Genomic DNA, 72,089 nt, shown 5'->3' on the forward strand with positions numbered 1-72,089 from the left:
GTGGCGTTTAATTAGTTTCGCAACTGAAATAATATTCCGAAGAGATCTCAATTCTCGTTTTTTTTGCAAAGGATAATTTTCCATACCGGGTTTACCCAGGAAAGGTGCGGGTTAGGTTAAATTATAGAATATTCAGGACAATATTATGGTGTGCCACCTTGCAGAATTTATTTCGATCACTTGAGTAAAGCCGACGAGTGAAGTTGTACGGTTCAGTAAACAATACATATGTAAGCCTGACTTCTGGTCAACGGCCGAGTTTTCCAACTCAGAGCCTTGGAAGCCTACGAAGTCCTTACACTATGCGAACAACAAGCGCGTGAAACTGTTTTGGTCAAGTGACATTCTGGCAGGCATCATAACTGGTTTTCCTTGCAGATGTAATCAAATCGAAAAAGCTGATATATAATATAATAGAATGCAATGTAAAAAAATTAAGACAATGTTCTAAAAATAAATAAATACAACTATACCTCAATAATAATAATGTTGGTTTAAGTAATAAATTTGGCTTCAGTGACCAAGCTTTGGGGATGATTTAGACCCGCATTTTACGGGTCCGCTCTTATGTCGAAAATCTAAAAAATACCCAATCGAATGCATTTGACATTTGAGCAACGATTCATCTTATTTCATAATTACGTCTGTACATAATATTAAAAAAACTGCTTGCTCTTCAAATTCAGAGATCCAGATCTTTTTATGTCCTTGGACCTTCCATGATTCCAGAAGTTGTTTTGTACTACCCTTAATTTACCCCAATGATGCTATATTATACAATGGCCTACCTTACACAGTATAGTAAGAAAACCCTGCTTGTTCTACAAGAAAATTTAAAAGTTCGAGTAGCAACTAATAATCTACACGTTTATGAGTTTACTCCATACATATCAGCACTTTAAAGCATTACTCATTAGTTTAGGAAATTTTATATTAAACGTATATTAGTAAGAACCAATAATTCAAAACTTTCATTAATAATTAAGGAATTATTGGTCTTTAGCAAACAATTTAAACATTTGTATCGTGGAGTACGTATGTCTAAATGTAATTTACTTGCGTTTAAAACGTACGGTGGATATAAGGTTAAATTTAATGGTTTTAGCATACTTAATTTATAGCTAATTTTAGTTTAGTTTTATTGTAAAGATATTAAACACTTACATATGTCTCCTATATATTAAAACGCAAATCCAAAGCGTTTTTTAGTTACAATTATTTTTTAAGAAATATTAGGAACACGATTAAGTTAGCGAGGGCGTAAACAACACCATTATTTAATAATATTACAAAATGCTATTGGGTAAACGGTAATTGAGGCAATTCTCTAGAGGCCATCAAATCTTTCATGAAGTCAGCAGAGCGCTTCTTCTTCCTTGTCCTGGCGGTGTCGTTGAAATCAACGTGCCAAAGTCCATATTTAATTCTGGAAACAGGTAAATATAAGAAAAGTGTTACGATCCAATATTTGTTACAGTAGTTAAAGATATCGTCAATATCATGCCAACAACAGTTCCGAGTGACAGTTGTTTATAAAAGTAGCATTCACTAACAGGCTTGGCTTTCGTTGGTTTTCATTTAAATCTAAAAAACAACAACATGTAGCGTAGGGGTATGGCTGCGCTCTCTAGCCAAGAGGGACGTGAAAACAATTTGCAAGTGCGTTTGAAGAGTTAAAAAAAAACATGTTTTGTGTTAATCAAAATACACTCTGTCTAAAATGAGCCCCACTAAAATACACTAATATTTACACAATAAGTGAGTAAGAAATAAATACTTATAATATGATTAAAAATATTCCTGTCATGTTTTGGGTACAGCTAGTAATTATATGTATATAACACATACCGTGCAAATTGTTTTTGGATCCTTAAAGTTGTTGAGTACCATCTTTGTTTTACGTTCCACACAGCGTCATCCATTTATAAATTACCACAGTTTAATTCTTTAGTGTTTATTATAAATTTTAAGACGTTAAATTTTAAATGTTATAAACCCCATTTTAGTTGTATTTTGACATAAGTAGGCTTCTCAGATCTGTGTGTGTATTTATTTGTTATGATCGGGAAACAAGGCAAAATCAGCTATGGTCAAAAAATACTCGTAGTAACATAGCAAACTCAACATTGGCGTCGGAAATATAGTTCGCTTGAACAAGCAGTGCTTGTACGTACGTACAAAGCCTACGAAATTGCGCGCGAAGCCGCGGGTAATTGTTAGTATAATACAAACAATATAACCAACAGAAGTCCCAACACAACATTATTAAAAAACAATTAAAATGTCAAACTAATGTTATAAATAAAATTTCGATAATTGTATGCATATATAATTTTGAACATACAATAATAAATTTAAATTTCGAGTGTTTACAAACATTATATCAGTATGTGCTATCAATGTTTGTGCATATTTGTAATATTTTAGACGTTAGACTATTAGTGTGCCTTGATATTACGTAGACAAGGTGAAAATGAAGGCATAAAGACAGAAAATTAAAAACTTTAAAAGAGTAAGAGTAAGTATTGTCTACTAGATGCTTTCTTCCAGTTTTTTGATGAAATCATGTTTGACTAAGGAAAGCTGGCTTAAAATTGCATCAGAAGTAACTAGAAGTTAAGTTTAAGGTGGGCTTTCTGTAGTTAGCCTTTAACTCACCGGCCGTGAAATTATTTTTTAAATTACCTAAAAAATACCGCAGTTCCTTTCGTTAGCTGAGACATAAGTCTGAAAATTCTCAAAAAGTATTATAACATGAGCATTTTTTTTGACAATCGTTTTAGTTTGCTATTGGAACTGTCCTAATAATTCCCAAAAGTCATATGAACATCAATAAAATCCAAGAACGTCAAGTCTGTGGGTTGTATAATGTTATCTAACCTTTACCCAAACAGAAACTAATAACTCAGCCAGTGTAATTGTTGCAAAAAATGGAAAAGCTTCTACGGATGAGAATATTCGATGAGACGAACTGTGATATCACAAGTACCTGCTGACGTGAACCAGAATATACCGATACAGCGGAGAATAGATGGAACCGACAGGATGAAACGACAGACTTTACTGAATTGATTGTAACTATTTCTCGACTAATACGGGCGCCTTCAATCCCATGCCTACAATAACAACTGTGCAGTGTACTGCGTGCATTGTATTCCAAATAGCCGTTAGACCTTTTTATTGAAAACTATAATACCCTTTTAACTTGTTACCCCAAATCAATACAGTTCTTTCTTGAACTAAGAGGAGACTATGCACCAAGTTTTAATAAATCAACCACCTTTTTATTGAGAGTTATCGCTCAGGCGAACAAAGAGTCAAAATGAAAGGAGAGATAATAAATTGGATTAAATTACATCAAAAGTAGCATTTAGAAGGTTATTGTGGCAAGGAAGCGTTTCAAATGAGTTAATAAAACTTAAAATTTAGCCTCATACCTAATAGATTTTAAAGTGGTTTCATTCAGTTAACTACTACAACATTTTGAAATAAACTCCTACACTCTTAGTGTTAGGCTATTAATCCATATGAGAAAGATTTTGGTTTGAACATTTTCATATTGATATTACAAAACTTTTTTGTTATGTGTTATATGTAATATCCTGTTTCGTAACATCACTACTAACTATTTGTAGAAAATATGTCACATTGTTTGTAATAATATTTTGACGGAAATACTCGTACATTAAGTTTACAGCATTCTGAAAAAACTTAAAATAGAAACCATTTAAAAGATTCTACTTTTAAAACACGCCTTCCAATAAGAAAAAATATAAGAAACGTTTTCACTTTGTAACTAATTTAGTTCGTTATTGTGTTTTTATACCCTCAATAAATTTGGATACGCTGAATGATTTTACAGTAAATGCATTTCTTTCATTCTTTGATGTAACGGAATAATTAATTTTACTCGTTCAGGCTCGAGTTAAAAGGGAACTGGCAGCATTAACGTTTAAATAGGTTACAGCAGTTTATAAAAACCGTTTAAACCTTTAATAGCTTTTGATTAAGGTCCTCAGTGAAGTATCCAACGTAAAATTGTTATTCTCTGTTCAGATATTTACTCTTTAAAGTCACTCTTGCCGAGCAATACAATATAGTAAACAAAAATCGTTTGAGAATGTTCACAGTCAATATCTTTACTATCGTGCATCGTGATTCGCCATATAAAGTTTTCAGTTCCTTAATGGCAGGTCACGTACTTACTTAACGTTACCCCTTTTCATAAGCAAATATTAGGATGAATAATACAATCCCCATTACTCACATGTACCCTCTGGACCAAATAAAACTTTCCATTAGATACTGCTATGTTTATTTGGTAACTATGTTCAAAAACTGCCTCTCAATATTACAACCGTTGTTACTGATTGTATAACAATCGTTCAAGAGCGACTAAGTCACGTATCCGACAACGTTGCAACCATATTAATTTTGCAATGGCATTTAAATGTTATAGCCACTGAAATGTTAACTAATAAGGCTTCATAAATAAAATTAGAAAACAACTGCTAAGTTAATTTTTTGTCGAAGTAAGACCAATATAAGACCAATGTTTTGATACCAATATTAAAAAAGAATTAATTAGGAAACCTAAAAATAACAATAAAACAATAAAACCTTAACCAATAAAATTCGTACACGCACCGTGATATTTAGGTCCTGGAACAAAGCATGACACTAAAGGACCTGCACCTGACTTGATACTGCAAGCCTTTACCCACCCCCCTTCCACGACATCCTTCATGTTCTCTTAGTTTCAGACTTAGTTTGAAAACCGCTATACCACAGGAAATGCTAATATTGATTTTCTACCCAGTCTTCGAACTATCCTGGTGCGTGTGACGTGTGTTTTTCATTGGTATTGGTATTGTGCAGTGGCATTTCATGGGTTCATTCTCACAATTCTGGACTTCATGCTGATGGTATACTAGTCAGATATTCCTCCAGCTTTTGACATTTAACATACTATGCTGTTAAATTCAAATTTAGTTAATTGCCACACTATTTGGGTTTTTGTTTTTCTTGCATGCTTAACCCTTATGTATTAGAGGTCCTGAGGACGAGGGTGGATTTCGGTTTACGAAACGTACTGTTCTAATTTGTAACATATACTGATTGTAAATGTCCGAAATCTTGTTATCCTTTCAAGTCATCCATAATCAATAGTAACACTTAAACAAAGAACCACTGTTACTCACGTGTATCCACTGAACCACTCAAAGTTGTCCATCAGAGACCATGCTGTGTAACCGATAACATTGCAACCGTCCTCATAAATGGCCTCGAGCAAAGCCTGCATATAGTCCTGTTGAACAAACCAATACGATATATGTAGATAGCTGACATACATACTGATGGTAGTGTTTCACTCAACATTCACAGCGTTATTTTAGTTATGCTTATAGATGATGTTTTATAGCTCTGTCGAAATCTTCTGAACGTACGTACATGGTAGTACTGGATCCTTCTAGTGTCCTCAAACTCGCTGTCATCAATCAAGCCGTTTTCAGTGACGAAAATTTGGGGATTGTTGTATTCCTCTTTCACCCAGTTTAACAAACTCCTGAAGCCTGGTGCGTATACCTGAAAAACATGTCGAAACCCATTGTTAACAACCTTGCTACAATGTTTGAACCACTGAACTGAACCATTTTATTGCCTTTAAGTACCCAAATTGCAGTAATATAATACTATTATTCATTTAGATTCATGAGAAATGTAATAAAAGTGCAATAAATTACATAACTATTGGTAGTGACAGTAAATATTTCATAGTCTCTAGATAACATGAAACAAGTTACACATTTAAAATGACTACAATGTAAAAAATAACTATATTCTGCAAGATAATATGAAGATTCACTTTTTGTATAAATTTAAAATCGTGGAATAAATTAAGTAATATTAACTTTTGTACAACATTAATGTAATAAAGAGTGATTTATTACATGCTTTATAAGCGATAATTTTAAAAATAACTCGTTGACTAACTCCGCCATCTTGTAAGCATATAATGTTTTAAAACAAATTATAGTAGATTTTAACTGTAGTTTAGGTCCACATCTTACCATGGGATTTAATGTTTCTATTGCGTTACCTTTCAATTAGCCTAAAATAAAAGGGGTTGAGCATTTGAATTTTATTTTGTACTTAAGTGTTTTGTTACATTTCAGTAGCTTGAAAATTATTTGATGTTACCATATCTTAACTAATAATTTATGAATTAAGATACTCAGCATATATAACATTTTTTCACGTGCTCTATCACATGCCAACAATTTGGAAATATGAAGAAATAAACAGAAGACGTTATAAAATTATTTACCGAGAGATGGCCAACAACAGATCCCGAGTCCAGCTGTCGCGAAGGATCCTTGCCCTGAGAACCGTTTGTTGCAGACCGAGTGAAGTAATGATTCAACCCAAAGAAGTCGGAACTTCCTGAAAAAATTTGACACGTTAAATGAACGCTCAATGATTCTGTAAAGGTGGAACATTTTCACAAGCCATTGCTTATTATTCTGAATAGGTAAACATGTCTCATGGTAGGACTTAGAACTAGTAGAAAAAAACTAAATAATGATATACGGATACAAATACTTACTGAAAATACTCAATGCACAATAGATTTGAAAATTAAACGTGAAAATTAAAACTGTATGATGCACATTGATTAAAACATGACTTGACAGGCAAATATACATAAAAATATTATAGGAGGCAAAAATGTTTCAAACTTTTAAACTTTTTGGCTGAACATTACCAAAGGCTTTCCACTCAAGGGGCGAAAAATATCTCTTCTGTCTATCCGAAGAATATATTGAGAACAAATAGAGCTGGAGACCTAAAAATTATGCGTAAAACTTTATTAAAGATATGTTTACATTCCTATTAAATAACTTTTAAAGATTTGTTAGCGGAGAAAATTAAGTCTCCAATTTGATTTGTTTGACAGCTTTGACTGTTATTTTGGAACAATTGGAAAAAACAGATAATTGATTTCATAGAGATATAAGAAAATTCATTGCAAACACAAATGTACCTCCAACATAAATTATGTTGAGTTGCTAACTATCACTATAGATGGCGCTAGTGGCAAATATTTTGCAATGCTGTGGGAATTTTAAAATCAATATTACGAGGTGTAATAGAAGCGATGGAACTACTGGAATTATAAAAAGACTTCTGAACCCAGATTACAGAAAATCGTTCTATATCTTGTTGAAAACCAATAACTATATTGAGTGAGAACTTTTCATTGAATTTTCAAAATCATAGCAAAACTTATGAAAACTTTGGCCTGTATGAGATACCAATATTCTGAAATGTTTTGAAATTTTTCTTCTATATTAATTGAATTTCTTGTTAATCTTCAATAGCATTTCAAGACAATGCAAATAATAATAAAATTGAACATAAAAAAACGTGCATTTGAAGTCGATTTAAATATAAAGTGGTTTTGAAAAATTAAACTTTTAAGCCTTAAAACACTAAGCAAGGAGAGTGTCATTTGTTCATGATTAACAATAAAGTCATAAAAATAAAATTGTTGAAAAGATTTAAAAAACTTGCATAATACAAACATAGGGGATCCGTGTATATATATATATATATATATATATATATATATATATATATATATATATATTACGGTTGCTAATTTTTAGAATTATGGAATTTTCAAAAAGGTTATATAGAAATAACATTATATTATGTTTAGAATTTGATGGTATTTTAAGTATTAAACATAAAGAGAAATTAAATATCAGCCAATCGGGTGATAGGAGACAACACATACATTACTTAATTAAACGTACCTTTTAGCTCTTCTATTTCTTGGGCGGTAAAAGACGGGAGTCTTGAGGAATTTCGATTTTCCAAGTTACTGTTCTTGTCAACTAACTCTCTCACGACCGCTGGGTAATCTCCATCACTTGAAAATATAGGGTGCGCAAAAATTCCTAGCTGAAAAGATGTTTAACTGTTTTCAAATCTCCAAATATTTACATCTTATTTCAAACTATTAAAATTGAAATGATTTTATTAATTAAACCCATTGTTATGTATTAATTTGTAGTTTATCGTTCGTTATTTGGTATTTATTGTGTGTGTACTTAATGGTTTGCCATAACAATGAAATTAAAATATTAAGAAAGAAGTTTTGAGGGAGACTATCTTTTGTCATCGCACAGACAAAAAGTATTAAAACAAGATAATGTCTAGGTGTGTTTTGTGAATTTACTCACTCACAAGCTTCATACCTAGCCTGAGGTGTCTCCAATATGTTCAAGACATTACGTTTATTTTTAATAAATCTTGAAAATAAAAGAAATATTTGGTAGAACCCAGAAACGAATATCTTATGAATGCTAAAAAATCTCAAATTTTATAGAATTTATAATATGTATATCCGAATATATGTTTGAAAGAGCGGTTTATACCCCATAAAAATAAATATTTTCAAAAATACGCAGATTATTTTATTTTTGTATGCACTGAAATTGAACTTTGGCAAGCTAGAAATAAATAAATAAATAAAAATTGTATCATTGCGGCATTTACTGCTAATTATATATTTTGCCATGACGGGATCTCAGGGCTCTAATAAATTAAAGGTGCAGAAAATAAAAGAGAAAACACACTAAATGGAGTGTTGCTTCGCTTCTCATATTCTATAATAAGTTCATTTATAGGATTATAACAGAAATGAAAGTGTTCTGCAGAAACCTGAAACTGGGTTGCTCTGTTAGCTGCGGCTGAGTCCTCGGTGGAAGACAAGTCCAAAGGCATCATGTGTTCTGCGTAGTTGGATACGCCGACCTTTCCTATGCAAAATTATAATTCATAAAGTTAAAGAGAATTGTAAATTAATTGAAACTTTAATCAATTTATAAGAAGTTCAAATTTTTTGTACTACATACAACGCTGGGAAACGTAAACAGGTTTCGAATGCGTAAGTGAAAACATAGGCTATGTTTTAATAAGGTTTTGTAAACTGTGAAAACTCAATATACCTCCGACTTTTTTGTGTGCATTTTACCGGTTGAGCATAATTTTCCATGCTGGATGGTCATAAGTATCAGTGTGACGTTTGCAAAAAAGATTAGGAAATTATATTGTTTTTAAGGAAGCAAGTGACAAACATTACTTAAAAACATGAAAAAAATTTATGCTAAAACCCCAAAGGTAACAAAAAGAAACATTTCGCAGTACTTTGATTGTAGCGCACGCTTCCGGTCGTCCAAGAAAGTTAACTAATGCTCTTCATCCTTATTCTAACCCTTAACACAAATATTCAATTCAGAAATACCAGAAATTTTTGGATTTTCTTAGTCCTTTGTTAAAGGTTTGTTATTGATGGTGGATGATTTAAAAGAATAACACATTTTCGGAAATTGACTATGTCAAATGTCGTAAAAAAATAGAACTCATCATTCCAAGAATATAAATCCCCCCTTTCAGGCGTTAGAAGCAGTGTTACTGAGTTCTTATTTTACTGGTGATGGCAATATTTAAAAAATTATGTCACCTTTACCAATTTTCATTGACAAACCAAACTTTATACATACAATTAGACCTATTTTATATTTTTACTAAGTGCACGGGCAAACGAGACAAAGAGACGGTTTAATGTAAATAACACTATACAAGAGCCATTAGATTTAATGCTCCAGACTTGTTCAAGTACTATTATTAATATATCATAACCTACAAAATATCACATTTTTAAAGGCTCTGATCAAGCGTACCAGCTGCTAACCTTTTTGGATCGACTTGTAGGTGGTCTCATACAGGCGGTAGGCCTTGGCGTGTGCCCGCAGGAGGTTATGTGCAACTAAGTAGGGGGTGACTCCCGCAATACCCACCCCAGGAGCAAGCAGGACTGATCCGTCATAGCCGGAGAGTATGTTTACCATCTCGTTTATGGTAATCCACCACTTCACCTGCGTATTGCATAATATTGTTTACTTTCACGATTAATAACCATACTGATAACCAATATTAGTCTTGTCTTGTTATCTCTTGCAAATCGTATGGGACATGACTACAGGCAGGATTTAGCAGGAAAAGTGAACGGGCAGATAGAATTTAAGAGATTTTTTTATTTAATCTTATAAATCAGAAAAAAACAGAGTTAATAAAGAGTCATTAAGATAAACATCAATGTACAGAGATCTATTTTATCCCGCAATAGATATGGTGAGGAACTATTTATTAATAACAGAGTTGTTCTAACTCCTGAAGTTCATTCTCAAAAATCATAGTACTTTTCCTTTCCTTTTAAACTTGACAGGTGAATCTCGTAAAACAATATCTATTTACCTCAAAAAACTAAACAAAGAAAATACAGATTTTAAAACTCTGTTTTTAAATACGAATACTGTAAAATTATTCGATAGTAAATTTATTTACAATTTTTTATATATGCATTTAATTACAAAAGAGCGTATTTTACACAACATGCGATAAATGTATTACATATTTTATTTTTAAGCAGTAAACGAAGATTTCTTATGTTCTCAAACTGTCATTGAAAAATCTTTTTCTTGTTAATATTTTGTAAAAAATTCTTATTTTTAAAATTTAACGTAACAAATTGTTTATATAAAATTTAGAAAACATTCTAAAATATGCCTACCACCGCGCAATTTTTACAACTGCCAAGGTAAATCTCCGTTTACTCCAGCGGAAGCCTTACGGAGTTGCTGAGATAGTCTTACTCAATAGAGGTAATCGGTGAAGTTGGATTGAACAACTCGATAGAGGTCAGAGCTGAGTTAAATTTTATATTAAGGTCAATCATGCAAATTACTTTGAAATTTACAGTGAATCACAAATGTGGAGGGTGAGAAGAGTCAGATGGTCTACCCGTGTATTCCAAGTATGAGAAAGATATTAATACAAATGATGAGTATTGCAGGTACCAGCGTACTTCTGGTATTTATTTACTTCTTTTGTTCCAAATGTATTATCAACGATATAGCTACCTAACACATTATCGGAAACAGACTAAAGCAAATGTTCACACTTATCATAAGTATGGCATACGTCACTGTTTATCAGCTATCCTCCCAATATGGAATAATGCTCTGGTAACTAGTCAGGTCCTCTGCATTATGGTGGATTTTGAACTATGTACAAACCGTCAGAACATGTGGTATGAGGCTTACTCTAGCCCAGATTTCTATTTCATAGAATGAACTTGGTATGAATGTCTGTCTCAAGTCTCTAATAGCAAATTCACAACACGACTACTATTATTACTAAGGTACTAGATATGCCACGATTATGATTAGCAAGAAACCTTATCTCCATATTCCCGGAACACGATATCGGCGTAGTCTCTGAAGTAGTCCGGCATAGTGTCGTTAGTCCATCCCCCGATGTCCTGTAGAGCTTGGGGCAGGTCCCAGTGAAATATAGTCACCTGTATTTGTGTACAAACTATAAATAAACATCGAGAATGTATGAAGGAAATTTCTTTTAATTCATCACACTAACTTTGTAATAATACCATTGTCATTAAATATTTTCTAAACACATGATGTGTAGGTAAATACGTTTTAGCATAAGATCTCCAATAATAGATAATCAATATTTTTAACGTAAAATATAAAATGATGCCTATTTATTTTAACCATTGCATTGCATAACTAATTCTAAATCAACAACGGTTGAGATTTAAGACATACAATTTTTTCATAAACAAATTCATGTACAATTCGTAGAAAGTATAACAATACTCGTATATATAGATACAGAGTGATTTATATTAGCTGTCTCAATCAACTGTGAGAAAATAGGTTACTGTGGAATAGTGAACTAAATTGTTTTCAACACAAATCACCCTTCAGATCTGTTAAAAATGTTTTCATGCAATTTTAAGTAGAGGGCGTTCAAAATTAGTAGGTTTGGAGGTTCTATTCTTCAGGTTTTTTAAAAAGTGTACCTCTCACATCTTCACTCACATTCGATTTGCAAATCCAAATATAATTATAATTATTTTTTTATTTTTACCAAACCCTAACTCTATTGTAAAAGTAAAAATGAAAACAAAGCGTTACCTGGACACCTGAATTCATTATAGTGTATGTAACATTACACTTTTCAAAGTTTTTCAACTGCGATTTGAAAACGACATAAGATCAATAAATTTCAATTTTACGAAAGCGTTTGGAATACAAAGCCATTTTAAATTATTTACAACATTGTGTATTGTAAGACATACGTAATTATTAGTATAATTAGTATAAAATTCATAGAATCAATGTACAGATAGTTGCTGGAAAGGAAGTCTTGTATTAGGTCTACAATTCGATACAAACATCCTCCGGATGTGCGTAAGTGGATACGCACATCCACCCAGATACCGATGATGAACAAACAGGAAATGCTTATTTAAGCAGCGGAAATGCTTATTTCTAAAAATCATGCGCCAATGTAAGGGACAGCCATGCTGATATGAAAAATTGGTACTCACCAATTATGATGGAGAGATTTGGCATAGGCGTGGCCTGGGGAGCTGGGGGGAGAACAACATTAAAAATGAGGAACAACGAGGGGGAAAAGGAAGTCGAGCACTGGCACTCCCGAACGTCGCTTTTCGAATCCAGTCTGGAGGATGTTTGTATCGAATTGTAATACAAGACTTCCTTTCCAGCAACTATCTGTACATTGATTCTATGAATTTTGTTATACTAATAATTACGTATGTCTTACAGTATGTTTACATTTTAAAAAGGCCAGGTATTAAACACATCTACAGATTTTGGCCCACTGTATAATTATTAAAAATCGTGAAAATATTTTCAAACTGTTTTTAAGAATTGATTTTGTTGGAATTCGTATATTGTATAATAAAATTCACTATAATAATCTCTTCTATCAACAATTATTTATTAAAAAAAACCGTTTGATATAAAACGCTTTGTATGTGTTATACATGTTTTAATATTTACGTTGGTTTACACAATAAGTTATCACTCATATATACAATAATTGGCTCGTTACCCAAATTAAACCTCACAATCGTTTCATGTATTTTAGTTTCCTATCCGTGTTACCAAATTAGCGTTCTTTCATTAAGATTAAAATTAGTAAGCAATGTTTATTTAGTACACATAATATATAATTGTTAGTGACAATTGCAATAAAAGATAAACAAAACAATTACGTAAAATATACTGATATACTCGTATAGTATATTTATATAAAATGCAATTCATGTTCTTCAATTACGTTTGGCAGTTTTACCTTCATTGCTGCTTAGCTCAATACTTTTATTTAAACAAATTTTTGCCTATTAAACTTAACCCAAAGTATATTTGTTATTATGTAAAAATTGAAACAATAATACCATTCCATACCATGGGGTTTATACCGTTTGCTATAAGCTCATCTATCAAGTTGTGGTAGTACTCTATACCCTTGGCATTGATGCTGCTATTGTATCCAGTAGGAAGTATACGGCTCCATGACAAGGAGAAGCGGTAGAAATCAAACTGAAAATAAAAATGTATGTAGTCGGTCAATTTTTAAATTACTTACAGTGCTTTATGTGACAACGTACTTAATTAATAATGGCGTTTACAGTCTGTGAACAAACAACAGACAAGGCTGTAGAACTTACCATTTTGAACTAACGAAATGAAAACTCGTAAGAAATGATAAAACAAGTTTCTAGATATAGTTGTTATTTCTATTGCATTAGGTTTGATATTATGTAACTGGAAAGACACCTAGAAAATATTTTGTAACATAGTGCCTGTCCCAGTGTGCCTCACAATCTCGTTATAGGGGACACATAGGTCACTAACTCTGTTGAGAATTACTGTATTATGCAATAATCTTGTCATATACATTGTTTTATCAAATATAAATGTCAACTTTTCATAAATTTACAACCCAATTAAATCTCAAAGGAAAATCCACTTGTTTGATAATTTCATAAAGTATTATCAGTTACGAGAGTATACGACTATCAGGAGCCTTATAAACACAAGTCATAAACTAATAAGATACAATAGCAACATTTAGATCATCAGAAAGTCAGCGATATTGTTAACAGACGCAAAAAGTTCCTGAAATCAGTTTGGGCAGTGAGTTAAATGAAGAAACTGTACACGAATATTATAGACTTTTCCTCTAGGCGGTCGTGGTAGGGCCATGTGACCCTAACTTTGACCGAATAAACAAAGAACTATAAATTCTTATTACCGTTTTAAAATATAAAGTTGAAAATATTTCTTTTGAAACTAATTTACAAAATTGTATCACCATACTTGACGATTACTTTAATTTTCCCATTTAAGAAAAACCCCCACTTTGACATGGACTGGGGATTTGTTCTAGATTCGTAACTAAAGATTAAATTTTAATTATACTAATATAGTGTACTATTTCTATGCAATACAATTTCGTAAAAAATGGTCACGTTATTTTGTGATTACGTTTGAATCATAGGATTAGTTTGATTAGGAAATATTTAGGCAATGGAAATTGGAGGATATTTTTAAAACGTTTACATTAACATTTTTGAGTTACGTTCTCACAATTTCATTGGTACTTTTGTTAAGCTCTAATTTCATAAACATCGCCTAAATATTGCTCTTGAACCCAGTACTTAACGTGTTAATTATAACCATTAAGTAATGAGTAATTACTTAAAGAAATATGTAATTTCTGCACCAAGAGGCGGAGTTTAAAATTTAGTATACAAATTATGAATATAATATATGTGATTAGAAAAATGTAAATTGATGAAAAAGTTCTAAGGAACCGAAGAACACAATCACGAACATTGTATTACTATCGTAATCACTCACAACAAATTTTCAAGTAAGGTTATTTTTACTAATTAGTCTGGAACCAAGATAAGCTAGATTACACGGCAGTGCCACTATCTCATAGTATACTCGTTAAGCATTACAACACTCGGTAAAGCTCGTGTCACTTACCTCTGTGTAGAGCAATCATATTCCCATCGTTGCGTAATATACTGCTGAGCCGGTACAACTTGTTAAACCGTCCTGTTCCAATAGTAATGTGATCTTCATGTAAATGCTTTTATGAATGAAGTTATTTTTAATTAGCTAAGCTGACTTAGCCAATACAACTTGAGAAAACACGTTATTATCAAGCTAACAGTTAATACAAATTAACTACGTTATTAAAATTTATAATATGAATACTGGAGAGGACGGCAACTTCCAGAGGCCGGGAGCTCCTAGGCCCTCCAACTGATAGAGCTATGAACTATGAGGGGCCATGAACTTATTGTTTAAATGCTCCCAGTTGATAATTGCCAGAGACCCGGAGCTCTTAAGGCCATGTCACACTGCCGTGGCGTCGCGTCCGTCCATCCATAGTATGAACGTCCGCGTATGCCGCGACGGTCTCGAATCCCGTCAAACTACCAGACACGCGTCCGCGTCCGCGGCCAACGCCACGTCTTTCTAGGAGTTGCTTATGCATTTCAACTACTTTGAATTTGTTTAGTTATACACTGATAGTGGAATTAATAGTTTTGTTATAGCTCTACAAAATTAATTTATTGTTCTGGAGCGTATTCATTAATAATTATTATTATCAAAATTATATTTTCATTATTACATGCAATACTATTTCTATTATGAACTTAGTAATTAGGGCATTCAATATTTTGATATACCTCTTTAAAACTATTGGTTTTTATATATAAGATGCACTTCAAAGGATTATTTTGTAATTTTTGTGTTGGTGTTTTCAGTTTTGTCATAAGTCTTCATGTTTTTAAAATAAGACCTATTTAATTTTGTTATAGATCAAACATAATATGAAAAATAACAAATAAAATGATTGCATATAAACATGACACCAGAGTATTCATTAACCCTAGAACTGGCGGTCATTTCATCCTGGAGTGTCGGGCTGTTTTAGAGCTTCGCGCAAGGTTTTTTTAAACAAATTATTAAAAATATAAAATAAAAGGAGTAGGCAGTGGCAAGAGCGCGCGGTGCCCCGGTGAGGGGGTTTGGGAGGTGCTTTATGCGCATGCGCGAGCCTTCGTAGGATCGCCGACGTCGGCCAAGGATCGCTCCAGCCGCATAGCGCAGCAGACGGTGGCCGACGCGACGAACGTTGCGGCACGTCGGTAATGTCAGTGTGACTTGTCCTATTTGACAACATGGTTAGCGATTATTTTAAAAATCCATCCGCAGATGAACGGACGCGACGCCACGGCAGTGTGACATGGCCTTTAGAAGCATAGAGCTTTGGAGTTTGGCATCTCTCAAAGACAGGGAGCTGCCAGAGGCTGGGAGCTCTAAGAGGCCGAGCGGTCATAGAGGCTGATGGTTGCCAGAAATCAGGAGTTCCTAGAAGCTGCGTGCCTCGGAGTCTGACAACTCCTAAAACAGGCCTGGAGCTCACAAAGACTGGGGGTTTAAAGCGTTAAAGAATTAGTTTAATATACATCCTTATGACTATTAAGGAATGAGCAGGTGATTCAGTGACGTAATTTTTAATATACAAGACTTGGACTAGAACGGAAACTTGTATGGATGTTATGGCTGGTGAGCTAAAAGTTCCTGTTATGTTCATCCGAAGCAGCCCTGTGACTATATTCAATGTGAGTCTTGAACAAAACCTTTGAATGGCTTTGAAAGGAAAGAATATAGTTTTCATGGTCAAATTTTGAACGCTGCATGTATGAAATCTTTGTAACATGGGGTGTACTACTATTTGACTTCGTCTTGTGAAGTTGTATTTCCCCTCGTTTTTTGAAATAACTCATTGAAAATTATCAATCAACATTTTGTTATATTCCTTCTCAAAAAACAAACAAATTTAACATTAGTAATTTTATAGTAATTATCTTTGGTAGTCATGTATCTCTTAATGCTTAATGTTAATGCTTATACAATTTCTGAATTCCTATGCATTAGAAAAATTGTATTTACAAATTCTAAAATAGTTTATTTTCCATTTGTAAAGTTCAAACAAGATCATACTATTTAACAATTGTACTGGTACTGAGTACACCTTTTCTACAAAAACAATAACTCACCCCCATTTCTTTGACCATTCTCACGTCTTCCTTGTATTGGTGGTAGGAGTCACAAGCAATGTCTCCACTTAGCTTATCCCTGATCCTGTCAGGTTTAGTATGAGTAAACCTGTCCCATATATTTTCTCCTTTGCCTGAAACAAAAAATTATAAATATTTAGTCCTTTACTAAATTTTCGTGGGTTCTTTGCAGTATAGCAATGTAGGTAAAGCTAATCAAAATCGTACAATATATATTTATAAAGTTTTCCTCTTTTAAAGCCTATCCTATCGGAGTCAATAAGTTATCTAAAATGTAATTAGTGCAATTTTAATTCTATTGTATGGTATTTAAATATACTTTACTTATTTATACTTATTACTTATTTAAATATATTTATCTAATAACAATCAATTACCATCATCCTTTACACGATTTTTTTGTGGCAGAAGTTTTACATGTTAGTCTCCAACTTCATAAATAACTAACAATAATCTAACAATAAAAAGATATCAATGTATTATTAATAAGTTAATAAGCTGTAAATCCTATTATGCAACTAAAAAATTACTACTCTAATATGAAAATGTAAACTCATTATTTTCAAGACATGGAGCTAATGATAACAGATAGGCCGTTAAATCTATTAGATATCAAGTAGAAAAGTCAATCCACAACATTTGCCGTGTAGCCCATGGTGTCTTATAGGGCGATTTTATTTTTGGTTTCGATTTTATTTTGCCTTGTACATTTGTATTGTGAAGGGTAGACTTCGATATGTTGATTTTGAAATTTATAGCAATCAATCACGCGAGTCAATAATTTGACTATTCCTGACAATATTTCCTTGTTTTTACCAACATAAATAATAATTCAGGAACTTAGAGTCAATGTGAACTTTATAAACACGCAATATAGGTTTTCGTAAAATCGATAGAGGAATTCTCTATAACAAAGCAATCGATTGCGCGTTAATGTTGATGGGAGGGTAACAAAACGTTATTATGGTAGCAGATGTTTGATGGCAATGAGGGTTAACACACATAATGACCTATAAAAGAGACAATAACCAGTTGTTTATAAGACTGTTGTAAGAGGAATGCTTATATTGAATGGTAAGCATGCAGCGAAGTACATAAAGTATCGAGATGACTAAGGAATAGTGATGAATCTGTTTTAGAAGTACAAATTTGAGAAAGAACACAACTACCCGTGTACCATAGTTTTCCTGTAGTGGAAGATTACTAGACTGACCTTTGAAATATCAAGAGGAAATATTATTTGAAATTAAGCGCAGGATAAAATTTACAAGATATTACACGATAACCACAAGAGCTGCAGGTGTTTTTAAAGACCACATACTTCATCAAGTTATCCTAGATGTGGTAGCCAGGAGATTCAAGAGTTTTGTTTTAGTACAGTAGACGGCCATATTAATTGTTGTCCCATAAGAACAATATTAAACTGCACGTACTTTTACGACCTTGATTTTAATCATAGAACTATGGGAGACGTCTCATGTAAAAGATATAGTTAATAAGCATACAAAATGTTTTGATTTTTTTAAATATTTGTATAATTTATTGTAACTATATACGACAAAACTAACACTTATTGTATTCTATTGTCTGAATATTCAAAAACAATCCACTAAAAAGAAAATGAAACTCGTTTTGATGCACGTTAACTATACAATTTATATGAGAGGTGTTCTTATAGGGGAAAGGTCGTGTCACTACAGCTGGATCTTCTGTTGGTCGTATTGGTTTCTGTTTGGAATAGTATTTTTGAGCCTTTACACAAAAAAGAAAAATATGTTTTGATGATTCTACGAGAAGTTGAAAGAATTGAAGCAAGGTACAGTGAAAGAGCAGTAGATCCATAGAGTAAGCACAAAAAAACTTCATAGACAACTTATACCATATGAAATAAATGGAGCGCCGCTGAACTGTGGTAGGCGATGAAAAGTAATAATGTTTGACAACATGGTTTTAAAATTGCCATAAAACTACTTCTGTGTATCGTAATTATATAAATGGGGTATTTTTTGGAAGTATAGAAAATGGAGAATAATAATTTATATAAAAAATTGTTTTGATAAAAGTAAGGTTTTTGGCCATCCGATTCCTTTATTGAGATGTAAAACAATGCTCTCTAAATTGAACCTTGATGTAATAAATATCCAACTCAGTCGGAGAAGGTAAGTAGATTTAGTGAAGATTAAAATATTAATACAGTGTATTTTAGAAATGTAGGATATCACCTCTTGTATACGGAAACAAATAATAGCGTATAAAGCTGGCCAATGAACTTAGTATATAAAATAAATATTTAAAAGAAAAATTTTATTTTTAAGAAGTTTGATCTTATTTTGCTACTTATTAGGACATTCTTATGTGATTTACAGATTAACATCTCAAAAACAGTTTGAGATACAAAGCAAACGATTGTAATAAAAGTTGGGATAGTTGTTTCCACAAGCCACACCACATAGCATACACAAAAACTTTAGAACTGAGAGTGGTTTAAAGATCTCGGGTCCATATTCTGTAACGTTAAGTGAAAATTTTCGTTAGTGCCTAAATGGGGACAAATGCAAAGAGCCGATTTTGTATACATAGTGTTACATTGATATAAAAGTTAGTACTAATTGACAGAACGTTTGAGATGTTTCTACAAGTTGGAACAACAGTTAAAGAACAACAGGTAGTTCCAACTTTAACCATTGTTATTTAACTTCCAGCAAACATAAACTGATTCTGAATTTGCAGCTTATCTTATTATTGCCTGTCTTGTTCTACTCATAACTACTCGTACACTTACCATCCTCATTCCATGCGCCTTCAATTTGATAAGCAGATGTGGCACAGCCGAACTGGAATCCCGGGGGAAAAGTCCTTAAGATCATATCAGCTGAAGAGGTGGTACTTTCTGACAAGAACTCTACTTTCTGTTGGCAAGTCATAGTTTTATATTTTCAAACATTTAAAATCATATTGTTTAGCTAAACCGTATGTATAATTAGACACAAATGTTATAGTTCAAGAGAAATAGTATAGTTTATGACAGTTTTGTAATTCTTTTCTTTTAGAACATGCTCAATGTTTTTAGAACGAGCGCTCAAGGGAAGAATTACAACAGGAAACAATTAGGAGGGAGAAATTTACGAAAAAAATGTAATTAATTTATTACCAATTAAAACGTGATCTTTGTTTTGGGTAATTGTAAAATATTGCAATGAACTCAAAATTAGTTGGAATATCTTTATTAAATCGTGCATTTTAATTCAAAGAAATTCATATAGAATTTTAAAATGAGTTATTTTTATGACTTTGTTGGATATTTAGATACATTTAAAATTACTATTAATATCAAGAGTTTTCCAAGATTAATCATAATATATTCTCCTTACTAAGTACTATTTTATATATTAATTCAATGCGAAATCAGCAACAATTTATTACCGTCTGTACTCAAATTTCCTTATTCGTGATTTAAACCACATCAAAATGTACTTCAAGTGTGGATTATACAAACGTCGTAGCTTTTGCAAGAAAAGGATATTCTTTATCTGAATCTGCGGTCCATTTATAATAACATAATATGATGCAAGTTCGTTAAGCTAGAATTCGAATTGTTAAAAATAAATATTACTTAATTAACCTTAATCTACTTTATTTCACTCCTCTTGTACTAACTAGTTTTATACTACTATATTAAAACCATTAAATTCCAATCAATCACGCATAAAATAAACAAACACAAGAGGCACAATGGTTAAACTACTATGGTTTAGTTGCGTTGTTCTTTTGATTGACCTTGCATTACAACAGGCAGTTTTATGGATCCTATAATCTTAAAATAATTAAAAATAACAAAACGATTGTTAAAGTATCCCTAATGTTTTACTATAATGTATTCTCACTTAAGACTTTTTTTTAAATATAGCGAAATCATAATATACGAATAATATTTTAAATTTTAATGAATACAACTTTGATCTCTCTTTAAGAACATCATACTGCAAACATTATACAGGTTACTAACCGTGATGTAAAATACTGCAACCGCTACAACGACCAACAGGACTACCACGATGCCGCTCCAGAGAACTGGATTACTACAACATGGTCTGCTGGGATTGCTTTTCTTTCTGAAATAAGTCTTTAATGTTCTAAAATCTTCAATTTTCAAAGAGCACCGTAAGAATTGTAACTAAATATTGTAAATATCTATTGTCGTAAATTTGTCTAATACCCCGTCAACAATTTTTTCCAAATATTAAAGTTACCTCCATAAAATAAGAATTTAAGCCATTATTAATATTTTTGTTCTTTTGTTAAACACTGCTTAAGATTAAATGTTTGAGATAGGTTAAAACTGCATAGAACCAACTTTTGTTATATTCTGTCCATAAAACAAAAAGCTGAGGAACCTCTATTGTTCTTAGTTCTAAAAGGACTTCTGCGCTTGCTTCCAGGGAATATGCAGGACGGGTAAGTTTGGGGGTAGGTGCCTCCTCCTGTTGAGATCCTTGAGGAGAGATAGTGCTCACTATATCTGAGTCATGTCACCTTCGAAGAAGAGGAAACCAGCTCTGTACCAGCCTCTCCAGCCAAACCGGGCAGGGGAACAACACATTTACCTCCAGACTAGCAACTACCTTTAACATTTAGGGAGCCTTACCAACAAAATATTAATCTTTATCAATAGACTAGACCTATCGATCAACCCTTGTACCCCAAAAATCATGACATTTTCGGTTAGTGATGTGTCACTCCTAGACATCAATAAATGTGCCCAGATTTGGTTTTCTGTACCCAGTATAAGTATAAACCAGCCATGAGTGAGCCATCCTGATGAACCATTATTAACACACGAACATAGACAGAAGAAATATTCAAACGTCAGTGACATTTATTTCTAGACGGCGTTATCTTTATCATCGTAAAAACACTATTAACCTGTAATCCATTGCAGCAATAAAAGAGCTTTCGGTTTTTAAAAGCTTTGTTTGCCCAACAACGTGACTTATCTCCAGAGATAATTGCTATTAGTAAGTACTGCATATCAATCAATCGTAAACAAAACTTGATTTATGGCTGTTTGTTAAGATAAATAAATTTTATTACTAGAAGACCAACCAGTAAATAAAACAAGTAAATTGTCTGGCGGTGCCTATGAAGAATGGAAGTATTTTAATTAAATCACTAGTTAACGCCATGATCATGCATAGACTATCTGGTAATGAAGTGTTCGTTAAAAAAAAATTCTTTTTATCATAGTGAAAAAATAACAGCTGTTTCAGATACACGATTTGTCCGTAAAGTGATTTTATTTTTCACTATCTAATCACACAGATCTGAAAAGTCAGTTGGTTGTGCGCCTCACCTTAAAGTTTCTTTCAGTGCGCTAACCTTAACTTTTGTTATTGTATCTTCTAATCAAATCAAATCACTTTATTCCACATACTTAGTATATACAAGAAAAACAAAGCTTATTCTTATGGAAAATTCCCAGCAATACTACAGGTCAGAGTGCTGGGAAGAGTTCTTTCTTATATTTACATACCATTACATAAAAGCTATATTAATGACAGAATAAAAATAAAACTTCTTTAAAAGTATAACCTAAAATACTAACAACTTTGAAAAGAAAGGATTATAACTAAACTAATACAAACAACTTGTCTAACAAACAAAAGCACGTATGAAAATTAATTGCTACATTAATGAAATTGAAATTAACAGGTGCCAAGTTTTATGCAAAGATTAAATTAATAACAAAAAGTCATACAACAATTCGTTAACAGAGCTTTGGTCTGGTAATTTAGGTATAAGGTGATAACAACAGCGCCTCTGCAGCCCGCCATCCAACACGGAGTAACCATGCTGTCACCTTCCGCTTATACACAATGACGCTGTCACTGTCTGCTTCTTTAATTTCGTTAGGTAAATTTCGATACAGTATTTGGGCCAGATAAAATGAATTACTAATTTCAGAACTATGAATTAATCTAGGAATGCAATAACCGTAATTATCTTTGAGCCTTGTTGCATAAAATGACGAGTTTCAGTAAAAACCGTTTCTTTATTACTTCTTATGAATAATAACAATATTTTGATAAAAAGCTGTCTTATATTAAGCACAGGAAATTCCACAAAAAGTAGTAAAATAGGAAATCTATAGCTCTTTTTTAAAATAGTTTTAACTATTGCTCTCTGTGTGATCGCCAGTGGTTCCAAGATGGCAGCGGAAGCACCGCCCCATGCTAGTATACCGTATTGTAATACCGACTGCACGTAGGCAAAGTACACAGTCCCGCACTGAACCACCGTGAAAACCTGAACAAGCTCTGAAAATGCATATATAAGTTTCCTTAAGGCTTTATTCAAACTCTGTGCGTGTGAGCCCCAGGAGAGTTTATGATCAATGATAACACCCAAATATTTGTACTGGTCCACACGCGCAATTGCTTCACACCAACACACCTTCGACATCGGATCACCGCAGGAATGCATCATCGAAGTTCGAAAGCCAGATTTCTTTTTACGATGGGCAAATCAAGCCGATCGTAAATATTACGTCGATGGGCAAATATTACGTTTTACTAACATTAACTGTAAGAGAGTTATGGTCAAACTACATGTTAATTTTTGATAAATCTTCCGAAGCATGTTCCAAAACTTCGTCCCACGTGCAGCCGGCAGAGACAACAGCTGTGTCATCAGCAAACAAAAATATGTTTCCTTTGACATTTAATTTCAAGACATTATTGATATAAATTAAGAAAATTAGAGGCCCCAAAGTGCTTCCTTGAACAACTGCAAAATCAACACCAGCATTGTCACTTTTGATTCCATTTTATAGAAACTACCTCAACCGCTCTAATTCTTTATAACTAAATGGAAAAAATCAACTTTTTTATATAACTTTTAAAGTATTACCATTTAAATTATTATGTAATAATAATTAAGTAAAACGTATAGTTTTTAATTTTGTTTCCCGTGTGATAAAACCGAGCAAAAATATCTTTATAAGCTTAATCGTACGTCAGCTTCGCCTCGTTCATAATAATTGATTGCAAACCGAAAACAATAACTTTAGTTTCTCGTGTTGTAAACGGCAATATCTCAATATTTTATCTTCTAAATAGTATTTTGAGTTTTGATGACTTGTGGACCACTCCCCCATATCCTTAAAGGTAGACCACTGCAACCATAATTAAACTCCTTATAGGAAATATATGACTAACACTATGAATACATAAAAATTAAATTATAAATTATCACACTAAAGTGTATTATTATTCTATTAATTTCGAAATACATTTAATCATATCATAAGTGCTAACACCCAACGTGATGGCTGTTAAATCATGATAAGTTAGGTGTGCATTATGTAAATTATGACATTCATCATTTACATTTTGTGAATTATAATGTAATAAATACTCGAAAACAAAAATAATTTAAAAATACGAGTACTTTAAAATAATGTTACAAAAAAGTAATATTGGTTAATGACGTTGTTATTATTATTAGTGTTAGTGTAAGCAGCATGAACAAAAAAGACATTTCTACGATTACTTTTTCTCGATATTAAAGCAGTTAGTCAATGAGAACTTCCGAATATTTATAGAAACGAGCAAGTATCAGATTGACCACTAATAATACAGCATAGTAAATGCTCTTTTAAAGTTATGAATATATTGCCCTCTCTTTTAAAGTTATAAATATATTGCCCTCCTGTGATAAATAACATTTCCTACCAAAAAGAATATAAATAATAACATAACATTGTGGTAGATAATAATTTCTTTATATGTTTTTGATTAGAAATATATTGTTCCTATAATGAAGTTTCATTACGATTTTATAATATACCTAAAAGTATTCATTAGTAAACTTACTCGTGTGTTAGAGACTCCATTTCAGTGAGTCCACTCTCTGACGATTATCTAACACAATTAACAAGTAAGTAGATTAACAGAATATTAGTCTACCTACTTGTTAATTGTTAATACTATCCACGGGTCTCCCTTAGACCGTGGATTACAGCTAATCTTTACTGCCCACTCGTTCTGCAGAACAGTTGCAATACTCGTAGGTTTAAGATCTTAGGCTCCGTATTGTCGTTTAGATTGCTTGGCCTCGATATACAGCAGCAGTAGATTAGATTCTGTCAGAACGTGACACCTCAATATTCAGAAATATGAACATTATTTTGCAACACTTGTGTGATAGCTTTAACAATTTTTATTTGTCCTAATTAAATTGCTTTACTAGATTTTTGAACACAATAAAAATGTTGTTTGAATAAAGTTAAATCCCTATCGTTTTGATTGACTCTGGGCTCATCAATAACTGTTGCATTTTAACGTGTTAATAATTTCATGGGTATCAATATCTGAACTAATTATTAATTAGATATTTAGAAATTCATATTCATTATTTTATTTCTTCACGTAGTACCGACCCCTTGTAAACACATTCACCAAGTTCAATATGTGCGTTAGATTCGTAAAAGTGATTTTTTAGAAAAACTAAAATCTTTTACCCATTCAGCCAAGTCGTCACTGTGTGTACATGACAATAAACACATGAAATGTTTCGTCTACTTTAATAGATAGTGGCAGGTAAATCGTATGTCATAAGCAAACAGTCTGTATAACAAATGGTCATGTACCAGTCCACACTCGGACAGCTCTCACGGATCGTAGGATGAACCGGACCAAGATGGATGGGTGAAAACGTTGATATAGTTTTCTTTCATCGGGGCATTTGAAGGAGAACTCCAATTACTCTCGCCACTGACTCCAGTACCGCGTAAACGTTCTCTCCTCTTGTCTGCGGGACGCCACGAACCTCTAAGTTGTCCATCTTTGAGTATTAGTCGAGGTCGGTTACACGCCACTCAGCATCCTGCAGTCTGATGTGCATGGCATCATTCTCCTTTCTTAACCCTTCACACTCTTTTTTTCAATTTGACGTTCTCATCCTCCACCATAGCCAGTCTAGTCATTACTAATGCAAGAGAGTTCTGAACTTTTGTCATGATTTGTTCAAGACTATTGGAGCTTGTCTTGAACATCTTGTTGTCTTCTGCTATCTGTTTCTGGATGGTCTTTATGTATGTTCATCACGGACGCATCCTCAGAGTGAGACTTACACCCTACAGAAGACTAGTCCTTTTTACATTACTAACAGTACCACTACACACCACTAGAAATTAAAGCTCTAAGCTTGATTATAGTTCGGATTCGACAGCATCCAGGATGGAACTCAGCACTACAATCAGCACACCTAGCCAACTCAGACGGATTGGATAGTACTTCCTTGCACTTAAAGCGCACCATTAAGAGAAAATTTTATAAAAAAAGCAATCAATATTAATAGAATATTCTATATCAGCAGCAATATTATAGAACGAGTAGGGTCTCAACAATACATGTCGGAACGCGCAGGCAAGCTAAACACGCACACTGCGCTATCACAAGGAGCGCTTATCACTACGATCTTCCAATTCGGCTGACCGATAACCATGATTCGTTATCTTAGCAGTATAATTCTGTCACTACTACTGTGCAGATGATGAGTGAAAAGAGGTGCCAAATTATAAAATATTTGTTTTAAATTTGTAAAAAAGGGTTGGATTACCAACCTACGCATTGTACCAATCTCATAATATATTAATTTTAACAATATATATATTAAACACATGTTAATATGTTATCGAGTATTAGGATAATTTATACTAGTAAATAATTTATTCTTAAAAGTACAAGATACTCGTGGTAGTAATGGTTAAGCCAAGTTAATTATCAATTATATCCAATAAAAACATTCAATTTAGTTTCCTTACGTATTTAAAAAAATATGTCATTCCAGATACTACACGATTCAAATCAAAAACGGATTATTTTAGTAACTATCAAACGCGATAATTTAAATATTTTGATCTCTGATAAATATTTTACATTTTAAGCCGTAGCGACCGTTTGGATTGTTGAAATAGATGATCTACTTTAACAAAATTTCGTTTTTCAAGATAGTTTTAGTAAGTGATATTAGTATTTATTTGGTAAAACCGTCATGAACTGAAAAGCGTTCATGAATTAAATATAACGCTCAGTTATTATGTATGATAGTTTAAAACAGAAAAAAATTGAAAAAGAGAAAGTGGAAAACTTGTATGTTTAATACTTTTAAAAGTTTCCGGTATAAAGTTAGAATTCATGATCACACAAATTTAAGTCATACAAATTTAAAGTTTATAAGTTTGTTATACGAGTAATGACGATAACTGCTATGATTTTAAACCTAGATATACATTCAAACTGGTATATAAACATTTTAATGTAGATATATACATGCGTACATGCTTATTTAAAATACATAATAAAGCATAGATTTACTTAAAAACGATACGGTTGATAGATTAATCATTACCTTATGCTACTGGGTCTGAGGTAAAATTACGCCACAAAAATCTGAGGTTACTCTACGATGGAATTCAAGGATTTAAAGTAGGAGAAGAAGGCAATTTTGTAATAGGCTATAATAAAAATGACTGAAAGTAAAAGTTTAAACAGTTATATTTAAATTTTTTTACTCGAGTTACATCTTCAACGAATTAAAATTATTCTTCAGATAATTAATTTTGTTACAAACAAATAAATGTCATTTACTTCTAGTAATAACGTACAGTAATAACAGTGTACGTAATATAAAGTTTCACATGTTTACAAGATCCTGCTCCGAAAGTCCTATCATTACTCAAAATGGAGTGGGGTAGTACACTTTTTAAACATTGTTCTGTCTTCAGAAACGAAATCATCATGGTCAAGGTCTTAGAAAAGAAAATATTCCAACCGTAAACCGATTACCAACCGTAAATCTTAATTATTTATATATATACATTTATCAAAGCTATTTTATTGTGCTATACAATACAAACTAAAAGGAACAAATAATGATATAAAAAAAAAACAGAAAGATTTTATTGAAATATAAAAAAAACTAATTTATAATATTATATAGTGAATGGTATACTCGGTAGTTGTCTGGTTTTGGCAAATTGCTGGAAGTAGTGTACCGACAGCTTCTTTGTTCTGGGTCTCTTCGTATTGTTAAAATCCACTCGCCAAATTCCAAACTTTGTTCTAAGAAATAAAATACATGAGTTAGTATTCAGGTAAATCTATACAGGCATACACGATTTTCTTGTCCATAAAATAATAATAGTTTTAAATTAATCAATGAATCAGAAGTTTAAAACATAGGATGCTGTTGAGCAATTCTATGTACGCTGCAAAATTGGATTAATCGCAGTTTGATTGGTTAGAAAGCTGTATTTGATATCAATCGAAAGCTCTCACATTCCAGATGTGCCTTCTGTGGATTAATATATATATATATATATATATATATATATATATAATATATATATAAATAATATATTATTAATATATTATATAATATATATATATATATATAAATCCCGGCGGAGCAAGTACTTTTTGTGATTCAATGTTTATTGAAAAAATTATATATATAAAAATATATATTATTTATAGTTATGTATATTTATTGTAAATGGCAATCTAAAAAATCCTGAGATAGGTGATTGTCACTGAAAAAATATTCAATTCAATTTTAGATTTAAGTTCAGTTAAAGGAGTGTTTCGGAGCCCTGAAGTCGCAGAGTGAGTTTTTATAAGTAACTATGAGTTAACTTGAATTTTCTTCATTTTTCCATGATATTACTATAATATTATGATGTAATAACAATTTTATGCTAGGTTTTGACGTCTAAGAGCGCTTCTTGTTCGAATGGATTATTGTATTTCAGACGCATTGTTGAGCTTGCTTTGCTGTCCCGATCAAGACAATATATACATAAGTAGGTCTGAGAAAAGAACAACTAAAACAGGTTTTATAACAGTCTTTAAATTTGTAGTAAAGTTACTTTGTTTTCGATACCTGCATTATACAACTCTTCAAACACTAAATATTTTCACAATTTTATGGTTAACAGCTTATTTTTACTAAAAAAGTATATTATTTTCTATTCTCAACACCAGATTAAAGAAATAATAAGTGTTCTTACCTTTAAGCTTACTCTTTAAATACTATAAATGTAAAGAAATACGTTTACAATGCTACAATTAAATTAATTAATTAAACATATGACTGTGTTTTCATATAATAGCTTTTATGTAAAAACTTGATTACATTTAGTTAGGTACTTTCTTTAAATTAATAATCTTTGTTTGATGCATAGCATTAAGTATTGGAATTTAGGCAATTTTATGCAGAAATGAGGCAGAGCACTGAGGTCGTTTACAAAAATCCTTTCTTAGTGCGTCTTTAGGGCACAAGATAAAATATCTACCAAATTTCATGTCTTTACCTTTCATAGATTTTGTTGGGCGTTGATGATTCAGTGAGTCAGTCATGACATCTCCTTATTTATGTAACAGCTGATTAAGCTTTGTCTCTTACTTTTTACTTACGAGTACCCGTGAGGAAGAGAGTGGATTTCAATCTACGAAACGTTCTATTTTGTACCATATAATAACGATGTAAAATGTTCCAAATGTTACTATCCTTAAAGGTGATCCACAGTCAATAAGCAAACTCAAACAAAGAACCAATGTTACTCACGTGTATCCATCGAACCACTCAAAATTGTCCATAAGCGACCACACCGTGTATCCAATAACATTGCAGCCATCAGTGTGGACAGCTTTCAGCATTTCTTCTACGTAATTCTGTAACCATCCCGTTTTACTGTAATTAAGATAAATGTTATTTACTATTTATTTAATAACATAACCCAATCGTGCAGTTGGGTGGGAAAATATTACGCCACCAGTGAAAAGTAAATATTCCGCCAGGGTCTAAAAATAAACATTCCGTCTTCAGCGAAGTCTAAAATCCCAAATATTCCTAAAATACCGAATACTTATGCGTACTGTCCGTAAGGTCCGAATTCATGATTTTCCGTTATCACCAAATCCTACAGGATTGAAAGTGGAGTTCTTTGATCTAAAATTGGCCTTTAAATTCTATTGGTGAATTTACTATGAAATGATAATTCATGGACAATTGGAAATGAAAACGTTTCGGTTTATGGAAGAAAAATAATTTTAAATCATACAATTTTAGGCATTTATATTTTCATACTCTAGTGTAGTTAGCTATGATATTTAGACATCCAATTTAAGCAACTGTTGTTACATCTAACTGCAAAATCAATATGTATCAAATAAAGTTCTAATAATGAATTTCTTGTTGGTTATTACTCATTATTAGTTTATCCACGGCTTGTTCTTGGCCAATATGAGTGTGGTGAAACAGATAGAAGCAGTATGACTTTTGAGGCCCAAACTAGAAACGGAAATACGGCCCTTATTTTGAGAGTAAACAAGAATATATTTTACATCATCAGTAATTCTTCAACTCCTTTTAAGGGGATGCCACATAATAACAGACGCAAAGTAAATGTAAATGTGGGTTGCATTTAACATGGCTGTAATACTTATGAGATACCATCAGTAGTGTGGAAAACATCTATTTAGTAGTGAAGGAAACAGGATTTTTTCCGGACATTTGCCATCGTTCAGTGAAACAAGAAATCAGTAACACTGCGTTTCGAGATCTGCAATCTGATCTCTTCTTCAGGTAAAGAACTAACCTAATACATAATTACAAACTAGGTTAAAATAAACAAATCTTACCCATGTAAAATTTGTAAAATTGAATGTAAAAATTGAAAATGTAAAATTTAAGTGTAAGGACAAAACTTAAAGTGGGTCTGAGAAAAATGGTTCAATTGCTCTTGAAGAAACTGTTGACTTACCTTGTAATAATTGTTATCAAACTGGCAGTTCTGACAGTGACACTATAAATAGTGAAAGTGGTTGTTCTAATGTAAACAATCTGTTATTGATAGGTGACTCTATGATCCGATATGCTAGTATTTCAAGTTGTACGAGAGGTGCTATGGTGGAATGTTGCCCTGGTGGTAAAATAAAAGATATAAAGGAGAAACTATTGAAGTATACCAACTATAATCTTTCAGTAATATATTTCCATGTTGGAACGAATAATCTCAAAATGTGGTATAGAGGACGGGCGGGTTACAACGGCGGCCATGGTAAGAGGGAGGTTCTCCACGACCTGGCTGACCTGTTGTTCACCACAAAAACTCATTTCCACAATACCATGGTTTTTTGTTAACAGCTTATTAATAAGATCTGATTTAACATACAGAGCTCTCTTTGACTTTAATGAACAAGTGAAACTGATGTGCAATAATTTTGATGTTGTTATTGTTGAGGCTAATGGTTGGGTAAAGAGGCATCATCTAGCAAAGGATGGAAGACATCTTAAAAAAACAGGGAACTACCAGCTGGGGAAGTTGTTTTTGAAGTGTTTTTACTGAAATTGGTGACCGGATTCAGGGGTTTCTCTCACTGTTGATGCAAACTTGGACATTAATGAAAGTATTTTGGTCAGTGATAAAACTGTTTTATCTAAAACGGCCCAATCTAAACCCCTGTTGTGCCTCCCACTGCCAATAGTTCTTTTTAGAGGCGATGTTTCGGGTAACTGTGTAGATAATAATCGATCAACCCTCGCAATCTTAAGATAATTCCATCACAACGTGCAGGGTCTCTCTGGAAAAATAGACAGTTTTCAAATATTTATTGATTCCGAAGATCCAGATATTGTTTGTTTAATCTGAATACCATTTAAGAGATTATCAGTTTGAAGTAACATCTTTGCAAGGTTTTAATGGCAATCACAGCTTTCTGTCGTAAATCTCTTCAAAAAGGAGGGTTTGTATATTTAGTAAACCTTCTATAAAATCTGATGTCATATATGTATCAACGTTACTGTCTAGAGGGTAAGTGTGAACTTGCTGCAGCAAGGTTTCAGTTTGGTAACAATCAAACCCTCCTTATTGTCGCTGCTTATAAACCACAGCCATTTTCTTCCTCAATGCAGGAGCACGACATTTTTTTATGCACGTCTATCGGATTGTCTTGCAAAAGTGATGAGTTCAGAGGGTAAAACAATTGTTGTAGGTGATTTTAATGTCGATTTATCTGTTTCTGATATTAAAGCTGACAACTTGTTGAACATGATGACCTCTCATGGGTTGGGAAATAAAATCATATCATACACTAGAGAATTTTAAAAGCTCAGGTCTTTGATAGACCATGTCTACACTGATCTTCCTGATGCCACTTGTAATGCCTCTGTTTTAATCACGGCATTGTCTGATCACCATGCTCAGGTGGTAATTGTTAAGTTATCACTTCCTGGGAACACTAACCACCCCAGGTTTTTACTTAGGCGATCATTCTCGGAGGATAATATCCCGTATTTTCAGGTATTTACTTATGAGAGAAACTTGGTCTACGGTCTATGAGGCAGATAAAATGGACGATAAAATGCGTATTTTTGGATCATCCATATCGTATTATTTTGATCAAGTATTTCCTGAGAAGAAAATTAGAATTCCTAAGAATGTCTCTAAAGGTAAAGTGTCTCTAAGTGTTGATCAAACTGAAACTTCCGTGATGAGGTCATCCAGTGGTATCACTTGACTAGAGGATTTGGATTCTTCTGATGTGAGAAGACAGCATTATTTATCATTAAAACGGCAATACAAGTCTAAAATTAGAATTGCAAAATCAGCCAAAGTGCTAGAGGAGATCCAGAACTCTTCAAATAAAGCAAAAAACTGTATAGGATATAGTGAACGAAAATAGGGGAAAGAAAAAGCACCAATGCTTCGTTCCTCAAACCATTAAGGATGAAGAGGGCCTTGATTTGAGTGATCCAAAGCAGGTCTCAAATATTATTAATAATTTCTTTATAAATGTTTCCCATAATGGTTTCACTTCTACTGGGGGAGTTTTTTCAGATTATCTTCCTTGCTATAACACCTATTCTTTATTTTTTACTCCTGTTTGTAGGAAGGAAATGTCAGACATTATAAAATCTTTAAAAGCAAAGCCATCCTCAGGCTATGACAACATGTCATCTAAACTGCTTAAGTCATGTTGGGAATCCCTTGCGCTGAACCACTTGTGCATCTCGTTAACTGTTCTTCTGAAAGTGGAATCTTTTCCAGATGTGTTAAAACTAGCTATCGTAAAGCCATTGCACAAAAGAGGAAAAGTTGATGATCTCGATAACTTTAGACCGATCTCCATTGTTTCAACGTTCTCTAAGGTTTTTGAAAAGGCAGCTTTAAAAGTAGATTATGGTCTTTTCTGATTCAAAATAACATTTTGTTCAGCAACCAGTTTGGATTTGTCAAAGGGGGGTCAACTGTCAATGCTATGTTTACTTTCATTGATAAAGTCATCAAGGCTCTGGATAGAGGCAAGTCTGCTTCTGGTGTATTTTTCGATTTGCGAAAGGCATTCGACATGGTTCCTCATGAACATCTACTAAAGAAGCTTGAGAGCATTGGTATACGTGGTGTCGCAAATCAGTGGTTTTCTTCTTACTTGAAAGAACGTCCGACAAGTTGTAGAATTGCCTTTTGTGGATGGAAAACACTTTAAAGCATTGGCATTCTGATGTGCAAACTGTTAAGGCGGGTGTACCCCAGGGTTCCATTCTGGGTCCTCTTTTGTTTATTTTATATATTAATGATCTTAGAAGATGTATATCTCAGATGCCCACTTGTGCTTGTTTGCGGACGACACATCAATTGTGATAGAGAGCCAATGTCGTGAAATCATGGAGGTCAAAACCTTTGTAGAATCTAACCGGATAGTGCAATGGTTCCAAGAAAATGGATTAGTTATCAACACTAATAAAACCACATTACTTGAATTTTGCTATCACAAGAAAACATAATGATGACCTTAGTGTTTGGGTTGATGATGTAGAAGTCTTTTCTGAACAAAGCGTTAAGTTTTTGGGCTTATATATTGACAGAAATTTAAGTTTTTTTCCTGTCATATAAGCGACGTGGCGCAGAGGATAAGTTCTGGAATATTTGTACTGCGTAGGCTTTCTCATTTTGTAAACACTGATGTTCTACTTACAACATATTATGCACTTATTTTTCCTTTCCTTTCTTATTGCGGTAAACCATCTGGGGTTCCGAGAGATGCAATACGCATTGTATCTTTGTCTTGCAGAAGAGGGCAATGCGAATTGTTTCTGGCATTCGTCAAAGAGAGTCTTTTAAATCTGTTTTTAAAAAGCTTGAAGTTCTGACATTTCCTTGTGTTTACATTTTTTACACTTTGATGTTTTTTAAGCAGAACCATGGTATTTTTCAATCTCTTGTCCCTCAATCTGGATATAACCTGCGAAACAAACAAAAACTGAATATTCCTTATCATACCACTTCCTTCTTTAAGCATCACACCTATTACAGTGCCATATCATTGTTTAACGCTCTCCCTGAAAAAATGGTTGTGGCATCTCCTAGAATAGAATTCCTGGGTCACATATTTCATAATGGTAAAATCAGTCTAAATCCTGACAGAAGTAAAACCTATCGACTCCTACCCAACACCTAAGAATTTAAAACAACTTTCTAGGTTTCTGGGAATGTGCTCATATTACTCGAGATTCATTAAAGGCTTTTCTCAGACCTTTACCTTCAATCTAACTTGGATCTAAACTATTTTTAAAAGAAAGCTCAAGTCATTTCTAATTGAAAATTGTTTTTTATTCTATAGAAGAGTAATATTAAAGGTCATATCAAATAGAGTACGTTCTGTATTAGAGTGCTATACATAGATTGCTAGTAGTTTTTAGTTATATTACTTTGACGCAAGCCAATGCATGTACTTATGTTATTATGGCAATAAAGAAATTTTGACTTTGACTTACCAAAGCGTTGTGGCACGCCTAAGTCAGGAATCACAACCTACATGTTGTTCGTCAACTTCACTAACTCTATAAACATGCACTTAATACAAAACTACACAAAACACCAATCATTAAAACTAAAATACGGAATACAGGTCACAATACGTCTTCACTCGTTTACTAACCACCTACGACTGACCAGAGGGGACTAACCAATGGTAATCGTCACGGCTGGCTAAAACAAGATGGCGGAAATACAAGGGAAGGAGGGAATGGGCCCTTTCGTTATTATTGGTTCATGCGAGATGAACTTCTTAAAACCATATTGTGACTCCGCATTGGTTTATTACAAATATCTGATCCGTTTTGATACTGAGTGAGTATACTATAATTTTGGATATTCACACCCATTGTCGTCACATATTAAAATAGTATTACAATATCAATATTATAGGTACAATTTGGACTCCGTCCACTAGAGCCGCATAAATTCAATAAGGCCCTATCAAGTCCTTGATAATTGTGCGGTTTATACACTTGTAATATATAACAATCGAAAACTTAAAACCCTCTTTTTACTATTATTCTTGTCTTAATGCCTTCGTAATTAATCACACTTTTAAGTATTATCGTGAAAATATATTTTGCCGACCTACCTTGGGTGTCTTTTCATCAGATGGAGAAGAATCTCAGTTGCCATATGAAAATCTTTTATCAAGGACAGTGAAACGTTGAATCCAGATAAAAAAAATCCAGGTAAATTGGTTGCAGTCAGTTTGTGTGGTGACTGCTAATTATTAATTATTAATTAGCAGTCATCACACTTACCGTAATTATTATACAAAATATTGTCATTTACATTTTAAATAACAATCAGGAAGTGAATGAAATAATCTTATTTTACAACTAATTTTGAATTGATCTTATTCCAAAAATGTATATTCAAACTCACGTGGTAATACTCTACCCTTGTAGTGTCGTTGAAAACGTTGGGATCATTGCTACCATTCTCGGTGACGAAGACGGGTGGGTTTCCGTACTCTGTCCTGATCCGGTTTAGCACTCCTCTCAACCCCGAGGGTAGGGACTGAAATGAAATGAAAATGTCTTTATTAAAGAGGCGGAGTTTGGGGTATCAAGCCCTCTCTACCACTTAACCTCATATTGTATACAATAAATCTACCATAATTTGATACAATTGTGGTAAATTATTAACTTATTAAAAAAAAAAAAAAAAAAAACTGATTAACCCATACAAAATTAAACTTATCTTAAAGTAAAAATGTATATACTGGAATAATTCTAAACTTAGAATACGAAAAGAAAAACTTAATAAATATTATTATAAATACAAGAAAAATCCAAAACGAAAAGCAAGAAGCAAAGACATATTCAATCACTCTAACACACCGATTGACCACATGGCCGCAACAAGCAGCACCACCTGTCATCCCCAGAAGCCCCCCAGCTGCAAGCTCCTAACCCCCGCCCCGAAGCGAGCACGGTACTCAATACATCTGATATCATCGGGGAGAGCGTTCTAAAGGTGAAAATCCCGAAGAGTAAAGGACTTATTACAAATTGTTGAACGATGAATTAGATTTGATAGTAATGTGGATCCTTTTCGTGTAGGTCGTTCACTAATATCGGAGATAAAGTTGAAATGGTCGGACAGATAAACAGGATATTTGGTAATTAATTTTTGAATAGAAAAAATGTGGAATGTACGTAGTTGATGACGTTTTATAAGTGAATTGCTGAAAATATTGTGTAACATCCTCATTATATCTGAGATTAAAAATAAATCCAATACAGTAGTTCTGAGCACGCTGGAGTCTGTCGATTGCTCAAAGGTCATTTCACTCATCACGTCAGTACTCAAAGTGTGGTAGTATAACTTAATGAGTATCACCTTAAAATTGGATTTAAGGTACAAGGTAAACCGTTGCAAATCAAATCAAATCAATGTCTTTATTGCATTTTGACAATGGACATTGTATTGCAAAAGTCAGAAGTAAGTAAGATAAACCACAGGCTTAGACGTTCAAAACACATTCATACTTACAATTCATGCATTCACTCAAACACATTCAAACTGACTTCAGATCCAAGTTAAATTTAGATTTAGACATCCCAGCGGCTGACCCATGAATTCATCGACAGAATAAAACGCTTTGGACACCAAAAGGCGTTTAAGACGAGTTTTGAATTGATGTTGATTGGCGGAAAGTTTGACACTTTCAGGGAGCTTGTTTATTAGTCTGACACCAACTTGTTGAGGGAGATGTTGTGATAATGTCAGTCTGTATTGCCGAGTTCGGAAGTTGTCCCTGCCTCTCGTCTCATAGTGGTGAACGCTACCGCCACGAACCAAATCACACTTTGATTTGCAGTACATGATCACCTCCAGAACATAAAGGCAGGGCAAAGTCAGCAATTCCAACTCCCTGAAAGATTCCCTACCCGACTCTCTGTAATTTAAATTTGCAATGATTCTGATTGCCTTTTTTTTGGAGCTTGAAAACTCTTTCCATTTTGTTTTTGGCACAACCTCCCCAGAGTCTCACTCCCATACGCAAAGTGTGGATGAATCAGGCCGAAATATGCCATTTTTCAGAACTCTGGGGGAACAGAACTTTGCCAGGTGCCGCAAGGCATATAATGCCTGAGGCCACTCTAGCACATTACATTGTCAACATGATCAGCCCAGGTCAGTCCTCTGTCTAGGAACATTCCCAGAAACTTTGTGGAGTTAGTTTTCCTTTAAAAGCACATCACCCACAAACACGGCAGGCTGAACTTCGTGATCATTTTGTCGGAGGTTAAAACACATGACATTTGTTTTTGAATGATTTGTTTTTCAGGTTCAATTCAGCAAAATACTGAATGCATGCATTCAGTTCCATGAAGGATGTGATTTCCAGGTCTTGAGTTGATTTGTTTTTGATACAGAGAGTTGTGTCGTCAGCATACTGAACCAGTTTTCCATGCTGGATCACTGAATTCAGTCTGCAGACGTAAACTAGGAACAAAAAGAGGCCCAAGGATGGAGCCCTGAGGGACACCATGGGTCATTTTAATTTTGTTTGAGACGACGTTCGATACCTCAACGCACTGGTCTCGATCCTTGAGGTAAAAAGTGAGCCATAAGTGCGAGAGACCCCGAACGCCGCATTTATCCAACTGGAGCAAAAGTGTTTCATGATGCACACAGTCAAACGCTTTGGATAGGTCGAGGAATATACTGAGCACATGTTCTCGTCCTTCCAATCCATCGACAACATTGTCCAAAAGATTGTTCACCGCGTCCTATTGTGGATCTGTTTTTTCCTAAATCCAAATTGTTCCGGATTTAGGATATTGTTATTTTCTAGAAAGCTTGCAAGCTTTTCATAGAAAATTTTTTTCAAAAATTTTGCTGAAGACTGGAAGAATTGAGATTGGACGATAGTTGCTTGCAAGGCAAGGATCGTCCTGTTTGAAGATCGGAATGACTTTGGATGTCTTCAAAAGTGATGGGAAGGTTCCTTTTTCAAAAGAAAAGTTGATCAATTTTGTGAGTGGTCCTCAATATATGCCTGAAGCAGTGTGTGTGAGTAGCCACACTGACATCCCGTTTGCGTCACAAGATTTTTTTGAGTTGAGTCCCTGTATGACTCGTGCAACCTCCCCTTCACACACAGGAGCCATGGCCATGGATGCAACCGATACAACAGCATCTCCTCCGTGAAACCGAGGTTCAGTTAATGCCGAACCCACTGTAGCCACGGAAGAGAAGTATTTATTAAATTCGTCTGCCACTTGAGCTCGGTTTTCAACAATTTTGTCTTCAATTTTAATTGCGATTTCTTTTGTGTTTTTTATCTGGTGTGTATCACGAGAAAAGTCGTTTTATGATTTTCCAAACTGTTTTCGAGAAGTTTTCGCAGTTTACCCAAGGCCTTATTAACATCATAGGCTTTAGCAGCTCGTATGACTTTTTTTATAAATCCTTCGGTAATTTCTGAAAAAAAAAAATTTGAAATGTTCGTTTTGGGTTCCAATGAAAATTTTGTGAAAGAATTTAAGCTTTTCCTCGAGATACAAGAATTCCCCTTTGTCAACCACGTGCCTTTTTTAGGTGCGTGATTGACTTTGGTCCTTCTGAACGGACAAGCAACATCCAGATAATAGTTGAAACTATCACTGAATGCCGCATACATGTCATCGACACTTCCAGAGTTATCCAAAAATTGCCAGGGCTCAGCTTCCAAAACATCGTTTAAGTGGCGAATGTTCTGGGGCCGAATCACTCTTGCAATTTTAAATTTTGAATTTTAACTTTCAAGTTTGCACCCACGGATCACGGCCCCCTGCGCAAAGTGGTCAGAGATTGCAGAGTTCAAAACAGAGACTGTGATGTCAGGAATGTTTGTGACAACATTGTCGATGGCAGTACTCGTCGTAGCGGTCACTCGTGTCGGTGAATTCACGGACCAATTTAGATTGAAAGAATTTAAAACAAACTATGCAAACTATGAATGCTAGCAAAGACTCTCCTGCACGTTATCGTAACTTGGTGTGTCCATTTGAGATTTGTGTTCATAGTGAGTCCGAGATTTTTCAGTTTGTTTAGGCAATCTAGTTCATAACTGTTGTTTGTTTCAGTGCGGTGCCAAGATTAATTCGGTTTATCATTCTCGAGTTATCAACCATCATTGCTTGCGTTTTGTTTTCATTTCGTTTCAATTCTTGTTGTATTGTCCAACAGTTAATGGGCTTCAATATCCAAGTTAAGTAATGATACAAAAGTGGCCAGTTCACTTGGTAAACAGTGAATATATACTTGCAAATCCTTGACGTAAAGATAAAAAATTGAATATGTTATAACTGAAGTGACATTGATTGTATAAAGTGAGAATAAAAGAGGCCCAAGTACAGATCCTTGTGGGATACTCCGTGTAATAGGTTTCCAGTCAGAAATTTTATTTCCCTCCTTCACACATTGCTGACATTCAAGAAGGTAAGACTCAACCCAATTAACACAACCATATGATAAACCATTATTATTTAAATTGATTAGAAGGAGGGGGTGGTTTACGTGTGATAGTGTTCAATGTGATACATAATTTGCTGTTGTACTAAGTCAACCTTACCTTCGTTTGTTGAATAGTTGTATCGGAATCTTGGCTTCTGGGGGCTCCAATATTTTGTGGATTATTAGTGATGAAGTATGTGAAGTAATGATTCAGCCCAAAAAAGTCATATGTACCTATATTAAACAATTAATGCAACCTGATTAATGAAAATTATTTTATTATTTTCACTTTAGAAAAGAAAATTAATAAAGGCAGTGAAAACTATAAAAAATATGTACTATGTCTGTGAGTGATAAGACTGGCAGTAGTACCTAGGGGACGGGTAATAAGTATATCACCATACCGGAATTTGACACTATACAAGTTATATTATAATTAGGGTAGTCCAATCACTTAATTTTACTGATATATTTTATATTTACAACCGTGAACAACTTTATGTAAAGATATTTTGTTTAAGATTTGTCGTCATCTCTACTTAAGCTGGAAAGATTGCTCCGATGTATTTTTTAATTCAATATTTCGTTGGCTCAGATAAAGGTGGTACTGTGTCTCTAGATCATTTAACATTAGAGTTCCTACATTTAATAAGAGTAATTTTATAAAAAAAATTTCCACAAATAATTAATTTTTTGGAGGTGGAGCGCAGAATACGAGTATTTACTATCTTACGGAACTCAGCTCTGATATTGCAGCCATAGTGATGAAGTCCTAATGAGTCTCTAATTTACCTCTTATATACTGTATCTCCTCCGGGGTGAAAGGGGGTAGCCTCGAAGTGGCTCTCCCCTCGAGCTTGCTGTTGCGGTTGACTCGCTCCTGCACGACCTTGGGGTAGTTCCCTTCCTTCGAGAACACTGGATTAGCGAACAGCCCAACCTGAGGAAAGAACGAAAAATTAATACTTATTACCGTATTTCCACTGTTCAATACCCTTAAAGTAATACCTATGCCTTTTAACGTTAAATCTATAACACTGCTATCTTCTACAACATATCCTTAGTTTGTTTTTAAAACTATTACAAAATAAATGAGTGTGTATACCTAATGTATAATTTACAGTTAAAAATTACTGTATTAGCGTATCCTCATAGGATCACACTGAGGAAAACCTGAATGACCTGAGGAAACGACTAAAAATTAATACTCATTAATACTTAACTCTTATTACCGCATTTCCACTATGCAAAACTCTAATAGTAATAATATTTACGCCTTTTGAAAGGAAATCTATAATAACCTTAGCTCCTAAAAGTATACTTAGTTCTTTTTCAAGTGTTAGAAATATTTTTTTGTATAAATTTATAAAAAATTCTATATTATCAAGTAATTCTGGTCGAAAAATTTAATTACGCACATTAAAAAAAGTAAAAGTAGCCATAGATTTGTTTATTACTAAGTCATCAGCATTTCTCAAACTATTTATTGGGATAAGAACTAGTATTGAAGTTTTAATTTGCAAAAAGAATCGTGCCTTGCAATAGAGTAGAGTTTCTGAGCTGTTATCTATAAAACTAAAAGGGTTTTTGTATCTTTAAAATATCCCTGCATGCATCTTATAAACTGTAACTACACCAACCATACATGTGCCTAGATTGGGGTCAAGTTGTGTACTCTGCACTATTTTTGGCCCGTCCTTCAAACTAATGGTTCTTTTTCTCTCCTTACACCCACTTGTACACTGAAGATGTTTTGATGCCGAAACCCGTGTCTACAATGTAAAATGTTTAAAAAGGATGTTATTTTCTTATTTTTGATATTAGATAGATATAAATGAAATAAAAACATTCAACTGTCGTATTAAAAAATACGTATTACGTTTTAAGGTTATTTTGAGAACTTTTTTGGTATTTTAGAAGGTTTTATTTTTCAATCCTTCCTTTTAATTACACAAATGTAAAGAATACTATTCACATGAAAGTACGCTATGAAAACGAATAAATGTATTGCTGAAGACTCACTCAATCTTGAGTGCAGAATGATACGTCTTAAGACTCACCTCAAACTCAGTTTGTCTGTTTGCCGCGGCTTTATCCTCAGCGGAATAGGGGTCTAAAGGTGTAGAGTACTGAGCAGACGTTGACATACCCACTTTCCCTGTAACAGATCAATCGAGTGCAGTATGAAACGTCTGGATACTGACTTCAAACTGAGTCTGTCTATTTATTGGGACTAGATCCTCAGCAGAACAGAAGTGTACAGCTGCAGCTTTCTGAGTAACCGTGGACATACCCACTTTCCCTGTAACAGATCAATTGAGTGCAGTATGAAATGTCTGGATACTGACTTCAAACTGAGTCTGTCTGTTTACTGCGCCCAGATCCTCAGCAGAACAGCAGCAAAGAAACAGAAAGTGTACAGCTGCAGCTTTCTGAGTAGACGTGGACAAACCTACTTTTCCTGTAATATATTAATTGATTTAAGAATGAAACATCTGGAAACTGACTTGAAACTGAGTCTGTCTGTTTGATACGACTAGATCCTAGCAGAATGTGTGTCTAAGTGCAAATTACTGAGGAGGCGTTAACATACCCACCTTCCCTGTAACATATCAATTGAGTGCATTATGAAACGTCTGATACTCATCTCAAACTCGACTCTGTCTGTTTCGTGTGCTAGATCGTAGCAGAATATGTGTCTAAGGTGCAGCGTACTTTTAGCAGACGTAGTCATACCCTATTACATGTACATTCTGGAGCTATTTAGGTCTTCATTGCAATCTCGGGAACCAGGTTGTACTCCTTGGGATAAACTGTCAGGGAACAAATTGTGTGTTAATTTCTTACAATCTTTTAAATTGATATATACTTTGAACTATGATCATGGCCTAAATATTTTATGTGAATTATTTTTAAGATATTTTTTTATTCTTAAAAGCAACTCTTTTTTCGTTAAGCTGTTAATGGACTCACAATTATTATTGGCTCAGAATGTTATATATCCTAAGACCCTCTGTGGGGCCTTTCTTGAAACCGCACCGTTGTCTCTCAGTTGGTCCGTCTGTGCGTCAACGTTTGGTAGAATGGTTCTAGAGATTTGTAAATTGGTATTTATGGTCCTTGTGGTCCAGTACAGAATTATATGTACGATAATTCTACTAAATACACAAGTCCTATAAAGTTTTAACTAGGTATGCAGGCTCATCTTGGTTCCGAGAGTTAATAAAATTGATATTTGGTTTTGGTTCAGTACGTCCGTCTTCTTGTCCATCTGTAATGTATTTCTTTGGTTATGTTAAGACGGTTAGTGTACTACTCCGTTGTTTGTTTTTGTTATTTTAATTAGATAGTATAATCAAATATAATAACATAATTGTATACCCCATTAGGCCACTGGCCCTATAAACCTTACGTTTTGTAAAAGTAAGTTGTTCTAGAAACAGTAGGCTAATTTATACTAGTTCCGTAACAAAACTTTTAAATTAAAAAGTATATTTTTTTTTACTAAATAATGATTTGAAATTGATGATTTACACCGAAGTAGAAAAAAACTAGTATGAACGATTTAATTTGAGAAATAATCAATTAATTTAATTGATGATTAGCGGAACGCCTACTTTAATTCGATTACGGAAGCTTTGGAAATTAGAGTATATAATTGAACGCTTATAAATATTATTTGAACAATATAATCAGTATGATTAATAACTATTCCCACAATGTTTTAAAATGTAATGATTTTTTATTTGAATTTCTACGAATGCAAAGCGGACATAAAATATAAATTACCTACAGATTTGCCAAAAAAGAAGTTTCGATAAAGTTTTAACTAAATTTCGCTAATTTTAAAATAAATTTTGTAATTGAAACAATTATCCACCAGTTATAACGTGAGGGTTTGTACCTTTCTGTGAGGGTTTGTAGGTAGCTTCGTAGAGGCGATACGCCTTGGCGTGGGCCCGCACCAAGTTATACGCCGCCTGGTACACCGTAACTTCATTCATTGGTAGACCTGGTGCAAGCGAGTCTGACTCTCCATAACCGCGTACGATCAGATCCATTTCGTTTATTGTAATCCACCACTTCACCTGTTAAACATGTTAGTTTATTTTGAATTAGTTAGTAGATGTTAAGTAGTGGAATATCAGAATACCCATTAAAGTCTGGTATCGTACGTCTCCATTGTGTAATAACCAACTCTATGAGCTAACATGTATACAGATTTGTTTGCCTAATATAAAAGAAAGAGTGTAATTTTTGATGATACGTAGGCTGAGTTTAGCCACGAATTGTTGTTTCTCAACAGTTTTACCACTTTCGTTTCCTTCTCTTTGTTGACGATATCAAGCTGTTTAACAGCGTCACTTCTTCATTTGATCAAGATGAACTCCAGCGTTCCATTGATAGTATATGCAAGTGGTGTGAGGTGAATACAATGGAGCTGAATCCAAAAAGTGCGTCGTGATGCACTTCAGTCGCAGTGAAGTGGTTTTCTTTTATGGCTACGCAATCAATGAGAACAAGCTGAAGACGGTTGATGAGGTGAGGGATCTGGGTGTCATCACTGCTCCTTCCTTATCTCCTTTTCCTCATCTCCAACACATTTCCTCAAAAGCTTCTTCCCTTTCTTGGTTTTGTCCTCCGCTCTACTAAAGAACTCAGATCTCCCCATACTCTTGTTATTCTTTATAAAACCATAGTTCCTCCTTTGCTGGAGTACTGTTGTCTTGTTTGGTCACCTCATCAAGCCTTTCACATTGAAATGCTCAACAGAGTGCAAGTCCGCTTCATCAGAGCTCTGGGAACAAGGCTTGGGTATCAGTACATGGAGACCCCAATCCACACCGTGGAGGAACTGTTCAACATCCAACCACTCTTTTTGCGGCGGGCTTATCAAGACCTCAACTTTCTGCGAGGGCTGGTCAAAGGCGATATAGACTGTCCTGACCTGCTGGGAGCTGTGACTTTCACTGTGCCGAGAGGGACTCGCTCGAAGTCAGTTCTCAGTAGGCGTTTCCAGCCAACTAACTATACTCAAAACCACGGCATATCCAGACTCCTGAGGACTGGCGAAGCGGCTTCTACTTCCGTCAATTTTTCTTGGGGAATTCTTCTTTCCGGACGGATAGCTATTGGTTTCCTGAGAGACTGGAAGTGATGCGTGGTACATGAGCTATGTAGTCTCTGTTTTACAATTAATTCCTATCTGTTAAAATACTTTGATATTGTTTTGTTTGTTTATTGTTTTGTTTTTATTGTATACTTATTATCTATTGTTGGTGTCATTTGGATCTACTAGTAATATTTGTAAAATTGGTGTTGTACCGTTGAAATAAATAAATAAAAATTTTAATAACCAATGACAGTAAGGGAATAAAATAAAATATAGAACCACAAGTAATTCGAGTTTATTATAGTCTTAGCTGCCAAAATCCCGTTGCTAAACTCATATTTATCTGTCAGAGATCATTTCAAGTGGTGGTTTGAGCATTGTGGAGGTATTTTCAGAAAAAACGATGGGTCAAGTAGTTATCTATAGTTCGAAGAATGGTTTTTAACGCTGAGAGAACCCAATTACCACCACCCTAAAAAACCTGAGTGGACTTCGCTCCCCGCTTTTCTTGGTATTGTGCTGCGATTATATCAGTTCGTCCACGTTACTACTACGCTTCAATAATTAAAAGCGTTCATTTTATCACTTACTGCCTCAGAACATGCTATACAATCACGTATGAAAAAATATTCCTTAAAGGAATAGTTTTAAATAATCCTATATTATAGATTGAACAGTTTCAAAATACACACTTTTTATTCCGACTCACCTTTTCACCATATTCTCTAAATATAATGTTAGCGTAATCAGCGAAGTAGTCTGCCATGGCACTGTTTGTCCAACCTCCTATTTCCTGTAGGGGTTGAGGTAGATCCCAATGGTACAGTGTCACCTGATAACAGTTATTAATAACTCTATAATATTTTTTTATTAATCGATTTGAAATATGAATTTAAAATATGACATGTTGTCTTACCATCGGCTGAATCCCGTTGGCCAGCAACTCGTCTATCAGACGATGGTAATAGTCAACCCCAGGCTTGTTGATTGTATCCACGTACCCTGTGGGGAGCACTCGACTCCACGAGATTGAGAATCTGTACATTTCGAACTGAAAGAATGGTTTGGGAAATAAAAATTATTAGTGCATAAATAAATTAATTCCCTGAATGTTGGTTATATTCTAGTGGACTAAGTGGAGCATTCAACTCATATACAAATTTGAGAATCGTTATGTTGAAAAGAATAAACGACGAATAGCATGAGAATAATATTGCTTTTTTTGTTCTCTTATAACAAGAAGCTTATAAATTGCACTTAGTCCTGTAAGAAGCTTTGTATCATTTATAAACCAGCCAGAAGTGATCCCTGCTGGGTGGAATAATATTGTTTGTCCATAACAAACAAAAATACTTATCATTAGCTAACAGAAGCTAACCTACAAATCAAAAGTAACAGGTGACACATAGATTTTAAGTAAATTCAAAAACTAAGAGGACATTTTCAAACCAATGCGCATTTTGCTTCATTCAAATCTAACAGTTATATATAATAAATGGAAAATAAATAAATATTGACAATATGTACTCTGCCACTAGAAAGTCATAATCTTCAAGTATTTAAGTTCAGATGAAATCACTTGAACACGTTAAAATACTATTTATGTACCATTACGGCTTACTAGGTAAGGAATATTACTGTGTTATTAACGTTCGTATAATTCCTTAAAATCTAAAGGATGCACCTTACTCACACCAGTCTCCTTGATGATCCTCACATCTTCCTTGTACTTGTGGTAAGAGTCGCACGCCACGTCACCGTTAGATCCATCCTCTATCTGTTGTGGCCGAGTGTGGGTGAAGCGGTCCCAAATATTCTCACCCTTACCTATAAGCATGAATGAATATATTGAAAACAAAATTTATATAACAAAAAAATCTATGAGAATTCTAGCACTGTTTGGTACGCAAAGATTTCTAGTTGTATTTAACTGTTGAGCAATATATTTATATAGTTTGATAGGGTTAAATGAATATAATTCACATAAAATGCAGAAATTAATTTTAAATAAGGAAACATTTAAGGCATGGTTCTAGTGTGATCATGAGATGTACAAGTTATGATAAGAGTTCAAAGTATTCGAAACCCAAACTCAATTTCAAACAAAGAGAGTTCAAAAATCAAGTTTGTTGAATTCTCTGATTGGTTTGATACATTCGGAGCTATGTTTATTAAATAAAAACTATATTTAGTTGTTTCATCCAAAACATAAACACAACTAAATTTTGGATCACAGTGCGTTTTCTCTCGTTTTAATTTCTATTTACTGACAGTAACAGGAGCTGGTGGTTTCCAGTTGAAGCTTACCACCTATTACAAATTATGAAAGAATACGAAGAAAAATATTAAGGGTACAAACAAACAAGATTTTTTGTTTAGACATTGCACTCAAAAAGTTTTAATTTTCACGGTCCTGTGTACTCCCGTTTATCCCTAGACCATTGCTACTATTCCAAAATTTACCGAAAGAACTGGTAAGAAAAGCATTCGGCTTCAAATTATGTGTGTTTTGCTAAACGATTATTAAGATTTAAAAATACTTTATAGATTATTTTGAAAAAGGCAATATCTCAGTCAATTATTGACAGATTTTGATAAATTTTATTTTATCGGCTTGATTATTGAATTAGTCATATTTTATTAACATGCTGTCCAATAGTAAACATCTTCAAATTATATGAAACCTGGTGTTAAAAGTTGAAAATTTCTCATATTTTGAGTTTGAAAATGACAAAATATTACAAATTACATTTAATTATGTTAAATAAGTTAATAAAACAGTGAATCATACACAGACAGAATACAAATACAAACAACTTTTAGACAAATATTCAAAATTGAATTGTTGTCTTACTTTGTTGTACACACGGAACACTCTCTATACAGATTGAGTTTTCGGACTTCGTTCTAAACAGAAACACATTATATAAAACCAATCTGTTTAAAGGATCAATTATACCTATACTTTATGTACTATACCTCATGTAATTTGTATTATAATTTAATGGAGACCAATAAGTTCAATTGATTAATACTCATGTATCTCAGTATTACAATTAAACATATTGAGATGTGGCATCTAATATCTGAATTCTTATATAATTGCGTATTAATTTAATTTACGTGCGTTAATATATAACACTTGCCTTTTAAATCTGTCACGTGGCAACCTTCTTATTTTTTGTGATTGTTTAGTTTATTGTCTTATTTATATCTATCCAATAAAGTAACCTTCTTAATGATTGTCTCTCTTATGGCAGAGTAACAAACTAAATTTGTGGATTCCAAGCACTTTAAAAAACGTTTGTGTGTGAAACTACGCAAACATAAAATTGCAAGAAGTAAACCTTTTAACTAAAATAAGCATTTTGCTGACACACTGGATAATGTTTGTCATCGAAGCTTCTCTGTTAAATGTTTTCTTCTTTAAATTAAGTATCAATTAATAAATTTCGCTGTCTTTTTCTATTAGCCAGTTAGATTTCAAATGAGAGCAGTACAGAGATTTCCTTTTTGAATACACTGGTAGTTTTGAATTAAATTACGGAAATGTTTTCTTCTCAAAAAAATAAACTACTGTTTTTCATAAACACTACGTATAGAGACATAACGCATAAAGGGGAATTATGCCAAACTGATGGCTTATTTTGGAAGAATTTGAAAACCATAAATTTAAGACACTATAGGAACTGACCCGAAAACTTTAACATTGGGTTATATAGCAGAACATTAATTACTCCATTAATTCTCCATAAAAATGAAAATTACAACATTGTCGTTAAAACTAGTGGTTTTTATCACAATGTTCACGGATCTTTAAAAAAGAATTACGATTTCGTAGTATTATTGCAATTTTGCCAATGTTGAACGATTACATTTATAAAGCTTTTGGACATATATTATCTAAATTATCAATTCGCATAAAATTTATTTGTATGTTTAAACATTAGAAAATTAATATTTATTTTCAAATCCGATGTTTTTATTGCTTCAGAGCTAAAAGTAATAAATTATCAACATTTCATAAGTTTATTCACAAAGACGCCAGAAATAGTCAACCACGGTTGTAGTAAAGTTGATATTTTTCTGTACCCCATCCCTAACCATGTGCCAATATCCCTTCCGGTACAGTCTGAAGAAAGGTACAATTTCACATATGGCCGTCATCTCTAAATGTCAAACTGAAGACGCTTTGTCAGTTTAGATGTTTAATTTTCACAACACTGATGGCAACAACTACTCTCAATTTTGGCATGTTAATATAATCGTGCCACTTTCAAACATTTACAAACTCCATAATCTTTAAACATTAACAGAAGAAAGTTGTTATAAGCATATACATTTCTTTGTAAAACGTGGACTTGATTAAGTTACAGTTAATTTGAAATTTATAAACATATTCCCTTATATAGGTATACTTGGATAGTTCTATAACTTCAGCTCTACAACACCAAGGAATGTAGATAATTGTAAACGACCTAAAATTAAGTGCAAATTAACTGATATATAACACCATTCTTCATCCAAACTGTGAATGAGTATTATCGTGAAACCATACTAGGCATTTAAAGCAGTAGCCTACATAAAAGTTGTGTAAAATTACTTAATATATATTTAAATAATGTAAAGTTTTGGGTCTATGTTAGGAATTAATTGGATTAAAATTTGTGCTCGAATGCGGATGCCATAATTTTGAAAGTCTTTATTGTTTAACAGTGACTAACGAACTAACGAATATACATTTTCGGATTATACAGTTAATGGAAAAACTGCAAAAAATTCTCCGGAAAATTTTGCCATAAGGAATGCAAACACAATAGGCAGATCTATATGAAATCTACCTGATAGTTCACAATAACCCCATATTTTTCAGGATGAATACATATTGATGCTGTTATGTAAATGATAGCGAAGGATCCAAATTGTACCATTTATTTACTATGGAGTATAGAGTAATTAATTATTATATTTAGATACAACGTGAACGGAATATAATTCCAATACTAAAATAGAACGAAGATAACACTATTAAAGCATCCATGCATGTCAGATCAATAGAGAAAATTTTAAAATAAAATATGTATTGGTGTTTTGAAAATATTTTATTCCCATACCATCTTCGTTCCAGGCTCCCTCAATCTGGTATGCAGACGTGGCAGTACTAAGAATGAAACCCGGAGGAAGAGACCGGCTTGAGATGGGAGCCGATGACTCTGCCATGACTTTGATAGCCCATAACTGCAACTGGAAGTAGAACATTTTTCTTGACATTTAGACTATACAGTTATCTAAGCTACACTGACAAAAAATTAAAGAGTATACTTGTAAACATAATGGATACTATTATTAATAATGCATTATTATTTAAAAAAATAACGATTCATCTGTAAATTCGTGATGATATTTTTATGAAACAAATTATTGTCATCGAAGTGAATTTTAATTATATTCTCGAATAGTTGGAAATCAATTCTACTCATGAAAAATGTATTCCTTTCAATGGAGGAGTTTCAACTGATCACATTTAAATAAATTTAAATTTCATATTAATTTCTGTATAACAAGTGTATGCTTCTCGTTTTGTTTATTTTTACAACAACGATAAATAAGTAGAAATATTGGGATATTTGTAAGAAAACTGTTTGATTTATTTTTAAACTAATACAACATTATAGTAATACACCGTAGGGCATTAGTAATTATAGTAATACCGTAGGACATTATTATTTTCATATATTATTATTATTTCATTATGTTATTTACTCCGTGTTTAGTGGAATCTTATATTTAACAATATTAGCAATGTTTCGATGTGATGTAAACCGGAAGACTTTGATGCTTATTAGAACACAAAAGCTAAACACTTGTTTTTTATGGCTGAACTGTATATTGATATAAGAAAAAGTAAATTTCACATTATATTGTTACTGAGTTTGGTCAATAATTGACCAAAGAGTGCGATTTAAGAAGTTTTGAATAACCGATTTAATTTATCTTTCCAAATGATAAAATTGAGCTCCTCATACTTACGGTGATCGCCAAGAGTGTAAGAGCTGCGCATTCAGTCATAATGAAGCACTGTTTTTATACACGTAGTTTTTTCTCTCCTAAAACAGAATTTTACAATTTGTCATCATTTCTAAAAAAATATTTATTTAGAAAAAATTCTTTATACAAATGTTTTTACTATATCACAAATTTTATCATCATATCTACCAGTGACGACATCAGTATTCACTAGAAATTCCTATCACTCGGAGGGTTGAAAAATTTATTTGTGCCTGTCTGTCTGTCAGCCTGAGAAAGAATAAACCCATAGCCTGGAACTTTTGTGTGAAGCGCATTTCTTCTACATAAGCAAAGTCAAGTTAGATGAGGGTGCATGTCAATTTATGGGATTTTTCTGAGCGTTAGCGAACATTTTTACATTGGCCCTATGGGTAACAACGATGGTAGCGAGAAAAACGCAGACTTGAAATTCGGCATGCAACCTCAGCGAATCCTGTTACGTGACACGTGGTGAGGCGTACTCCTACTTCGTCATAGCAAGTCAAGAAAGGAATATCCACTTTGTATTATCCAGTCTCGTATCAGGATATTCAAAAAATAAGAAAAAACCAGAATTGATTTCGTGGTTTTGTTGTCATCTTGATGTGCAGCAATGGGAACATAAAAGTCTTTTATTCATGACCTACGAATACGATATACTAATTAAAAATGTGCTTAAGTTGTATAACTTTATTGTATTCCTGAAAATGAGGCAGTTAACCATGATGTAACACATCATTTCCTATTTAAAACATTGTACTTAAATCCAAGATGGCATATTTCAGCCTGAGTCACTGACTCCATGGTCCCTAAAAGTTGCGCCCTATATAACCCTCATACCAGACACCATTATGGTTTATTGAACCGGTCAAATATTATATGGGTGCCTCATCCTGTATTAATGAAAATAATAACGTTGTCTGTTCTTTAAGTTTCTATTAATGTTGCCAAATATACCAACGCATTTTAAAATTTGGTTTTATGAGTTACAAATAATCGTACACGAAATACAAAGTCAAAAATTGTTTCAATGGAAATCAATTGCGTTCACTAATTTGTGAATATTAAAAGCTTTATATTCGCGTTACATATCTCATTATGTTGATTTTGATTTGAACATATAAGCATAATGAAACCGTAACTCTAACGAGTAAAGTTGGGAGAAGTAAAACTTTTTCATTTTAATTTAAGTTCCACACGGTATTATGTAATAAGAGGAATGAGAGCATATAAAAATTGAATGATTTATGATAAATATAAAAACTAAAAATAATAAAACTCTTTGATACCACATTTGGAAGAAATTGAGTGCATCAAAACTATTAAAGAATACTTTGTTTTTTTGAGTAATTAGATGCATATAAGATGTACTTTAGTTTGATATTGAAAATGAAGCACTATTTGCAGCTTGGTGGAATACTTGAAATAGTCAATACCAATTTATTAATCGCTAATTTCTATTATTTCCTGGTCATAAATGTTTTAACACCATTACAATGTGATACAAATTACAATTTTATTTTTCTTATTTAGTGTTTAAGTTCTAAACCAAATATAACGTGTACAAGTTCTTAGAAAAATATTAAATTGTAAAAAATATTAAATCATTTAATTATTCAATTATTATTATTAAATTTAATTAAATTATTATTTTAATTGTTTCTAATAGAAAACTTAAAAAAATTTAACATGTTAATGATGATTTACAGTCTTAGCAAGGCATAAAAAGTAAAAGTATTTATAACGATATTTGTATGTAATTCATTCGTGGAAAATCAAAAGAGGTCTAATACTAAAGAATACAGTAATTAACCAAAAATATACAAGATAAACCAAAACCAATTCAAGCTCTAAATGAAAATACGACTAGGTTTTTTCAAATGTTTGATTCTACAAGAAAAGAGAAAAGTTATTAATTTATGGGATACTATTAATAATGTTTTGGTAATTTTATATCTACCTCAGAACCTATTTCCTGCAAATCTGATTGGAAGCGAATTGAGATCGGAAGTAAATACTTGTGCACTTACGTGAGACTATTTACTTCGAAGTCATTAGTCAGTAAATATGGTAACTGCGAAGATAATCTGAAACATAAACTCCTTTACGCCTCAGAAGAGGAAAAGTTTCAAATCTATACGCTAATGAACATCTGTATAGTAGGGATTAAATACACAGTAGTAATTCGTTGCCATCAGTTTTGGGATAACGGATGAGGTCTTCTTTGCATGATCACTGCCAAGATTACATAGCGATAACCCAGATAGATATTTTTAGTTATACTCATTGAACATTTATTGATCATGTTCTTAAAATAATTATACTTAATCGACCTTCTTACAATAATATTTCGAAGTCCAATGCAAATCAATTTCAAAGCACAGTCATCAGAGAATAGAACAAACAAAAATAAAGAAATAAAATACAAGTAACAGATGAAAGTAGCATTATACATTGGCATACAGTATTATTGTAATATTAATACTTAACTAAGAAGGAATTACAACACAAAATATGTTTAAGCAGTTAAAACCTTACACTACGAGTACCTGAGCAGAACAGTTTAGCACACGAACTGATATGGTAGCAGTAGTTGTACAAATATGCAAAGTGGCGAAGCAGTTAATTAAAATAACTCAAAAAGTTAAAATAGGTTAGTTGGCGTAGTATTTACTTTGGCGCTCCACCAGATAAGGGACGTTTCACATTGCTTTGGAATAATCCGGTAATGTCAGTAAATACAACGGGTTAACTATCCGTACATTTCCGTATTTACTATTTTGTGTTTGCATTAGTATGTTTCTACTCTTACGTTTGTAACACATTTCATCAGTGTAGTGATATATTTAATTATACCTGATGTTTTATTGCATACATTCACTTTGCGTTTATCCCTTCACACATTCCAGTTTGGCGGCCTTATCAGCCGTCCTCTTCTTGCTCACTGTCGCTCGTAGGTTCTTTCAACGTCTTATTTCGATGGCTTTGGAGGTCAACCATGTTTTCCTTTCTGATCAAGTCCGTAGTAAACCAACTATTCCTTCAAGTTAGTAGAGATATGGCAGACAGTGTAAATTGATTACGCAATAACTATGGAAAAGACTAAGGATTATAGCGTAGATTAATTAAATTAAATTTTTAAGACTTACCGTGCTTTACGCTCAAAGTGCAAAAGTATTAAATATCGTTACCAGACTTTCTGAGATTAGTAAGTTTTCGCCTATTTCGTATATAAATATTGTGATTAAGTTTGTCCTTGAATATGTATGAGAATGGATTTTTTTAACTATATCGGTTTTGCTATCAATTATATATAAATTTTCTTTGTTTGTTACGTTCGTCCTCAACATATGATTTTTGACCTGAATCGAATAAAAAATACTTTAGAACTATAAAACCATTTAAATGCTTCTGTTACATCAATTAAGTTACAATAATTCACATTCAAATCATATAGTCCCTTAAAAATCTATCAATAATATGTTTTAACTACAAATAATGTAATGAAGCACTTATATGTCTTGCAAAGTTTCTAAAGTCTATTTTTTGCGATAATGTTCAGTTATTAGTTTACATGTATCATATTGATAAATGCCAGTTTTTAAAGATGAGTAGTTTTATAAGATACTATTAATTTAGTTTTTTTTCAATTGTGTGTATATTACGGTACAATTAAAAGTATTAGAAGAAATTTGAAATGTATAATGAAATGCAAGAAAATTTAAGCTGACAATACAGATCAGGGATTTCAAGAGTTCAATAGCGGTGGAATCGGGGGGTCAGCTGACCAAATTTATTACTCTATATCTAACGGCAGAAGCATGCACAGCCCTCGCTGGTATTTGGTATTGGCCTAATACTATACCTTAACTACATTGCTACTATTCGCAAATCGCTATCGCGAGCTATTTATGTTCTTCGGTTCTTCGGTTACACCTTTTTACAAATTAAGAAGAGGTAAAAGTATTATTAAAAGTTATTTTAGTAGAAGCACTAAGTCCGCAAGTGAAGGTGTGTGCTGTTCTAATGATTCTTGTGCAAATAGCAATGACTTTAAGCCTAATGACCGCACACCAGAATCGACATCAATGTTTGAAAGAATGAAGGTAATGAGTAGTTTCAACCATTTTAAACAAACGAAGAGGTAAATAGAGTAAATCGATCATTTCAACCAGAATGGTACAAGGAATAGGTTATCTTGGCATAAAAAATTTGAAATAGTTAAGTTTGATATTTACCTCAAATCAAAATTTCTTAACAAAAAGTTTTTTTGTAAATTCAAAATAGACGAAATATTTATAGCTAATTATCTAGTAAAGCACATTCTCAAATGCTGAATACAAAAAATCATTTATCACCATTATGTCCTCGATTAAGTATTAGCTATTCCCACGCTTGCATTAAGGGATCATAAAGATAGTGAATGAAATTTGTATATCCTTTCAAAGATGAGGGCAAAAGTTATTCCTGAACTTGTGGCTACAAAGAAAGTTGTTGAAACATCTTTTCCTGGTCAGAACATGTTATTAGTTTAAAACTATATAATAAAATTATATGTTTTGTTAGCTCTAGTAATATAGAATGTTGTTTTAAGAGTTTTGTCTTGCCCAGGTCAGATTCAAAATGGTTACAGATATCGTTGACTTTATATCTTACTTCTTCCGTTTTCCCTTTCACCGCTTGTAATTGAACATGTTTAATGTTCTGGTGAAGTTTAACACAAGGATGTTGGAAACAGTAATTATTATCTGGCATCCAGTGGTCGATAAGAAAAATTAATGTTTTCTAAAATGGCTATGGCTCGGAGAATATTGCAGGTGGGATGGTAACACTTATTGCTCTAACCACAATTCTCACTGTCTTAATCTGTATTAGATTAAGACAGGGTTTTAAAGGCATTTTAAAACCCTGAGTGCACACACCAAGTAACAAAATATCGCAACTTACGGTACTTTGGTACTATCCGGATGCCACTAATGGAACCGTTTTTCATATCGGGGACCTAAAAAGTAAATTATTAGAAAGAGAAGACTTTATTTGATTTAATATGAAAATTACATATGATTATATGATAGTTTCTTATTTTCTGCCTCCCAAAATGAAGCTTTGTCGGCAAGAAGTAGTCCAATCTGTCTCTATCGACTTCTTGTTATCACACAATACAAGTAGGTTTAGAATAGGTTATAAGTATCAATTACTAGTACCACCAAAGTTAAAGATAATATTTACGACCGCTAACGTGGTCTAACCTTGAATTTGGGTACTATATCAAGGGGTGTAAGGAGCCACCGAAGCTTGCACTGATGTTCGGGAGCGTTTCCGATCGGTACTTCCCAACCTCAATCACGAACTTGATCGTTCAAATCTTCCGACGTCAGATTACATTGGATGATCTGGCATATGATCTGAAGTCGGGAAAGCACTTCTGACGAAAGAAGAAAAAACATACCTCGAGATAAATACCTAAATTTAACCTCAACGTATGTATAGCCAAAAAAAGTAGATAGGGGCAGAGTGGCCGACATCGCTTCATTTCTGGAGGGAGAAAACAAGAATTCTTCACAATGACATTTATTTTCACATAATGCAAATAAAGTTTTCTAATAATGTAGTTTTTTAAAGAACTGTTATAAAATAATGGCCTCCGCATAATTCTAAAGTACCCAACTTACTAAAAAAGTAACTATACATTGTAAAATTCTTACAAGTACAAAAGTCCAGAAAATTTAAATATTTGATAATGAATATTTCCACAAAAGTTTCTGTTTGCTTAGGACAAATATAATCATTTTACTTAAGTAATGTTAATCACTGGTATTGGCGATACTATCACATTAGAAAACCATTTCTAAAGAATCTGTTCACATAAGTGATTTTACACACAGTTTTTTTGTTATCAAGTTGTAATATCGCCCTTTAACTACATAATTACGTGTAAAATCTTTAATTAAATAGTATCCAACATTGAGATTTTGTAATATGTTTGGGGGTATATGCGATACAGGCAGATTTAAAAGTATAGTTCTTTATATTGGAATATGGGGCTTTTCAAAGTACTAAAAGAGTAACAAATATTTAACCTTGTGAAAAAATTCAAAATAATCTCAGTGGGTCTGCATCCAGCATATATTAAAACACAGGTAATATTATCAAACATAACACTTTTAATGTATGTGCCTAAGAATAGAAAATAAACCTAAATTTGGTGCTTGGGTTCTTAAGACTACTTAGTCATATCATTGTAGTTTATGTTATCTGGTTTTGTAGGACTTTATACAGATTATTATTGACTATTGTAAGAGGGTGTAATCAGATCCCTGTTTTGCTGGTAGAGTAAGAGACGAGTGAAATGGGAACAAATGCAAATAAATAAGATAGTTTAAGTATGCGAGACTCTATTAACGCAGGGAAAAACATAACAAACATGTAAATAGCATAGTTACCTGTAATTAGGCGAATTTTGTCTTTAGCTATTTAGTGGAGTACCTCATTATCTAAACTACTGCACAATTACTAGTCATTATGTGTATGTGGGGTGTATAACAAAGTTGGTGGGTTCCTCGAGCTTATATATATATATATATATATATATATATATATATATATATAAGCCATGGCTTTAAACGCAATGTTCTAAATCAAAGTCCTTATAATACTTAGTATAAAATTATGAAGGACTGCTTTGTAATTTTATAAACGTAAGTAGGCATTCATCAGGTACATAATATTTCTGAGTTCATGCTTAAGAGTAACAGAGTTTAACCTGACTCTTGTACCATATTTTGTAAGTGTAGGTGCACTACCGGTTTGAATTAAGCACTCAGCTTAGTCTGACTTGTTGCCCCGATAAAAAATAGAAATACATAAGTCTCGGAAACTACTTTAGTTACTTTATTGTATTAAGTAATACCTCGTAAATATAAGCTAATCTTGAATGATTCAAAGCGAAGCAAACCACATCAGAATGATACAAGATATAGTGAAATTTGAGGGAAGAGTGAAATAGAGTGAAATAAAATATCTAGAACTCTGTAAACCTAAATGTTAGTGATCTTTTCTGTAAATATTAAAAGTTATGTTCTGTTTGTCGAGTAACAGCAGACACGTAATCCGTTTCTTGGAAATATTCTCTCCTGAACTCGGTAAAAGCAAAGTTGACATAGTTTCGAAGAGCTTACTCTGAACAACATACGGCTCAATGGAGGAGATTTCCCATGTCCACGTCGAGCTGACAGAACCTCTTTCGTTTACTCTCTTTGACAGACTGTGACCCTCATTAACATTAACCTCAAGTTATCCTTCAGCCTTTACGTTGTGATTTGTCTTCATTTTATATCCCCACAGGTTTTAGGATTGCTATATTTTTTAAATTGAATCATGTTGATCATATTTTTAATTGAGGAAGGTGAATTTAAAAAAAGACATGCATTATTCATCTGAAAAATATGCATATATGAGGGTTCTAAATAGTAGTAGTTTTCATCACCGGCTGCGAAATTTCTTGTTATACAGCAAACTAAGTTATACCTTAAAACTAATTAAATTTGTATTACGTAATAACTGTATATAGTTATGCTCTGTAGCACTGTGAAATTGCACTGTACAGTACTAAATTTGAATTTCATATTTATGATACAGTTAGTGTTAGTACTGCTACTAATGTTGATACTTATTCCTGTCAGATTGTTTGGGAAATATAAATGTTTTATTAAAACTCGTACCATTTAAAAAATGTTTATTTTCTAAGGAGTTCAGCTATGAAATACCTTTTCACTTTTATATATCCATGTTTCTTATCCTTATAGTCCCTACCCTAGATATTTGAACATTTGAACTTTTTTGCTCAAAAGCCGAGTCACTCTTCTCACTACAGTATCCAATGTACTTCCGCAACACCCTGCTGTAAAGGAGAGAAGGTTAGTACTTCCCTCAATTAAAATGATTGTTGAACACCGTTCAAACATATAGTTGTTTACACATGAGTATTTTCAAAGTAAGCAGCGATTTCTGATATAGAACACAACTAAACTTGCAGAGCCAAACTTAAAGTCAATAACACGGATGTGGTTGTTCAACACTCTTGTGCATGCGTGTAATGGAATACAGCAATAAATGTGATGGCTATCGGCCAATACACGCGAAGTGTTTGGCAGTATCTACAGCAATTAACTAAGCTAATAAATGGTTCCAAATGTTGGTGACTTATTTTATTGTTTTAGTAGGACGTGAAAACGTAAATTTATATGAAACTTTGGTCTGGTAAAGTGTTCATTCGAGTGTTGTATACCGGTATTGATACAACCTGGAAATGCTTATTTACAGAGATCCAAAAATAATTATTCCCTCCCAAAGCTTTTTTAACATAGTTAAAGTGTTTGAATAGATCGTACCCCGCATGTTTTATAACAAAGAAATGAATCGACCCTTAATGTATCCTAAGGCGTTTGGCATAGACTAATATTCAAATAATAACGATAATTTCTTTAAAAAACCAAAATATTAATAAATAACTGAAATTACAAAATTACTATTGTCACGAGTACGACAATTTAAATATTTATTATTCGGTAAAATAAAAGGAAATTCTACATCTTATCATCACAATTACTTTCCATGAACTTATTTACATCATTAAACTATAACAGAAAGTATAATCACTACTGCGATACTAAAATATATTTAGAAACAACTGAACAGAGCAATACTTTTGTAAAAGATGGAGTTAGTTTCAGCTTACAAAAAAATAGAATAATTTATTTTACCACATTTATAGAAAGAAGTACTCATTAAATGGTGATTTTAATCGGCATCTTGACCAAACAAATTAATACAAATATTAACTTATAAGTACACTATAATCAAAGTAAACGAGGATTGCATAGGACATAAACTGATACCACGGAGTATCGTATGACCCGACAAACGTAACGAAAAAGGTAACAGAACGGACCGCTATTTTACTCTTTAACCCTCGATTGTTTTAATCTCAGTTATTTTGTTACATAAATAAAATTGTAAATTTTCTTAAAATTTACAAGCAACCTAACGCAACAGTGCCCTGGAGGGGACTGTCAAGATATCTGGACCTATTCTTAATTATTTTTTGATCGTTTTTAACGTTTCAATATAAAGACGGTTAAGGTTATACAGTAGAAGTATAAAATTGAACCGTTATAAACTAAGATCTTACAAACATAATTCTGAATTAATTGTAACAAAAATAAGCCTAAGTTTTTACAAAGACATGTACATGCCTATGACAATTACAGTCTTGGTTTGAGGTTCCTAAGCATTTGAAAGTGTTAGGATTATATTAACATGACTACATTGAGAGTTTTTGTCCTATAAGTTTTGTTCAAATTAAACATCGAATCTATTATTGCATCTTTAAATTTGTATAAAATCAGTCGGCTACATGTTAAATCTAACTTTCTTCCGACTTATAGCCGAAAGGAATATTTGTATATTCCTCTGTCTTAGAAAGATGAAATTTAAACATACGTGTTTTACGCTCTCAACAGGCCTCTGGCACCGAAAATATTTTTTATCGGAAGTAGATTATAATAGCTAGAAATAGATGCTTTTGGCAAAAGTAGACTTTTCAGACCAATGTTTGTACATATTTTCTTCGTCGCAATTAACTTAGAACTAGTAGATTACAGTGGCTGAAAGTAGACGCTTTGTCACTGAACAAGACTTTTTAACATACAATATGTATGTATACCCAGTATTTTCTTTATCTGGGAAACAATAAAAATGCTATTACGGTACTGGAAATATGTTAGACCAGAAGTACAGTAAAATAGCCGGAAGTGAAAAATTTTGCCAAATTTGTGCTTTTTAGACCCTCGTGTGCATTTTTTATCGCAAAAATTAATTGGGCATATAAATATTACAAGAAAGTATACAAATTTTGACCAAAGTAAGCTTCGCAGACTGAGTAAGTTTAATCAGGGCGAGAACTACTGTAGGATGTGAAATTTATAAAAAAAATGCTTCTTTATGCACTAAATCTAAAATCAGAGCTAGTGGCAATTTCGTTTACCTTTTGAATCTCTAAACCAACGAATCGTGAAAGAAAATTGTCCTAAAAAATGTATCAATTCAAAATAATATTGCATCGTACGTGCTCTCTCTAAGACTTAGTATTCCTCCAATCCGTCTAAAATGGATTAAATGTTACGGATGGAAATTGTTTAAGCTATTCATTCAAATATTATGGAGTGTTGGAGATAAGTTTGTTTATTTCATTGGCATTCATAAAAACTGTTTCACTCTCCAACTTCAGGACTCCAAAACGTCCCTCTTTAAATTTAAGTTCAATCCACTGAAAAAGGATGTGTATATAATGTACTTGTTCTTCAATAGGAAATTGCATGCAAATCCGCGGATACATTTTTTCTAGTAGTTAGATAAACTGACTGGTTTACATGTTTTTAATAAACTTCAATATTTAATTTAATATTTATTAAACTATTTAATGTTATGATAAATAAGTCATGCAATAAAATAGTTTTTAACGAAAAACACAATATTTACGAAGTAGAATGTTTACCACATATATGAACGAATTTGTGTTTGTGTTAATATTTCACAGTTACTAAAATCCTATAAAGGTATTCATGAAAGAGAATACATTGTAACAGGTTCTTTTGATGTTTAATATACTAGGATACTTAATACTGATGTTGCTTTGTTATTTGTGGTTGGAAAGTTAATGGATTTATGCAACGTCACTCTCAGGAAGTTTTATTGAGTTTTAAAGTAATCAAGATTGTAAGATAGAAAACATAAATATTTATGGAATGTTTACATTATTAGAGAAGAAATATCTAATTCCACTCTGGTCAGAGCCAAGAAAGTTTTGCGACGCCTTCAGACTATAAGAAACTCTGCCTGCTGCGATGTTAAAGTTAAATTGAACGCAAGGATCAAAAACAGTATTTTATACTTAACTTACTGTAATATCCTGATTAAAAAAAAATATCTACTATGTACATTTAAAAGATTTATGAGATCGAAAACTAATAATATACTCGACATAAACAATTTAAACTTTTCCACTGTTTACATTGCCAATGGCGCCGTGTAGCGGGTACGGCGGTTATCACAAGATAACTAGATCAAGCAACGTCGAGCGTGGCCGCTGCTTGGATAGGTGACCACTGCCCGGCCATTGGTGGTGGTTCGGAAGTCACCTTTAAGCCGTTGGTCCCCAGGTTAAGTGTTAGAGAGAGCTTCTTAGCCCTAACTTCGCCTGGTAAAATAAGACATTCTTTACTATACTTTCACATTGCAGTATGTTTCTTTCCTTTAAAGTGGTTCACAAGGTTTGTACTGAAGGAGTTAGCGTGGTTATAATACACATAAGAAAATGATTAAAGGAAGAATATGCGAATAACCAGGATCTAGATCTAACTGAGGAGAGAAATCTACTCACGGACATTGTAAATTCAAAAATTTCGACTTCGTATAAGAGATTTTTGATAAGATTAAATTACAAAAATAAACCGATCTGCTAAGCCACTCTCTTCTATTACTCCCTAACCAAATCTTTCTTGTGCCGAACCTCTGTACGAAACTCTGCTGAACTAATACAATTCACGTAATATTTGACTTATGTCCTCTTGATGATCCTCTTTGTCTCTTTACATAACTTATTATATGACGCATGACACCATCTTTGATAACATCATCTAGTAAACAAAGACCCTATCTCTGAATAACGTCCTAGACAGAGGAAATAATTAAAGCAGAATAAATAGCTTTTAATGAATCTACAGACCGTGGAAACTGCTACCTAACTAAAACATGAACTGATGTAGTTTGTAAATGGGTTCTCAGATAAAAAGTAATGACATTCACAAATTGAAGAAAAGGAGTTATTAGTTACCAGTATAAGGAAAGCTGTAAATCGCTCAGTGTTGGCGTTGAAATTACTTTAGCTAGTGAATGAAGAAGCCATGAGTAATAGGAAATACCTTTTTGGAGGCAACAGTTTTTCATACTTATTGCATCTCTAAAACACATTAGAGCGAAAAATGTTGATATAAATGTCCTACAGACTTGAAACTTAATCCATGGTGGGACCCTATTTGTGGTGTTTACAAATATTCTCGTAATTAAAAAATTTTACCCCCTCTATCTGAAAACCTTAAGACATATGTAAAAATCGTAGAAAAAACATTGTAATGGACCTGAGAGTCCAAAAATTTCACCACCTTGAAACCTTATTTTATAGGCCCTTAAAGTGAAGAATAAAAATTGTTTATAATTATCTTTTATACTCCTATTGAAATAATCTATCGGTTTGGGTTTATTTCAATCAAATCATATGGAATATAAAAAACCACGTTGGTTAAAAATTATTGTACTGGACTTCAGAATTTTAAAACAATTTTTTAGCGCTATAATGTATAATAATCTATATGTAAATATTCCCTTCCCAAATTTGAATGGCCACCATCTTGAAATATATAGAGATATCAAAAAAATGAGAAGAATGAAATTTGCTTATAATTACGTAGTTTATGGAGAACATTTATTAGTTTGATCTATATTATGAATTAATCCAGTTAAATTCTCGTTTGAATATGAATAGAATTAAAACTTGAACATCATACGTGATAAGAATGACCAACGAACTCATTCAAGCTATATGGAAGTACTGCATTTGTACCAAGTAAAATCTGGATATATAAGACATTACGACAGTTGTGATTAAAAGTTAGCGTAATATTGGATAAGATCATACGTGACCTTAAATATGTATTAATTTACTGATTTTTGTAGCTTTGGACTCTGGTGGCATTATCGGGGAAAACTCAAAACATATCCCGTAAATTTCGTCACGAGGATGATTGCAATTTGTTTTCACAATTCTTTAACCCCTATGAATGATCGATCTTACAGAAAATATTTGTATATATGTGGTGATGCAAATTTTAACCCCTTTGGATGTTTGATGTTCATGAAAATGCTTTTGCTTTACTATTTAAGTCTTGAGGCATACCTGTTTCAAATTTCTACTTTCTAGAATATTGGGAAGTGTGATAATTTGAGTGACTGAGCTACGACAACGGGTTGCATCACAGCGACATTCTGACATAGGTCATAAACCATGCATACTAATAAACAGCATTAATGAAGACTATAATTCGAATGTAATAAAAAAGAATTTATGACAAGAAACCTAAAACTTCTATAAATATTACAAAAATAAAGAAAGTTCACCATAAGATTGTGTATAGCCTGTTTAATACACAATGAAATGCAAAAATGGACCCATTACTTAATGTCGTTTCATTTTCCCAAATTCTTAGTTGATTTTTTATGAATAGAATTAACTACCGAACGTACTTTTTCTATATTTCATAAACTGGAATTATTACGAAACATAAAGAGAAAGTTCATAAGGGTAAGTTACTGCACAAAACGTTAGGCTGAATTAATCAGAATAGTGTGTCAATAGAATAGTTAAACATCCCTGCATTTCGGTTGCATATGTACAGATAATGAAAGAGTAAGAGATGCAACCCCCCACCCACAGTTATAAAAGTTTACTCTTTTTGTGAGAGAGAATCTTATTATCGTCGTCAACTGAAAGAATTGTTTTATTTTAAAATTATATACTTAACTCTGGCATTGTAAAACGATTGGTTTATGCTAATGTGGCTCACTATATTTTAACGCACCCTTTAGTATGTGATTTTGTGGATAAATTAGGCAGAGCAGACGTGCTGAGTTCTGTAATGGCCAATAAACTAAACACACCCTGTTAGTTAGAGCTCGTTTGGTTAGTTACCGATACCACTGTAAGGGTATTAGAGACAAATTAACATATTCAGGTCACCTTAACTATCCAATACGCAGGCGCTTCATTATACAATTAACTAAACCAATTTTTGCTCCGTTTTAATTTGATGTGCATTATTGGTGAATTTTTTAGGAAGATATAAATATTTGAAAATACAATTGCGTTCCAATAGCAATGTAATGCAGTGAACTCGACACTTTTTAAAGTTGTGTTTGATTTTATTTTTATTTTTCGATTCGGTTTTGCTCATTTTAAATACATGTCATTTAGGCAATTGCAGTACAGTCAAACAACAGCGTAGAATTTACACCTTTTCAATACGTTATTAGTGGAATATATGATGATTTTAGTTACGCAGTAAAGATATATTAATTGTTAGAATAAAAGAAGATGAATTAAACATAAGATATATACTAAAAGAAATTTTAAAAAGTGCTCATTATAGTATGTCCGAATATCGTTATATGAATTGAGATGATCTAGCATATATCGGAAACCTCATTTCTCTAAACAAGTACTTGGAAATAGGACATTAGATTTCAGTAAAATATCTTTTGCAAATACAACAGAATACAGTGAATTAATGTGAATATTATTATGTGAATACAAATAAGTTTCATTAGCAGGAACATTATTTGTATAGGTGTAGCTTATATAGTTATTAAACTTACAAATCTCAAAATTTAAATGAATTAACAGTTAAAACTCTAGACGTACACCGACACGCTGATGATACTACACATGAAAATCTCACTTCTTGACAATATTTTTAGAAGAATTTATATTGGAAAACAGAAATAAACCATTACACTAAATCCCACACCTTAGTTACAAATTTAAGGGGTTTTCACCGTAAACAGCCCCTGACACACTTCACTGTCTCGCGTTTGTGACAGTAGCCTATGTCACGTTACTCCCTCGTATGTGACGTGTCTTGTAACATATTCCACCACAATTCTACGAAAACTTTACCCACCTCATGTCATATCTCTTCAACACGACGAATAGTTGTTTCGTTTTAGCGTCGTTTCTTCAACAAAGACAGTTTACTCTCTGACAGTTTTTATATGTTTTATGTGTCTTGGTATGTGTATAAACATAGTCATACAACCCCTTAATGTTAATTTACACAATAAAGATCTTATAGAGGTTTTATTTTAGTGTTTTGGTGTAGCAAGCAATCCTTATTTTATGTTTAGAAGTAGAAATTCAGATTAATCTTCAAAGCAGTGTCTCAAGTGATATGGTCACGTTCTCATTAGAGATAAAAATAGGACAAAATTAATTAGATACTTTTAACTACAAACATGAATGCGTAATTTATAAAAAGTTATTCCACTTTATACTTAAAGGATGAGTGGCATTTCATAAATACAAATCAATTGAAAAATATTACGATCTAAGATTTCTCATTCGAATTTGATTAATCTTTACTTTATTTTAAAGGATTATTTACTTTATTTATCAATCTTTCTCATCTAATTGCTACTAAGGGGTCAAAAAATATTGATATATATTTATATATAAATAAAATATATATTTACTCCTCAAAAAATTTGAACCTTGAACTCTTATTTTGTTAGTTTACATATAGAAATAACCTTACTTTGCTTATTCTTTAATTACATTGTAATCTAATCTTCAATAATTTAAATTTAACGGATTAAAATATAGTATAACATACTTAAGTAGGTTTGATATTAGATTAGTTTGTACTTAAAATGAATAAGAAAAAAATATTATAAGTTACGATACAGTGTCATAAAAACCAGACCAGAATAGTAGGTAGTGTTTTACGCGAATAAAGAACAAAAATGCAATGGAATTGAAAACCAACAATATACAATAAATGCCAGTCAGACTCAAGGGAGAAGACGAATCGTACTAGCAATAACGTTATGATCTCCAATGGGAATTTACTAAAGTTATAAGTTAATTAAACAAAACTCAATTTTGTAATAGTTCTATTGTATTGTACTATTCTATTGTACTCACTTATACTTTGGGAGTGCTGATAGCCGAGCGGTCTAAGACGTTGGACTTTGAATCTGATTTAGAGATAGCGCAGGTTCAAATCCTGCTGTCACCTTTGCACTAAAAAAACTTAACGATTTTCTCTTTCTCTATTCTTGCAATAAGACTATAATTTATGATTGCTCAATCAACTGATTATTAATTTTTGGTATTGGCGAAATTGGGACAAGAGGTTATACAGCATTCGTACCCTAACGCCTGATGAGGTTAAGCTGAAATAACTAAGATATTAATCAACACCAAGCCACAAAAATTATATCCCTGGAATATTAAGAATAGATGGAGCACTATGGAAATAGCATTATTTGAATATTTTACTTATTAAAATTACGTAACATTAACTTCGTTATTTATAAATCCAGAAATGAGGTAGGTACATTGGTGTTACTTTTAATTCCATTTCAATATCAAATTTAGGTTCAATGACAAATCAGTACTGTGGAGAACATCCCAACACGCTAATCATCAACTAAAACTGGAGAAATCAATATCAACCATGAAAAACATAGCAACTTCCAAAGTTCAACATCAACCAAAACTTCATCCTTCACTAATGTGGTTACTACAGCCAAAACTTCAGCCGTGAACCAACACAGAAACCACCAAACCCATAACCAATTGTTACATTCCGTTGGCCCGGAAGCCCAGACATTTCCCAATCATTTTAATTTGTTGTAGTTTATTAAATCCTACATACATGTTTCAATATAAGACTCTACCAGCTCCGCAGACTAGCCACGGGCTTGCCGTGCTAATTTCCTCGTTGTGTTCACGTTGAAGAACACTGCATGATTTTCGTTGTTGAATCTTTTCAACTTACCCATTTATTAGTCAGGTACCTTATAAAATATTTTCAGCAATGAATAGTAAACTTAGGTAATTTTCTTAGTGTATTGTTTTCAAATCACATTTTCGGTATTAACCATGAAACTGAAAAATGTTATGTACTTATCTTCCTACACTTATTCTTTTTTTCTTTGATTTCATTTGAGCTAAATTACCGAAAAAGAATGTTGTATATATTTTCTTCTCAAAGAAATGGGACAAAACTAAAGCTTTGTGGACTGTGTATGTACGGCTCAATAAAATGCATGTCAATCTACCAATATATGTAAACCCAAATAACATCTAGGTTTTTGTGGCATTTTAATCATATACTCGTATGTATACTTTTTTCGTAGAAACATTTAGGGTACTAAAAAAACCAAACATCTGGTAATATCTTTCTGTTAACCTCTTTCATTTAACTGTGTCCGTAACATTGTTTTTTCTTATGTATAACTGAGAAAATGCATAGTGTATTAATTTTTAAAATAAGTAGTACATATACAAGTAGCAATCTGTGACGAAGACAACACTGCATTAAACTTCATTCAAGTAAGTTAGGAAATGTTGCATTTGTAATATTAATCATTCGTTAAAATTTAATGTACTAGTGAATAATTTAAATAGAGCTCTATTTAATGTTAATTAGCGTAAGTGGTGCACTCTGGTGGTAAATTACGCTCACGACGTGATATTTTCATACTAACACTACATGGCAACATACGAGGATTCTGCTACATTACATCATTAGGAAAGCAAGGAATAACTGTTTTTTCAATTAGTGTCTGAATCTAATTAGTGTAAGTGCTAGTGTGGTACACACTTGAGGGAGGTGACCCCGACTTTTGGTGTGATATACTTACTTAAACTAACACCACACGGCAAAACACAGGAATTTCTTCTACATGTTATCCTTAAATTGTTCTGTATTGTGACAACCTTGTCCTCTTGTCTCATTTTTCTCACCACATCCTCTTTTACAAGTTTAGAAATAGCTTGAAGGTCATTCAATTAGCTTAGACTGTTGTAAACGTATTCAATAAAACTGTCGAAATTTAATAAATTAAGTAATTGATTTTCATACTGAATTCTATATTTCATGGTACTTGTTAATACATATATTGAATTGTTTAAGATACAGCTATTCGTGAATTCATAATGACAAATTTGATGGACGATAAAGAAACGAATAACATAAATAACACTCAACAGTTGGAGGTGTGGAGCTACACCCAGATCCCGTTTCCGGTTCAAATCGACAGGAAACCCTTATCGATCAGCTGCCGATGACACTCCGTACCTCATCTTCGTCAGCACTTTATCGGCTGTACTGCTGATACCTTTATTCGCTCAGCTATACTGGATCTGATACAGGAAATGCTGTTATCTCTGAGATTTACATTTTTCATCGTTTGCAGTCACATTGTTTCTAGAAAAGGAAACACTTTTGCAATAATACCACTGTATCTATAGTTTGTTCTACCTCTTCTGATCCGTATAATTAATAAAAATGTTAATAATTAGACTGTGATTACAATTAGGTACAATAAATTTAAAAAGTTTAAATGCATGATGAAAATATATAAAAAAACACTTTAAAGAAACATTCACTGTTGAATTAAAACAAATAATCGTGGAAACTATGCAATATCTGTAACAAGTACATGCATTTTGTCATTGCCATAATTAAATTATTTTAATATTACGGTTTAGTGATTGAAGTAATTATATTTTATCATAGTTGTACAAATGAATTCTTGTTTGTTATCTTGAAGGGGTAGTAATGTTGTTCTACATTTTCTTGCTTTTCTTTTGATTGATTTGCTAAGTAGCCTATGTTGTCAATAGAACATATGAAAGAAATGAATAATCTGCTATTTCGAATCACTATATTGAATCTGGAAAAACCATCTCTAATAAACATTTACTATTATTGAAAGAAGTTACTAACACAATACACTTAAATGTTTGGGAAACATTTTACATTAACATAAATCAAGAGTAACTTATCAACAATGAAGACGGACCTATTCAAAATTCAATTATACTCTCATCTCAATTTATAAGAAAATTAAAATGTAATTCTGTTTAAATATTTAATACTGGCTAATCATACTTCCAAATGTCTTACCATAAGTTATTATAATATCTATTATTTAGAAAAAAATAAATATTTGTTCATTTGTGAAGTGCCTGTTGATATAATCATTGATTCCGAATGGCCTTGCACAATAAAAGATTAATACTGGAAAATGTGGTATTCATAGAAAACGAATAGTTATAACAAATAGTTTATAAATCATTTATAAATAGCGTTTTAAAAATCTTAAATTCAGTCCGAAATTTACTGTCGGTTTTCCGGGACATTATTATAAGAAGAAATTTACTACAATCAGGGATTAGTATGAAGTGTTAGAATGTGTTGCAACATATATTTACTATACTGAATGGTTTGAAGGATAATTCTGAAATTGGTGACATCTGGATGGTGACAAGTGGTGGATCTGTTATCTTTCAGACCTTCAATTCAAGTCCTTCTTCTTTGATTTATCGTTTGGAAGAGCAAAAAATATGGAGTTTTATGCTAATTTGAGGATTTCCATTAGCTATACAAGATTAAAAACCAAACATACTTATTAACAATAACTAATTAAATTATAATATAGTTAAAAAGAAAATAAAGTATGTAGATTGTCAAGTTAAATGTCTCATAAAGTTCTAGTATTTATACTTATAGTAAACAAATTATGTCAAAATTTAAATGTGTAATAACGTTTAAAAAATAGACATTCTTATTTACAAAAAGTGGACGTTGTTTTAAAATATCAAGTTCCAATATCGTGGATACTCTGGATAGACCACAGAAATATGTTATATCAAACTTATTTTCTAATTGATTAATAAATATTCACATAGTTTTGTTCTTGCACAATCAACCCTTAATAAGGGGGATACTATTTTACATTTTATTTTAAGTTTTCAAATAAAATAAAATTGAGCTGACCTCTAGAGCCCGGTTCAAAATTTATGATTATCAATTTTAAAATTTTCCAGCACTTATAATTAAATATTGATGAGTAAATTGACTCCAAGTATGAAACACCGTCGCTAACAATACGTTTTGTGAGAAGTAGAAGACCACATTCAGATCCAACGCAAAATTTATCATAGAACATCGTGTAGCTTGATTACGTTCCACTCAAATACTTTATACGTAAACAGTTTATGTCTAGAACGTGTTCCTTTTAGTTTGAAAAAGATCTGAACATAAAGAATAAAGTCAGTTAATACGAAAGAATTGAGATTTAAATACAACGGAGTAGGATACAAATTTCAATTATAATTAATTATTAGTATTATATTAGACAAAAGTATTTATTCACGTTAGGAATGAATGAACGATATTATGAGTTAAAGGTAAATGCAGTGATACTGTATGAAGCAGACCAAATGTTACAAGCGAAAGATACAAGCAAACAGTTAGAAGTGCTTTATTGTGTATCTGAAAAGAGGTTTGAAGTGGCAGGCGAGAGGTGATTAACTTCACCGTCGGACTGAGGAGTAGAGAGGTCCTTCTTTGTCGATTGTGTATTGGTTTGTGATTGTGGGCCGTGCTCTGGGTTTAGTATGCTTTGTATAAACAGCTGTGAATCATCCTGTGTTGAAGCTACTCAATGCCTTACGAAATAGATTATGGTACTAGAGGCAGGGACATATTTAGAGTACAACAATGTAGAATACGGAAATTTAAACAACTTCTTTCACAAGGCGTTGTAAGACTAAAAATTGTATTTCTTGAAAGCATTAAATTAGGCAATAAAAAGAAGTTCAAATTTAGATTAAAATATCATTTTAGTGTCTGGTATGTTTTACTGCATGGAAAAGGTTATGTTATGCCGTTGGGATCTAACTATTGTTTTACTGAAACTGATTCTTAAGTAATGAATGAATGAATATGCGAATGAGATATATTATTTATGAGTGAGGTATGAATGAGTTACGATGGTTTGGAACGAATAGAATTAATGGAGCTAATAGCAGTTCAAACCTAGATTAAAACATAATTTAGTGTCTGTGGTTGTTTTATTCCGTGGAAGATGTTTTGTTACGTCACAGGGTTTCACTAGTTATCATTTTACTGATACTTCATTGAAAATTCATGAAAGAATGAACAAATATGCGAATGAGATATATTATTTATGAGTGAGGTATGAATGAGTTTTGATGGTATGAAAAGAGAGAAGTATTATTAGTAACCTATTAGCCTTTAACAAAATTTTATAAAAGTTGTGAAACCAACTAGCGTTTGCGAATGCAATGTGTATAGTTTAAAAGAAATTAAAGTATT

At 32.7% G+C, this 72,089-nt stretch overlaps 1 protein-coding gene across 1 annotated transcript; it reads right to left on the bottom strand.

Annotated features, from left to right (window-relative positions):
- Positions 1–1,261: 1,261 nt before the first annotated feature.
- On the bottom strand, positions 1,262–50,256 carry LOC124355701 (myrosinase 1-like). The gene is made up of 20 exons (XM_046806859.1): positions 50,133–50,256; positions 46,712–46,845; positions 45,935–46,069; positions 45,728–45,850; positions 43,810–43,993; positions 41,966–42,063; positions 40,698–40,845; positions 24,943–24,979; positions 21,078–21,183; positions 19,854–19,980; positions 17,051–17,184; positions 13,371–13,505; positions 11,309–11,431; positions 9,764–9,947; positions 8,731–8,828; positions 7,821–7,968; positions 6,329–6,444; positions 5,452–5,586; positions 5,202–5,308; positions 1,262–1,426 (listed from the first exon to the last, which is right to left on the bottom strand). Exons 1-20 carry the CDS (start codon positions 50,236–50,238, stop codon positions 1,297–1,299), a joined length of 2,508 nt encoding a protein of 835 aa, XP_046662815.1. The 5' UTR covers positions 50,239–50,256; the 3' UTR covers positions 1,262–1,296.
- Positions 50,257–72,089: the final 21,833 nt, after the last annotated feature.

The sequence above is a fragment of the Homalodisca vitripennis genome, chromosome 2, assembly GCF_021130785.1.
Source record: "Homalodisca vitripennis isolate AUS2020 chromosome 2, UT_GWSS_2.1, whole genome shotgun sequence".
NCBI lineage: Eukaryota > Metazoa > Arthropoda > Insecta > Hemiptera > Cicadellidae > Homalodisca > Homalodisca vitripennis.

What these genes read in the sequence shown, in the direction of transcription:
- LOC124355701 (XM_046806859.1), bottom strand. Translation starts at nt 50,238, where the DNA reads ATGGCAGAGTCATCGGCTCCCATCTCAAGCCGGTCTCTTCCTCCGGGT. An exon ending in CCAACGGGATTCAGCCGATG is followed by an intron (nt 45,851 to 45,934) that starts GTAAGACAACAT and finishes AACTGTTATCAG; the next exon opens with GTGACACTGTACCATTGGGA. An exon ending in GAAGGATCCAGTACTACCAT is followed by an intron (nt 5,309 to 5,451) that starts GTACGTACGTTC and finishes TTTGTTCAACAG; the next exon opens with GACTATATGCAGGCTTTGCT.